This window comes from Rhinolophus ferrumequinum, chromosome 26, assembly GCF_004115265.2.
Source record: "Rhinolophus ferrumequinum isolate MPI-CBG mRhiFer1 chromosome 26, mRhiFer1_v1.p, whole genome shotgun sequence".
Taxonomy (NCBI): domain Eukaryota; kingdom Metazoa; phylum Chordata; class Mammalia; order Chiroptera; family Rhinolophidae; genus Rhinolophus; species Rhinolophus ferrumequinum.
In genome coordinates, this window is record NC_046309.1 from 24461406 (window position 1) to 24533494 (window position 72089).

The following is a 72089-nucleotide window of genomic DNA, read 5'->3' on the forward strand; positions in this document are numbered from 1 at the left end:
ATGTGTTCACCACCCAGAGTCAAATCTCCTTCTGTTACTATATTTGACCCCCTTTACCTTGTTCTACCACCACCCTCACCCTCTGGTAACCACTAAACTGTTGTCTGCGTCTGTGAGTTTTGTTTGTTTGCCTTGTTCATTTGTTGCTTTCAGTTTTATATCCCATATATGAGTGAAGTCATATGGATCTCGACCTTTTCTGTCTGACTCATTTTGCTTAGCATAATAATCTCAAAATCCATTCATGTTGTCATAAATGGCAGTATTTCATCTTTTCTTATGGCTGAGTAATATGCCATTGTATATATGTAACACATCTTCTTTATCCAATCATCTATCAAAGGATACTTTTTTTTAGTATTATTTTAAAGGAAAATCCACTATGGCTTTTAAAGGACATGCGAATACTAAAAAGTGAAGTCAAGTTGCTTTTCCAGTGAAATGAGATCATGTCATCAGATCAATGGAGTACAAATAGCCAACAGAAACACAACTATTATTAATAAATAAACCTGATACATGGAAACATATCGTAAATGCCTACTTCGAAACAATTGGTATGTAGTAGTATAATTATTCTGAGGTAGAAATGAAATAAAAAGAAAAGTTCTTAACTGATGTAAATCATCACTGAAACTTCAACATTGGTTGTCCTTACTGCCTGCTTTAAAGGTCAAGATTGCATGCTGACCAAGAAGAGACAGAGGCCAAAAGACAAGAACCCATCCAGCTAGAATGAGCTTAAATGTGATTTCATAATTATAGAACACCTTCAAAAAAGTCAATGCACTAATTAAAAGTGCTTTTGGACATGAATAAGCCAGATATAGCAGCAATATTTATAGATACAATCCTTTCATTAGACAAGCCAAATTATACATCCAATATACTAAGAATCTTTCTTTCCCCATCAGACATGATAAATAGGAATTATCTACCTCCTTTGGAAAATCTATTCCTCACGGTCAACAGAAGGAAATTTTCAGTATACAAGAGGGCTTTGAAAGCTCTTTTCAGGGCAAAGATACTGCTATAAAACACTATTCTTTAAATCATGATACTACAGGGGAGAAAATCATTGTTTAACATTATTTTGATAAACTAATTTCTAAAATTGATTCATTTCTGTTTCAAATGGCTCTTATTTAAATCATTTTACTAGAATGACTGAAAATCAGTGGCAAATCATTGAACACTTGCATCAACAAGTATAATAAAATGAGAAGCCAATGGGTATTAAATTTGGATTATTAAATATGTAGTCCCACAGTGTTATCAAAAAAGGAACAGACTAGGACTGTTTGATACTAGGACATTATTCCTATAAAAGAGATGAGAGAAAATTCTATAAATCCAGCATTTCAGAGTAGTGATTTAGATTACCAAGGTAAATAATTTTAAAAGGCAAATTTCTTTGGGAATATTTTAATCAATCTTAATTTAATCTAGTCATTTATATCTTATTGTAAATTAGAAGAACTACAAGTCACCTTACCCTTTAGTTACTATTTTTATTATCTATTTGTTTTGTTTTATCTATTATTTTTCCCTCTTATTTATTTCATCAGAACTTATACTCTTTAAAGGCAAATGACTTCACATAGTTGTCAGGAGTATCTATATGTCCTTGTGTGATGGTTAATTTGATATATCAACTTGAATGGCCATAGGTGTAAGTCCTACTGGTTCTAGTTCTCTGATGAACCCTGACTAATACATCTGGCTTGAAATGCATAACAACCCGTACCTAAATAAAATTGTAAAGCCTTCAAATTTACCTACTGCCAAGAGGGCTTCTTGTTTCTGAAACATCACCATCACACTGATAACCATACACAATCTGATATTCAAGCTTGAAAGCAAAACAAATAGCCTGATAGATATCACAGCAAAGCCTGACTGAACACTTACTAGCTACTTGATTTTGATGAGTTAAACTTTGAGTCATTCTTTCTATATCTCTATGAGAAAGACAGTAACCATTGCTTTGCATGGTTTACTTGAAGATTATACCTTATTTATTTAAAGACACTGAAATTCAGTAGTGGGTCAATAATTATGATTCTTCATTTATTACTTAAATCGAATAATTATTACAATGCCAAAATCCCCAAGTCCTATTCCAGAAGGATGGTCATGTTTTTCAGTCCTTAGCAAATAAATATTTATGCTCAGAATTTTTTACATAATCACAGTCAGAATCCATGTTTTAAGGATTTTTTAAATACAGAATTATTGACACTGATTGAAAATTTTGTGTATCAGATATCTGTATCCATTAGATCATATGTCTCTAAAGTAAAAATGAAACAATGTTGTTTATGTAAATAACTAGACAGAATTTATTTTTAAAATATAATGAATCTGCTGACCTAATGGAAAGAGTAACATTACATTGAAATATGTGATAATATTGCACAGAAAATACTGCAGTTTTCGTAATTAAGGCCTTCCTCTATAGCGTAACTCAGAATCCCTAATGTTTTTCAAAACTGCTGAATGTTCACTTTTTACATCAGAAGAATTTCATGATTTATCCGTTGTGTTCAACGTCTAGTCAAGCTTCCTCCTAGATTTATGTGATCAATTTGAAGCTTAAAAGCATAGTTAGAGACACACCTATATGAATTGCTTTGCTAAAAATGTGGTGAAGCAGCAGTGCATGCCATATACACATCAGCAGTCTCGTCCATTTTGTTCCGCAAATTAAACTGTGTGGTGCCCCCTCAGAAACAGGATGCAGAAGTATTCTTGTAAATCCTTACAGTTTGACTAGATATTCCCATATCCAAATCATACATAGTTTCCTGAAACTTTTTATCATGGCTTCTTCCCATCTAACTGATAGATAATTTGGTGCTATATGTTCATCTATCTTTTTTCCTTAATTTACTTCAGAATAAAGCTTGAACCATTTCTCCATTACTTCCCTATGTTGATTTAGGCAATGAAATACTGACTCATGTAGTTAATGATGCCGGCCTTTTAGGGTTAGAAGACATTAGACATTCAGGGACTTATAATAAAAAGATATAAATATTTACATATATGCAGATACCTGTATATTAATTGAAACATGACTGGTGAATTTCAAAACTAGCATTTTTAATTGATTAATGAATAAAAACCAATTTGGTGTATCTTAATGTATATAAAAGACATTGATGTATAATTTCATCTATTCATTAATTTTGCAAAATTTGCTGTGTGCCTAACATGTACAAGACACAATAGGCCCTCAATATATATTAAGCTTAATAAAGTTATACAACTTCTAAAAGCCCATAATGTGAGGGAATAAACAGAAACCTTAATAAATAATCAAAAGTCAGTAAAAATCAAAAGACAAAGATTAGATTAGTATCATAAATCAGAATGTATGAAAATTCTCGTGTACTCTAAGTGTCTCAGAGACTACCAATGTGCAATAAAATGAAGCAAGAAATTTAGAAGAAAATCACAGGAGAGGACATTTCAAAGGTCTGTGAAACAATGGCATGGTCAGAGCTATATTTTAAAGTATTAATTTTGCAAAAGAATGAAATTATCCTGAGTTCAGAGAGGAGACAAGAATTGAGACCAAAGATAGGAAGGTTATTAGAGGCTGTTTTAATTATACAAATAAGAAGCAATAAGGGACTAATTCTATAGTAGAGCAATGCAAATCCAGAGAAAAAGGTAGATTTGAGAGATAGATAATAGAAAGGTAGAATTGAGAGGTTTTGGAAATTGGTTATATTGGCTATGAGCTAAACGCTAATTTTGTAAGAAAAATGTAATTATAGAAATACTAAATAGTGAAGTTATCCATTAAAATGGACACTTTGATTGGAGATACATATTATAGGCCAAGTGTATTCTGGAGGAAGTTGATTATAAAAGTCATTTTAGAATTGTACCTACTTTCATGGGCTTTACCTACGTTTTCATGCAGATGATTCTTAAACGCACCCAAGCATTCCATATTTCTATCTGAAGTTTCCCAATTGTTTTCTCCACATTTATAACTGGACACTCTCTGCTTTTATTTCAAACTCAAAAAGTTCAAATTTTAGCTTTTCGTCTCCATGCTATCTGCTCCAATTCCTGTGCTCTCTGGCCCAGTTAATGGCTTCACTGTAAATCTGCTTCACAAACGCGAACAAGATAACAACCAAACTTCCAGTCCTCCATGATGATAACTACAGTGTTCTCTTGGAATTGGCCCTCTACATTTTCAAGAACTTTGAAGGGCCTGAGATTGGACCCTCCTTTGAAGATAACAGAAGATGCGTTTCAGACTTTCATGACAGAAGAAGCATGAGACTTTTGAGTCAGTGGCAAGGACTTCATTATTCACATCAGAGTGAGCAGCGTTAGCTTTATGTCCACACTGGCAGCCCTTGGCTTCCAAATACAAGGGTTACATGAGTGACTTGGCTGGAAGCAGCACACACAGTCAACTTGTGCCATAGCTGAAGAAGTCCCACTTGGAAATCCCAGGGTTTCAAAGAACCTGCTAGAAAACCTTCCAGATCTTGGCCTTTGAGGAATATATTATCTTTATTATCATGGTCAGGGATCAAATCTGGCCTTTGCCCTGGAGGGAAAAAGTATCTTTATTTTCCAAGGTTGCTGGCTATATTAACATCATTGAAAAGATAGTACAGAACAAAAGCTGATCCAAGACATGGAGAAATATCATGAAGACTCATTTTCCAGCATTTCTTACCTGTCATGTCTGGTTCCCAATCCTGTCAATTAAACTTTGAAAATACAATTTCCTTATTTAGGAAGAAAAGGGTTAAGGGAAGTAAGTCAATAGGGTAAGAAGGGGTTCATATGGAGTATCAGCTACCTGCCTTTGAATATTACTTGAGCCTTCAGAATCTGCCTAAATATGACCTTACATATCCCAATTTGATGATGAAATCCTTTGCTTGCCAACCTCATGGCTTGGTATATTAATACCACTTCCCTTACAGGCTAGACAGGATGTAGGCTACTTTCATGTTTTATATTTGGGCATTTAGTCTCTATCAGGGCCCAGATATGAACTATTTATCAAAAACAGCTCTGCACTGGAGTATATATTGGTAATTACTTTGGAGGAACACATCTATTATAGCTTAATGCCATTAAACCTTGAACCTCAAGAATAATAAATAGCCTTGCTCTGATTCCATTCATTCTAAGAGTGTTACCAGCCATTGGCTATGGCATGCTTACTGTTAGTGAATGCACTGGTTTGAGCAACACAAATAGTAAATTCACTTTTGCATTTCTTATTACAAATGAACAAATTGAAATCCTGATTTTTGTTTTTCTGATTAGACTTTTTGGAGCTTTGATAATAAGTCAGATTCCTTGAATACAATTAGTTCTAAGCACAATGATGTAATGGATTACCGGACGCTTCATACCTGAAAGCTCATATACGTATTTTGAAACCATACAAGGTAAATACAACCTTATGGACTAAGGGGATGAACAGCAGGGTTTCTCCAGGAGACACACCTCGTCCTCATCACAGGTGTTTTTCCTCTCCCTAATGTCCTCTTCAGCCTTCTGCCTTTAGGCTCAGCTTAAGGATAAATCGATGAAACCATCCCTCATATTCAGATTCAGAATTAATAGCATGACTCCTGTATAGTCACGGTACTTTGTGCTCACATCCATCTCTCTGTTTAAATTGTAGGCAGTTTTAGTTAAGACTATAATATATTCATATTGTGAAAAATAATATAAATGGAACCACTTCAAAATGGAGTCAGAGCTGCCACCCCAGAGGAACTGTCCTTTGGATCTTGCTCTTCAAACCTTTGGAATATTAAAACTGGACAAAATAACCTTTTGACTGGGTCAAACCAAAATTATGACTGCAGGACAATAAAGGCACTCTTTAGAATTAGCATCCTTATGCTGGCTTATCTGCACCTACAGAAAGTCCTTCCTTCTACTCATATAATTGTTCCCCTTCCCTTTCTCATAAAATATTCCTTGCCTCCACTTCCTAATCAGAACACTGTTTGAGTCTCTGCCCACGATTTAGAATAACTATTCTTTTGATCTCAAATAAATGCTTGTTGCCTCTCACTTCGGCCTTTTCGTTTTAGGTTAACAATACGTATGATCCAAACAGCATGTTGAAGAGATCCTTGCAGATAGAAGTAATTTCAAAAATATATGCTGAATCAATTAGAAAAATTCAAGCTCCTCTCTTGGGCCTTGACTCACATAAAATTGTAGAGTAACTTGAGATCAGATGCATTCTCTTAAATATATATCATTCATACCAATAAAAAATACATATACCAAATGTATATAGGCAATTCATATATGCACAAAAAGATTTATTAAAATATATAAACGTCAATTTAAATTCAATTAAAATTAATATGGTGCTGTTTTTCACCTAAGCACTGGCAAACATAAAAAGAATCCTAATACTTTGATTGGGGGAAAGAGACATGCATAGGAGATGATACTCTTATATGTTGCCGATAAAAGTATAAGTTAAGTGTAATCTTTCTGGACAGAGATCGGTCAATATGTATGAAAAGCATTGAAACGTATCCACATAGTAATTATACTTCCACAAGTTCACCTAATTGAGATATGTGCAAAAAATATGTTTATGGATACTAACCAGAACATGCTATATCCTTCTTTTCTCTTATAACATTATAGCATAAACATTCTCCATCTCAATAAGATATTCTTCATAAATATCTTTATTAAAAGCTACAAAATACTTCATATTGGAATACTGCATTTTATTTATTCATAACTAGTGTTGAATATCCAAGTTATTTCTGTAATTTCATCATTATAAATAACGTTGCAATGGATACCTTCTATGTATATTTTTAGTCTAAAGTCTTAGAAGAGACTCACTGGGTAACACTGTGGGAGCACTTAAAAATATTGATGCAAAAATCCAAATTTCTTTCAAATTAATGCTGAGTATTCCAATTTAAACTTCCATTAGCAGTATATATGAACTATTTCACCACAACTTTATTAGTATTATTTTTTTAATATTTTTAATTCAATACATTTTTAGTCTTACTATTGCCGTTTTATTTTCTGTTGTTCATTTTAATCTTTGACAACATTTCTAGTTAAATTTTCACATATTTATTGGTAATATGTATTTCTATTTTTGTAATTTTTCTGTTCATTGTCTTTACTGTTTCTGTATTGATCCTTCCTTAGGGGTTTTGCCTTACTGATTTGTATGAACTTTATATATTGAAAGTATCACCTTTTGAAGCACATTGCTTTACAATTTTATGTAATTACAATAATATATATATTTTCCCCTTGAGATAAGAACAAATGATTATATACACTGTTTTTTGCTGCTTTACATTGATGCTATAATTTACTTGGAATTTACCTGGAAAATATTATTTTGCAGGAGGGAGATATGATTACAAATATTTTTCTAATTTTTCCCAATGCCACGTCTTAAAAAAAAATCTAATCTTTCCATTTCTAATATACCTCTCTTTTATTTTATTTTAATTTCCTATACAGAGCTTTAGCACATATTAATTTCCTATACACACCTGGGTCCATCTCAGGACTTTATAATTCTACTGTTAATCTGTCCTTACAGAAGGTCAATAAAATGTTTTATTATTTTTTCTTTTTGATATTTTTATGTATCTAGTAAGCTATGCATTCATTTTTTTGGACCGCCTTTTCAAAATATGCTTGCATTCATCTCTTGCAATTATTTACATAATAACTTTGGTTACAGCCCATTACTATCTCTTGGGGAAGAATATTAACCTGAAACACTATGGAATTCACAGGTGCTGTGTTTTTAGGCATGAAAACACAATTCTTCCGCCAGAGACCAACCTCTAAATCAATAAGCCATCTGTGACTGGTATGAGGAATGTTTAGAGATGCTATAATGAATGATTTCTGAAGCCATAACAGGAGACATGAAGTCATTTTTTTTAAACTTTATTGGGTATGGAGTTAATGTCCACTAAAGCCCGTCCTTGAATAAATAATAAAATATGGGATTAAAGATTAAGTTTCTACTACAGTAGCAAAATGCTGAGAACTGAGAAGGACACAGTATACACATAAGAGATGTTAATTATGGCAAGGTTTAATAGTCTTTGGTGGAATTCTTGAAGAGCCGATTTTGCTGGAGGTTTGGAAAGACTGGAATCTTCCCAAGTGAGAAACATCAAGGGCTTGAGCTCAAACGTTACGCATTCACTTATCAAGGTTCTGCTTCCTAAGATGAGACCATCCGCCTTGGAAAAGGTGGAAGAAAGAATTATAAGCTATGTGGACTCACACAGGACAAAGACGCCTCACCTCTCAACAGTAAAGACATTCCAGCCTCAAACTCACGAGTTAACTGGATTAAACGTCAATCACATTTTATATTGTTTTTTAGAAAAATTTCCACTGAGATGAACTATAAAAAGAAACACATGTGGGATTTATGATAGATTTTAGGAGATGTCTTAGGTCAAATTTCAGGTTCAATAAATTTGTTTCCGACTTTATTGCTTAGAATGACTTCTTTATATACCTTGTAGTAAATAGCTTGTCTAATGTTATCCTTTTAGAACCCACAATAAGTGGAATTTTCTTCATCAAAAAAAGTGTTTATTAGAATCAAGTTAAAGTTGTTGATTCTTTTCTACAAATTTCTCATATATCCTAAGATAATAGTGAAATGTGTAGGTTACAGAGGACTTCTGGAGATATCATATATCTATTTCTCCATTGGAGTCTAATATCTAGAAATAATCCTTTAGGTGTCTGGAAGCAATGATAGAAGCTACACAACCTACCAAAGTGATAATAAATGGAAGTGGTTTCAAAGCACTCAAAAAAAGAACAAAAAACAAATGCCATGATCCAATTTCATTTGACACAAGATTTCTAAAATCGCATTATAGTAAATAAAAAGAACATAGAGAAAGAAATACTTTTAGGGGGATTAAATTAAAAGTAATTCATTCATATATATAATTACTAAGACATATATAACCTATACATACTTCCCTATTAATGTACATCAGTGCAAAACTCGAAGACATTGCTTTAAATATCACATGTGTGCCTCTTGGTGGGGAGAGGACGTGGTACTGTTTATATAGTACTGAAACATTGCCAAGCATATATCAATAATACATTTATAAATGTATTCACTTATTTAGAGGAAATTACTAATATAATACCTCATAGACAACCGGGAAATCCCCAGAATCCCACTGAAAATGAAATGTATTTATTGGTTCACTCTTTCATTTAATAAGCATATATTGTGTACCCACTAGGCACTGTGTTTGTCCTGTGGATGAAAAGGTACATAAGAAGCTGTTGAAAAACTCACAGCCAGGGATAGAGGGATAATCTAGTGCTGAAGCTTACACTACTGAGAGCTAAGATTCTTCTTTCAGAAACATTGGGAAAACATTTTCTTACAAAAGTGAAGTCATGTTTGATAAACTTAAAAGCACTCTATTGAAAAATGGGAGTATAACACACAGGGTCATTTCACAGAGGAAGAAACTGAGTGCTGACTTGAAGGGATGGTCATGAAACTAGAATGTGGACCAGCTAGGTCTCTAATTATGGTCTTTTAACTGTTTCTTCCAGTCGTTCCGAAGCCCCAATCAGGAGAGCACACCCACTTGTTTCCAAACATTGTGCTGAGGTTCACTCATGCAAATTTCTTTTCATAGGTGTGGCGGGCTCAACTTTTATCAACATTTAAAATTTAACTTTACTAATATTGAAGATATATCCTGCCACAGTATAGTAAAATAAAAAACAACAACAACAACAAAAAACAGCTATTCAATGTAGACGAGCACGTTGATATAGAAGGGGATAAATTTCTATGAATAAAAAAGTAAATGGCAGGAATAAGGAAGTAGTTTTGTCTCTTGTTTTGCAGACTTCATCCTGGAAACTAAGTAATAAAATTCTGAGTGGTACTTTTTATGACATTGCAGTATTTCTGCAAAGAGCAAAAGCTAAGGGCAGAAAGAACAATCTGCATGTGCTAAAGAGAATGACAAGAAGTGGTCAGACACTCCCACCAGGGTTTTCAAAAGGTAACCAAAACAGTCCTGCAACCAACATCCGTCATTCACCTTCAACCTAAATAAAAAGATGATTTAAAATGTACAAAGTATAAAGGAGAGAATTAAGTGGCAAGCCCAATAAAAGAGCATGGTGGCATCTGCCTTCTCCTCCATAAAGAGGATCACTCCTCTACTAGGCAGATGTACGGAGACCAAGAAAACCACTCACAGAGGCTGAGGTCCCTACATGAAGGGACATTTTGCATACAAGTATGTTTTCTGGGGCATAAAACAAGTGGAGTTGCCTTCTCACCTGGAGATGTATAAAGGCAGGTGGCAGACCCAAACATTCTCCAATGGAGAAACCGGGAATAACTGTAGTAGTGTGAAATTCACCATTTGCTTCCCACAGACACAGTAATCTCCTGGGGGTGGGAGGAAGGGACAACAAGGAAGATAGCAATACTGGATTGCCTAGATAGTAACCAGCTCAAAATTGTGTCTGACTAGAGTCAGAGCACATCAGTGGTAAAAGACTCAAGTGAATAAAGCCGGAAGCAAGACGACAGGTTTGCCCCTAAAACACAGAAGGAGTGTGCATCGCCTGCGCTGACATGGCAGGCCAGTGTTCCCCATGGGAGCATAGGAAGAAGGCGCAGCAAATTGGACACATAAAATATGTGCCATTTTTAATATGAATCATCTCTCTCGCTCTCGCTCTCGCTCTCCCCCGCCCCAAATCAGATCATTCTCCCCCTGCACATGAGGAATTTAACCTCAGAGATACAATGGAAGCACACAGGTGTTGGTAGACCCTGGTGCTGACTTGTAATAATGTATAGTAAAGAATGATTCCGTATAAAGGCTTTCACAAGAGGAGAAATCAGAAGATGATGGGAAAACAGGGGAAACGGGTAGACAGAGAGGTAAGTGGAGACGACCAAGACCATACAGGCTCATGAGAGAAGTGAAGGGTGAGACACGCATGATGGCTCTCCAGCTCCCAGCTCTAAGAGACATGGATGCATTGCACCCTTGGGTTCTATTTACCTGTATGTCATACACGTTCCTTAGACTATTTGGAGGAAAACATCTCTGACTTTGCAACTACACGACCTTTGACTAGTGGGTGGTAATAAAGAAGAGAATCCTGAGAACCATTAGCTCTTCCCCATCTTCGTTCTCATAACACCCTGGTCTGTCAGAGCACATGCCACACTGTAATTTGTAGTTTACATTCCTGAATCTCCCACGAGACAATTCAGAACATTGTGAGAACAGGATCTGGACCCATTCATATTTATATAATCAATGCCAAGGCACTAAAAATATTGTTTAATAAATAAGTGTAAAATGATTCCATTTAGAAATAGAACCCATTTCCCTCTATTCTCTTAACTCCACCAACCTGAAAAAAAAAAAGCAGGAATCCCAACAACACAAAGTCACTCACATAAATGTAAAAAGGAGATAAAATGGGATTGGGGAAGAAGTAAGGAGAAGGGAAAACAATTCTACCAGTCGTGGCATAAGGGAAATGTAAGAGCTGATGCAGATAGGAAGAGAAGATACCAGCAAATAAGGTTTGGTTTTGTATTCTGCTCAGTAACTGATACTTCCAAATCAAATCAAATGATTTGTTTTCTACTAAAAGAAAGCAAGGTATTAATTATGTACAAGTAGATACACCTCTCTCGTCTTCACCTAGAACAGGCCAAAGTAGTTCCAAGATCTCAGTTCTGACACAGACAGGAGTGGAAGGAAGAGACTCTTCACAGAGGGCAGGCCCTGGAATTGCAGGAGCCTAAGTACTTCATTTCCTTCAAGAAGGGATAAATTAGGTATAAATTTATAAGGTATAAATTACCTAGCACTATCAGTAATCCAAGGAGAAAAGAGGCTGAAATCCACATCCACTGACCCTCTCAGGACCCAGGGCATCAGGCTTTGGCAGTCAGGTTGCGGTCAGTCCTCAGAGTTGTCAATGGAAATATATGAGCTTTTTATTCGGACGGCACCTTCACTGTTGTGACTGGAAATTCCCTGTCCGCAGTAGAATTTACATCATCTTTAACAAAGGTTCTCTGCCTTGACTTTTTTTCTCAGTAATATAACATCTATATTACTCTCCTCTGACATCCGAAGAAGGTCTCCACAAATATGTATTTTTTCACCGAATTTAGCACGACCACACTGGAGTCCATTCTTGACAGCACGTCAGCTCCTTAGTCATGCACTGTACTTACCACAAAGTCTCACTGACAGCATCTTGGGAACACTGTGACAGCATTTTAGTTGCCCTCAGAGTAAATACTGAAAGCATGTTTGGATAAAAATCACTTAGAGGGGGGCGGCTGGATGGCTCAGTTGGTTAGAGTGCGAACTCTCAACAACAAGGTAGCCGGTTCAATTCCCACGTGGGATGGTGAGCTGTGCCCCCTGCAACTAAAAATTGAAAACGGCGATTGGACTTGGAGCTGAGCTGCGGCCTCCACAACTAGATTGAAGGACAACAACTTGGAGCTGATGGGCCCTGGAGAGGCACACTGTCCCCCAATATTCCCCAGTTAAAAAAAAAAAATTCACTTGGAGGAAAAATGACCAAATAGGACTTAGACATAATTATCATAGTTTTAGAAGCAATTTAACAACTTGAACACTTCTTAGAAGTTTGTTCTAGCTCAATGGCAGATGAAGAGACCAAACCCTGTACTTTTAAAAATACAGACAGGAATTTTGCCTGAAACAGAGATACAAGATAGAATTCAGAACTTCTTGATAGTTTTTAAATGCAAGATACAGAGGGTGCCCCAAAAATGTACATACATTTCAAGAAACGAAAACTGTATTAAAATTGTAATACTCAATATATACCAATAACAAAAGATGAATACAAGTCACGTTTGACTTCTGCAATTACAAGAGGTGCTCAAAGTGGTTACCATAAGCGTCCAGACACTTCTGATTACGGCGAACTACTGCTTGAGCAACATTGACCAAAGTGTCCACTTGTATACCATTTTTTTGGCACCCCCAGTATATTTATTACTCACCTCTCCAGTTTTTATTGAAATGATTATATCACTAATTTAAAGGGGGGAAAAGTCAGTCTACAATAAAATGGACGTTTTCAAGTATACATTTTAAAAATATATTTAATATAAGTAGTACAGACTATCTCCAAAGTAAAATCTATTTTTTCTTAATTTTTAGAGTCGGCCAGGAACTTATAAGTATTATCTCTTACATGTGTTTGTAATTGCCCTGATAGAATTTAATAAATGTCTCTAGATACTACTGGCAAGACAAGGAAAGAAGAAAACATAAAATTATAATTACTAACTTTTATGTACTGCCGAGCCTGTGCCAAATGCTGCTAACAAAATGTTTTATGTACATAACCTCATTTAGTCATGACAAAACTCCTGTGGTGTAAGTATACCTCTCTACCAATGAGAAATAGAATCCAAGAGGTAAGCCATTTTTCAAGGGCACAGAGTCACTAAGTAATGGAGTTGAAATGTGAACAAGTTTGACTCAGTGACCACGTCATAATACTTCTTGAAAGAAGGGAATGGGGAAAATGGGGCCAGAAGTCTGCATATGGTGGGGTGTGGCTGAGCATATCCACAAATGCTTCTTGTACATGAAGGTCTTATTTACCATTTGCCATTCCTGCACGGAGGCTGGTAGAAAGCAAGTGACAGACAAATCCAGGGTAGGATTTCCACATTACGTCTGGTAAGGTCATGTCTAAAAAGAATTGTCGAGGGCCACCATGTCTAAAAGGAGTGTGAATAGGCTTCTCTAGAACCAAGTAAAGCACCATTGAGTCCTTTGTGTTTTAGGCTATTACTACTAGGACTCTGGAAAATAATTCTATTTTATAAACTATTTAGGTTTAGGGTTCAGCATAGTGGGGTATCTAATTCCAGTTTAGGTATTAACTATGATGTATTAAAAGATATTAAAGTCATTTTCATAGTACATGTCTTAGCTGTAGCTATTTATGGCTTAGTTAAAATTTAACTTTATATTTTAATTCTCTTAAATACACTTTTTGCTAAATGTTATTAATTTGCATTAATCGCATTACCAAGATGGCTGACACAAAATTTACCAACTCTTAAATACAGTGATTCAGAACAGATCATTAGAGCAAGAGAGCATGTATTACTCATCAAGCCCTCCTGGATAGTCTCAGAGCCATAAAAATGTGGACATCTGGGCAGAGATCCCTCTGGATAAATACCAGAGGCAGCAGCATCTGGGCTTCCCAGTCAGGTAATTTATGCAAATTAATTTAATTTTAGGTACCAAATTTTTTTTTAAATTATTTGCCAATATATTTGTCAGGATCTTATGTTCATAATGAAATTTTATCAAAGAGCCTCCATATTTAATTCAGGAAATGAATTTGTTTCCATAAAATGTCATTATGTAGATAGAGCCACTAAGTGACATTGGAATAATTTTTATGACCTCAAATTTTTCAACTCAACAATTAAATAAGTTTCTTTCTGACTCCCTTATTTGGCCCTGTGATTTGAATTAACTTATTCACCATTCAAACATAGAATTAACTTGGTAATATCTTAAGACAGTTTAATAAAATAAAACAATATGTCCATACATACAAAATCATGCTCTCAGTTCTGATGTCAAATTGCCCCAAATTATTAACCACTAGGTAGCTACTCCCCAAAAATAATCACCCAACTGAATTATTTTTTCAATTAGGCTCTTTGGCAGTTCAATAAAATGTGTATTTGCCAGGGACTTTTAAATGAATGGATCTACTTGGCTATGTTCCAATTATTCCTACACATGGAAGCTGGATAAGATTCAACAGAACCAAACATACTGCTAATTTGTCACCTGCGGTTTAGAAAAATATTTTGTATAAGTAATTAGCTTGAAGGTGAATGCTACCTGAATTCCTGAATTCACAATAATAAGATAAGGTAGGTTAAAACAAGATTTTTCCCAGAAACCTTAAAATTTGCAACTAATGTTTAAGGATTCCTTAGAGTCACAACTTCTGTAACATTACTCACAACCATCCCATGAGTGGGTATATGATAAAAAGTCTGAATTAACTTGCCAAGGGGATACTGCAAGTAAAGAGCACAACCAGGAGGGTATAGAACTCACAACAGTCTAAATCTAAAGGTCATGCTCTAACATTCTCTGATAAACTTCAACAGCACAGAGAAACTATGAGATTATTTAGATAAGGAACAAATGCCTCACTTTGTCTTGCCATCCCACTGAGTATCTCGTGGGATGCTCCTTTTCATTTTCACTTGATCTTATGTCCTGCTGTGCTGCATCCATTATCACTTTGTGAGGGGTATAAATGTCTAACTATTACATTGTTTTGTACACCTGAAACTAATGATATAATTAAAATGAAATAAAATAAAAAATGTAGTATTCACTCAAATCATTCCGTGTGGTTAAATTCTCCAAGGGAATACTTCCACTGTGCCCATGGCTCCTTTTGAACTCACTGCAAGTCTTGAGCAGAGGAAAGGGTAGAGAGGAGTTTACCTGTCGGACTGAAATGAAATGTCAGTACACATGCATGAGCCAAGATTGGGAAAGGCTAGAATAGGGACAACAAGATGGTAAATATCTCTCTTTTCCTGATAGGTATCTCTTCCAATCATTGCAATGTCATAAACCTTCTGTACATTAGGTATTACATTAGAGAATGGCAAATTCTTTAAAATTAGTCACTCATCATTTTTTGACAAAAGAAATGCTGTAGGTATGCATATAAAGTTGTACATTCCTGTATCATATGCTGAATACTCATCCCAAAGCAAATGAAGGTAAAGGAAATATTAAGCAGGGCAAAAATAGCAAGAGAAGGAACAGCAATATTAAAAATATCTAATATTTCATTCCCTTGGAGTTCAAGATAATGGAATTTTATAGCATATTTTTATCCATATCTAGTACACTTAATTCGGGTTTTAAATTTAAATCCTGGATTTATCCCTACAGAACGGACAAGCCTTGCTGCCATTCCATACCCGTTTCATCTTGGTTACAAAAACACGGTATTATTAAAGGCAAAGTACAAAAGACATATCCAACGAAACTGATTTACTCTTTTGAGCAATGTTGACTTTGGATAAATGAAAAATACGTAAACCTTGAAGTATCTGAATGTGAAAATATTTTTAAAGTCATTTATTTTGCCTTTTGTTTAGAATTAAATGTTTAAAGGTTGATCGTAGGCACATCATTGATTGGTAAAAGCATTATGTACTATTTCCCTTCCAGGATTTACAAGTGGCTGACAGAAGACTACCCGGAAGGCAGGAGAAACTTTCCTCCTCTCTTTCCTAAGAGGAGACAAATTTCAGTATCCTGCTATTCTACACCAGAGTGAAACTTAGATGTCAATTTAATAACATATTAATATTATTTTTCTATTATATTTTAAACTAATAAATCTGGAAAATCTCTAACATTTATTGACTTCCTATTATGAATCAGAACCAATGTACAGTCTGAGTAATCATCAATGAACAAGAATCTCTTACAGGAAATAAAAAATCTCTTCTAGGAAATTTCTGCCTTATAGAAAAAGGTAATCTATTAGGAGACAGATACATAGGAGAGAAAATGTCAAAATAATGCAGAAAATACTGTAATAATGATAAAGATTATGTTAATATTTATTACATGTTTAAGATGTGGAAGGCATGCCAAACTGCTTTACAAGCATTGACTCACTCAATCCTCTATGCAAATATGACCATTATTATTATGGAATATCCCCAGTTTACAGATGAGGAATGGGGAGCTTAGAGAGGTTAAAGTTACTCAGACAGGAAAGGGCACATTCCTAAGTAAAGATCAAACCCAGACCCTTGTGTGGCCAAGATTATGGGTCACCCTGTTGCCCAGCCAACCAGAGAAACGCTCAGAGTCCTGTGCGAGAGTAGAGCAGGGGTGCTTAGCCCCACTGGGTCTCAGGAGAGGCTACCGGGAGATGAGGCCTAACTAGAACTCATCCAGGTGAAGGAGGAACAAAGATGTTCCAAGAAGTGAAAACAGAAAGAGCAAGAAGATAGAAATGTGACCTGATCCTGGTGGCGTCTCCTTGCTGCATCACTATCAGGGAGGCTGCCTCGAAGCTGTGGCAAGGGGGCAGGCCAGGGCTAACCAGCCCGCCCTATGGGATGTAAGCCTTTCACAGAGTTCCAGCTTGAGATAAACAACACACACAGATTTGTATTATGAGACCAACTGGGTAACTGTGTGGGTAATGATTTGAAGTGAAGCTGACGGGGAGAGGGATAGTAAGAGCAGAATCGGGGCAGCAAGAGAAAACAGAGTTAACTTTCATGTTTATAGTCTCACACATGGTAATCATTAAGGATATGTTAAACTATTACATTTCTGTCTTAAGTAACTCAATCCTTATAAATAGCTCATTAATTTCAACATAGGATATTTGCTACTTCTGAGCAGATATTTACCATAGAGTGATTTGGTATTCTTTCAAATGGACAGAAAATATGAGAATTTTCTTCCATTTATTTTCAAGACCATGGAGAAAAGAAAAAGTCTGAAAATTCAATGACCAGTTGGTTATCTCAGGGTGTTAGTTCCTGCCTCCTCCACAAGAAATAAAGCCATAGGTTTACAAGCATGGGGTTTCTGGGTGAATGACTAAACACATTAAAATGATTAAAAACTTTGAGTTCTAAACAAATGCTAATATTTTATACAGTCTGTATATTAAGTATTTATATTTACCATCTCGTGTTTGATCCTCCAAGTTATATCTTAAATGTGTAGTGGAAAAATGGGTGGAAAATTTGTTTAATCACTGTGGGATCCCTGCAAGGGGGGATCTTCCAATTATAATACAAAAATGCTGTAGAAATAGAGTATGTTTTTATTGTATTTCTAAACCTGCTGAGACATTAAGGAATGTACAGTTTGTTAAGATCCTATTAAACTGAAATGAAATTTGTGAAAGAAGCTAACCTTTTGCGCATGTAATTGGTTTTTTTCATTATGATAGTAACATTTCTATTAGCAATCTAAGAGTGTAAAATATCAACAGTGAATTCCTTCTAATTAATTCTATTTTGAAATCACCAGCTTAGCTTATTTAACAAAGGATATCTTCTTTTTCGGAATTCTTTTTATGTTAATAAAAATAAAAGTTATTATAAGTTACTTCTGGGAATATAAATTGGCTTACAAAAGGGTATGAACAAATTATAGGCTAATTTACCTAGGCTTAACTTTTTAGTATAAAAACTAATTATGAAAATTATATCATTTTACATAAATAGGTAAATTTCAAATGTACATATTTCTGTACATTTTGAGCTATTTCTATTTTCTATGTCTCTCGATTAGGAGCTCAGCTGGGCTAGGACAGAAAATACTGAGCGGTCAAATGGAGTAGCCAATTAAGGCAACAAGCCCTAAGTGAAAGAGTTCAGCCTTTAATCACTTCGATGAGTAAGCAAGAGTCTCAAACCTGAACAAACACTGACCACCCTGTTCAATTTTCCCCATGGAACAGGCCCACAGGCAGATGTGGGGGTCGCCTCTCTGTTGAGGGAGCCCTGAACAAAAATCTCAGGTAATTTTATGAGCTGGAGGATCAAGGAAAGGCTAGGAGTGGGAAAGTACTGGCACTGAGTCGGAATGGGGAAAGTGTCTTTATGGTTCCTCTCTGCCCCATAAGGAGACCTCGCAAGAGCTTGAAGAGGATCTCTGCTCAAGGCCTCAGACAGAGAAACCTAGAAAAGAGGGCACCTGAGCTAGTAATGAAACTATGAAAGAGCCCAGCCAGTAGGGCCTGGGTCCTTGACTGCAACTCCCTTTAGAGACTGCAAGGGCTGTGCACCAAATAAGGTGTGAGCAGGGCAGTTTTCCTGTTAGGCTGCCAGGTAAAGACTTAATAATTGCTAATGGTCAGGCTTGAAAATCACATAGCTTTCTACTAAAATTTGGCGTGGAAAACAACCACATCAAATGAAATATCTGCTAGCTTACTACTTCCACATGGTCATAAAATAGGTCATTTCTACACCTTGACTGTAAAGCATTCACATACAGGTAACTCCATGGGTATATGCTATATTAATAAAACACCCATCTAGTTGATGGACTGTTTTTTTCATTCTCTAGTTAGGATGGTATCTTCTTGTGTACAGAAGTTCCCTCTTCCGTTCTCCATTTATGTTATTCCCACTATCCAAATTCAGGTACAGAGTGAATAATGACCAACAAAGAGACTTAGTGTGGTATCAGTGAACACGTACTTATCAGGATTAGATATCCTTTTCCTGTCCTTTCACTATGGATGTGTCAATAACACAAATAAATAAAACCATCAAATCCCAAAAGTAGTAACAGACAAATGGGCAGGAATCAAGAATTTGAAAAGTCATGATATCAAATCAACATTTTTTTTTAAAACAAATACCTCATGGAGAGTTCTGTGGAAAGACTGAACAAATGTTGGTGGATGGAACCAAATTTCAACGTCCAAAATACAATAAATATGGATTTGGAGTGAATCTGAATCACAAAAACAGTAAGCAAATAAGCATCACTTGCAACTACTGAAAGTCAAGTGAAGGCAATAGGCAGCTGGATTCCGACCAGTGAAAAGAAGCAGAAAGGAAATTGGAGTAGGTAATTAAATGTAGAAAGGATAAGGGTATGCAAAGAAATTCAAGTAACAAGGTCAGTTAGCTAGGAAGAAGACGAAGAAGGAAAAAAACATCACACTATGAAAGGAGATGCTTATTTCCAATCATATACTTTGTCCAGCTGGCAGCACTTTACACACCGCCTTCTAAGAATCACAACATTCCCAGGAAATGGATGTTCCTTTTTTTGAACCATTTCAGAATTCCTTGCCTATAAATTTCTCAAGTAAATACAAACCAAAATCTAAGTGTCACCCATAACTGTGCCAAAAAAACTTAATAAATACTAAGCAGAGACCTCCCATAATTAATACTAAACACATAGCACAATTAATTTAGAAAAATTGTTCATTAAAACAGCTAAAAATAGCCTGGAAACGTTACACAAGGTTTATACAAGCAATTATGTTTTTTCCTTTTAAATTGTCCATGGTTTTAATACACAGCCCTATGGTTAACTCTTTAAAAATTATATAAGCAATAGTAGTGAAAACGTAATTTATTTCTCCTCACTAAATACCAGAAGTGGTGCAAAGCCTATTACGGTGCCATCCCAGTGAAAAGCGCTTACATGAAGACCATGAGGAGAGTACTTTTCTCACCCCACTGAAACTGAGAGATGATATATTGCAGCACTTCATGATTCGCGAGAAACTGGAGGTCATAACTGCTGTAGACAATTTTCTTTGGTGATAGATGATCATACTTATTATCTGTTTCAACCACAGTTTTATTTTCTTGCTGTTTTTAACTGCGTTGCTCCCTGTGCTTTTGCAAAACTAAGTAATTTAATTGATCTCAACTCATGAGCAGTGAATTTGTTGTTCTCAATTTATTATTTACATATTACTGACTCTTTTACATTTGGCTACTAAGGAATGATAGTGTAAATGCTGTGAAGAAATGATAGCTTAGGGATTGAGTGAATAATGAATGTACAGTATGTCAGACTGGGGAGCATATGCAAATACAGAAGTTTTTTAACCCATCAGGTAACTGATACAGATCACATACCTGTTTGTGAAGTTAAAGACACTTATCCTGAACAACTTAAATTTAATTTTTGACAGTGTATGTTTTAAATGTCGTTTGCAACCCAGATGCATTTCTCTTTACTCCTTCACTTTATGTGCTGTGATAAACAAAAAAAAATTATCTCCTTCATAATTTTATACCTTTTTGTTGTATGCCTTTTGGAAGGAATAAACTTTATCTAAAGATGCAAAAAGTGAATCAGAAACCAAAGCTCAGTAATCTTAATTTCAACTGAGTCACTCATATGATATGTGGATTGAAAGTCACTGATTTTTTTAATCTAGTTATTTATTTATTTGAATATGAATAACAATGCCTTAGGATGTTGGGATATACACCTTTCCTAATTTGTATTTTTACCAAGGACTGTTTTTTCTCAAATAAATTTTAGATTGTTTATCAAGCAAGAAGGAAAAATAAAATATTTCCTGAACCCACGTAATTGACGAGAATTGTTTTCAAAGTCGGCTGCACATAAGATCCAAAATTAACGATATTATTCATATTATTCAGAAGATAGCTCATCTCTATATCCCAGGTTCCACATTTTTAGCAGAGGTCCATTTTATACCAACAGTTTATAATGTAAATTTCCTTCCCTCAATCAAGAGAATCAAAAAAATGCAAGGAGTCTCATAGCAACCTCGTCGGGCTAACGCTCAGGAGAACCCTTTGTCCGGAGTTGCCTTAAAGGATTTGTCAGTAAAAAGAAGGGTCTTCACTTTTAAGGTAATTTCAATGGTAATTAGAGGTGGTGCTTTCTCTCTCTCTCTTTTTTTTTTCTTTCTTTTCTTTTTCTTTTTTTCTTTTTTTTTAAATGCCTCAGTGGACCTCTTTGAGTACGGTAGGGTACTGCTACTGCTCCATCATACCTCCATTATGGCCCACTTTGTAGTGTGAAAGAGACATTAAAACAAATAGAAAGCTAAAATACTCTGCATAATTAAGAGAAGAAAATCTGCATTTTCTGAAAATAGCCCAAGAAGAAGGATATACAGAATTTAGCAGAGCAAAATCAAGCCCCTGTAAAAACAGTAAAAGTAGAGGAATATTCTAAGGCACATGATACGAGAAATGCCCTGTGTTGGATAAAGAAAATTGCTACCAACAATGGGTAAAGGCTGATTTTAAAAGTGTTTCCTGGCTCTCTTTTATCACCAAAACTTCAATAAAAGACTGTCAGACATAACAGCTTTGGAGACGATACTGTAGAAAACAGTGCACGGGGACACAATTATCCATAGGTGCAGAGGCACTAACAGCCTTTTGTTCTGCATAACTTTTCAGAAATATTTGTATAATGCACAGCTTAGGAATGTGAAATAATGACTCCCTCTGCAGTAGAGAGAAGTTTTACTTGCTGTCAACTGTAATAAAGATAACATTGCCCTCTGGGGCAATATTGTACGTGTTTTCCTAAAGCCCACAGGGAAAGACTGGAGTTTCCTAAGCTGACGGTTCCTGTCCTGTAATGCACCTCATTCGTCATGTCATCATGATAGTAACTACAGTTTAGGGCACGAGCACAAGAAATGGTGACACTCTGGCCACTGGTATTACTGTGAATAATAAACTATAATTTGTCTGACTCCGGATCCTCATGTTTTCTATAGCAATCATGAAACTGTAGCAAGCTACCTTGCTAGCATCAAGTAAAGCAAAATCTAAGATTCTTCACAGTCCTTATAAGAGTGATGTCCAGCATGAGATGAAGCTGGTCAATGAGAAAAAAAGCAAGAGGCAAGTGCTCAGAGTGACACCTAAAAGAAGGAGGCACACACTGTCTGATGTAGGTGAAATGTAATCTCTACTCCATGTTATCCAGAAATCAGAGATAGTAGAGAAGGACTTCTCCATGTAAGTGGTATCGATGCCAATACACTGTAGTCGGATACTTTTTAAAGGGTGCTCAGAATAAAGGGAGAACTGGGAGATATTGTGAAAATCAGCTTTCAGCTCAACCTGATGGTTTCTTCCTCCAGCAGCAATGACTTTCATATATCCACATGGCTGCAAGAACACATTTTGGCAGAAAACCTTTTTATGTCAACATATATTGCTTTGAACAAATCATATTTATATACTGTTTAAATGAAGATAAATTTTCTGAATATTAATACACATATTCCACTTGCCATAGTCCATTGTTTAATAGATTATTAGTCTCCAAAATAAATTTTGGAGTGGTATATAGATGACACTTACATGAATGACTTCTAAGAATAATTATAACAATATAAATATGCATCACTTCTTTTTAATTTTAGAAGTTTGGTGTTTGTGGCAAATTTAAAAAGGGAATGAACTAAGGTTTACACTTACCACCCCAGTCATGAAGAGTAACTAAGAAATTAGCATAGAAATGGGAAATAAATTCCCTTCCTTACAAAACAAGTACCAAATATTAGGGTGATAGTGTGGGTGTTGCAAATTCAAAAATATACCTGCAGTGGAAAATGATTGCATAGGTTGATGGTTAAATAGACTGCTTTATGAATCACTTCTAGTGGTAATAAATTAAGATATTTAATTTAAAAATTAATAAGTAAATCTGAGTAATTATATGAATTTAAAACGAACAATACTGCCTTTCTTTGGATGCTGTTTTGTAATTCATTATGTTCATACATTCAGACCAAAGTTCTACCAGTTTTGAGGCATCTTAATTTTCAGTAAAATGATCAATGTCAACTCGTGTTTCCTGCCTTTCAAATGAACCCCCAGGTAATAGCAAATCTAGAAATCTGAAAACAAGAGAACTATTTAGCTCTCTGAGATTTCATTCCAAGTTTAGTCATCAAAAAAATTTATCCATTAAAATAGCTGCCCAGGATCTCAGCCCCAGGCTGGTTGTTTTTACAAATCTCTCAAACATATTATTTTAGTAACAAAAATGAAGGAATCTTGTTAATTTTTTAAAATTATGAATCATATTAAGTAGTTGCTTACATTTCTTGACAATTGGAAGCATGGCAACAGAATCAAATAGACAAAATTCTTAAATTAAAAGGTAATAATTATGTCTGCTGTTTTGGCCTTTTGCAGTAAAAAAAGTGGTTGCAGTGTTTATATATGTGTACGTGTTTGGTCTTGCTTCTTGTATTGCATTTTTCAACACATTTTTAAAAAATTCACCCTAAGACTATTCTTTGTTCCCAAATGAGTCTCAGTGTAACAGCTGCTGCACACGGTGTTCCTGATGACACAAAACTTGATGACATGGAAGCAAGCACAGGGATTGTGCCCTGATGGTGTTCAGTCCCGTTTCCTGAACACAATCCTTTCTCTGTGAACTTGATTAGAACAAATAATTGTTACTAAGAATCTCTTCTGATTCCCTTTAGGAAATCAAAGAGGTAAATGATTCGTTGATGTATGGTCTTTTTATGATTTTTTTCCTAGGGGCCATCAGATTGGAGAAGGTGACCACCCAATCGCTGACATCTAGCCAGCGCTTGCCATTCCTCACATCATGACACATATGGAAAATAACCATATTCACACAGCACACTGGAGTAAGCAGACGAGGCTATGATCGACCTACTCACAGCCCGACACTGTATACTCCATCCCACAATGGGGTGAGCAGCTCTGAGGTCTCTGTTCAGACTACTGCAGAACACACTGCTGTTGATGTGTGCATTTATTGTACATTTTCTTAAATCTCTCAAAGAAAATAACCTAAAAAAGGTCCACATTATTCCTTCTTCAAATTTCAGCATTTGCTTACTGAATAGCATTATCTGGAAACCTATAAATCGTACACACAAAATATGAATAGCTACCTATATATTCCTTACCTTAGTATGTATTTTTCTCCACTCTTTTAGCTTGCTTTATCCAATCACACTAGGGAAATAGTGTATTGTATACACACACACACACACACACACACACACACACACACAAACACACAACTACTAGTAACTTTAGTGAGTAAGATTTTTTTAATCCAGAGTGAATCAGCAAATCTACTGCAGAATTACAAGTTTTGCATAACAGTAATAAAAAATTCCAAATCAATCTTGCATTAAAATCATGAATCTGATGAATATCTAGACAACATAGGTATGATCAAAAAAGGGTTATAAAATGCTAGTTCCAAGCCAATAGTTATGTAATTTAATTTATTCTGTTCTTATTACAAGCTTGGTTCCAAAGTTCTTTATATGTCCTTTAGATAACAGAAGAAAATTTCCTTCAACCACATGGAATTCCATAGAATTTGGCCAATATGTAACTCACAAAAATCACCTGTTCTTCTAATTATAATTCTATGTACACATGTAATTATAAAATACAAATATAATTCTATATACATGTATGAAATTTTAATTATACCCTCTCATTTTATCTTTATGACACCTTTTAAGAAGAAGACGGAAGGGAAAGAAGAGAGGGAACTGTGGTTGACAGACAGAGATAAGCAGGAATTGAGGAACATAAAAATAAAATTATAGTGAACCATAATGATATTCTAAAATATTCATAAGACAGTATTATTAACTAATGCTTATGAAGATATATGTTATTTACTTATAGGAATATAAAGTCCTAAAATATTTTCATAACAATCTGTTCTCCAAAAGATAAATTCTACTCAGTATAATGTTTCTTTCAGATAAATATATACACAGAACATACTGATAAATAAAAATATGTTCAATATATTCATGAAGATTATATTGGTAAGAATTCTCTGTATCTAAAAATATGTTCCTCTGCCCTTCAATCTCCTGCAACATGGCTAGAGATCAGGAGGACATTAAATATTACTTTAAAAGATTTTATGAAGACAAGTGGAAACTGGTCAACAGAAACAAAATTATGTATTCAAAAGAAACAAGTAAACTTGATATTGGCTTTCAGAAAATTGACCTAGAGCTGAGTTCTGTGTAAGGCTGGCTCTTCTAAAGATATAATAACCAAGAATTCCAGTCAAGATGGAGAAGTAGGTAAATGCTGTGCTTGCATTCTCTCACAACAACATCAAAATTACAACTAAACTACAAAACAACCATCAGTGAAAATTGCCCGAAGTCTAACTGAGCTATAGTTAGACTAAAATACACAGAAGAAGCCATGTGGAGATAGTAGGAGAAGTAGAGACATGGAATGGGCTGGTCCCACACCCACATATGACCTTGAAAAATCAGGAGGGATACCTGGGCTGTGGAGGTCCACCTTGAGGAGCAAGGGGTCCCAGTCCCACACACGGCTCCCCAGTCCAGGATTCTAGTGCCAGGAAAAGAAGTCCCCACAACCTCTGGCTGTGAAAACCAGCAGGGATTGTGGCTGAGTTAGCGGGGATGGGGGATGGGGCAACTGGAATGCCAGGCATTCCTCTTAAATGTCCCATGTATGGACTTACTCACTGATGGGCTCATTTGCTCTGAGCTTCAGCACTGGGGCAGCAGCTCGAAAGGGACCAGAGACATACAAGGAGGAATTGAGTTGTCTGACGTTAGGTCGAGGGCTGGAGGGGCAGCTTTCTCTCAGCTAAAAGTACTGGCAGAGCCATTGATCCTTTGTTCAGTCCTCCCCACTCCCAGCGTGCAGCCTCAGGTGACCACTATATCTGAGTCTCCATCATTCTGGCTAAAGTCATTTACCCTGTCCTAGTGACTCCCTGAGACCTTATCCCACTCAACTTGCAACAAGCCACTTCCAGTGGCTTTTCCAAACAAATGTCTTAGCTCATGCTGCAGACTTTCCTAAAATCTCTCAAAGGTTCACAAACCCCAAACAGCAGCAACTGGCCTCAGCACACCCCATACAGCTTTCTGAGCAGACGCAAGCCCAGCACTGGCAGCAAGTGGACTCAGTTTGCAATTTAGCCATTCCCAGGCACCTGCAAGGCCAGTGCAAGTGGCAGCCATCTGCAAATTGCTTTATGGCTCACTCTAGGTGGCTCCAGGCAAGTCACAGGCTACTGCTGAATTTGCCTTGAGGTGGGGCCCAACTCAGGAGGCCCCTGGCCCAGCATGTTCGGTGGCAAGCTTTGGACCAAGCCTGAGCACCACTTGGCTGTCTCCGAGAACAACACACCCAAAGGATAAACTAGGCAGGAACCAGAGTCCTGCTAAAGCAAATTTTGCTCCATAGGGTCAGGCCCTGCACAACAGCTCCTCCAATGTAGTTATGACCAGTCCTTACAACTAATCATCCCAATGGCAATCCCTCTCACTAATGTGCAAATACCAACTAAGGCTCAACTGCAACAGGAGGGCACATACAACTGGCATAAGGGACATACATGCAGCACCTGGCACACGTGACCAGGGAGACTGTGCCACTGGGTCCCACAGGACACCTACTGCATGAGGCCACTCTACTAAAACAAAGAGGCATAGCAGCCAGAACTAATATGCAGACACAAACACAGGGAGGAAGCCAAAATGGGGAGGCAAAGAAATATGTTCCAAATAAAAGAACAGAAAAATTCTCCAGAAAAAGAATCAAACAAAATGGAGATAAGCAAACCACAGACATAGAGTTCAAAAACACTGTATCTCAGGGAGAACTTCAACAAAGAGATAGGAAACAAAAAATTAGAGCTATAAAACACAATAAAGAACCAGTTAAAAATAAAGAATACAATAACTGAAACTAAGAGCACATTAGAGGGAATCAGCAATAATTAGATGAAGCAGAGCATTGAATCAGTGATTTAGAATTTAAGGTAGCAGAAAACACCCAATCAAAACAGCAAAAAAAAAAAAAAAATAAGAAGAGTTTAGGACACCTCCAGGACAATATCAAGCATAAGAACATTTGCATCATAGGGGTACCAGAAGGAGAACAGAGAGACCAAGAAATTGGAAACCTATTTGAAGAAGTAATGACTGAAAACTTCCCTAATCTGGTGAAGGAAATAGACATGCAAGCCCAGGAAGCAGAGAGAGTCCCAAAGATGAACCCAAACAGGACCACACCAAGACATGCAATAATTAAATTGCCAAAGCTTAAAGAGAAAAATCTTAAAAGCAGCATGAGAAAAGCAATTAGTTAAGTACACAGAAGCTCCCATAAGACTGTCAGCTAATTTCTTAACAGAAATTTTGCAGGACAGAAGGGACAGTCATGAAATATTCAATGTGATAAAAAGTTAGGACCTAGAACCAAGATTACTCTACCCTAAACTATCATTTAGACTTGCCAGGAAAAGAGCTTCCCAGACAAGAAAATGCTAACGGAGTTCATTACCACCAAACAAGTATTACAAGAAATGATAAAATGAGTTCTCTAAGAAGAAGAAAGCAAGAGAGAGAGAGAGAGAGAGAGAGAGAGAGAGAGAGAGAGAGAGAGAGAGAGAGAGAGAGAGAGAGAAGAGACAAAGAAGTACCCAGTAATCCCACTTCTGGGTATTTACCTAAAGTAAGCCAAAACACTACTTTCATGGGACGTGTGCATCCATATGTTCATTGCAGCATTGTTTACAATTGCCAAGATTTGGGGGTTCCCTGGGTGACTATCAATGGATGAATGGATAAAGAAGAGGTGGTACATATATACAATGAATATTACTCAGCCATAAAAAATAATGAAATCTTGCCATCTTCAACAACATGGATAGACCGAGAAGCTGTTGTGCTGAGTGAAGTTAGTCAGACAAAGACAAATGTCATAAGATATCACTTATATGTGGAATCTAAAGAACAAAATGAACAAACAAAATAGAAACAAATTCATAGATACAGAGAACATTTTGATTGTCACCAGAAGGCAGGGGGAAGGGGGAAGAAAAAGGGGAAGGGATTAAAAGTACAAATAGGTAGTTACAAAATAGTCTTGGGGATGTAAAGTATAGCATAAGGAATATAGTTAATAATATTGCAATAACAATGTATGGTGTCAGATGGGTACTATATTTATTGGGGTGATCACTTCATATGTTATATAAACGTCTAATCATTATGTTATACAGCTGAAACTAATATTGTATGTCAACTGTAATTGAAAAAAAATTTTAATTATTTCAATAAATAAATAAATACATAAATTGGAATAGCAATCAAAATTTCATTTGAAGATATCTAGAACCCAGCCATGCTCAGTCTACACAGAAAACAGTCCTTCCATCTGGTCTCCATTATACTGTGTCTCAAGTGTAATCCTTACTGGTATCATTGTAATTTTTCAATCTTCTTTTCTGCTATGTCTCACTTTTTATCATCAACATTTCAGAACTTCCAGGGAATCTGTGTAACTCTATATCCAGTGGACAGAACCCATTCGTTAGGAATACAGATATTTGTTTAAAGATTTAAAATGTTTTGTTTTTTACATTCAGAAGTTTCCTCATAATTCATTTTCTAGTTGCAGTTTTCCAAGTATTTGCTTCTTAATGGACCATTATTCAGCAAATCTCCTTTACACATAATATTTATTATAGTCATTTGCACATTTAGATATATCCATCTTCAGTCCCTCATCTCTGACATTCATGATAAATATGCTATACCCAATACCCCAAAATGAATTCATTTTTGGATTCCATAAGGGCAGCAGCTCATAAACCTAAATATGTTATATTAATAAAAACATTATTTTGATTCACCAACTAATTTTCATTTGTGTAATTATATTTTACGCAGGGTTTTAAGTATCACATATGAAAACCAAACTGCTTAAAGGTACAGTGGCAATTCAATATCTATAAAAAAAATAATAAATTCCAAAATATGAGCCAGAGTTTTGCACATCACAATTTTTGCAATGGTAAAAAAAAAGTAAGTGTCTCTGCCTTAAAAATAAATTATGCATTTTCACTTAAAATATATTTCATCATTAAACATATTGATAAATTTAAATATATTAAATATCCTAATAGAGTGAAATTTCAAAACAGAACTTGATATATAGCAGTGTAAAAATTATGTATTACAAATAGTTGAAATGCCTATGTATCACCAAAGCTATCTAAATAACTTCTTTATAAAATTGGAGTAATTAGAGCAACTCTTTGCATGATAACATTAAATAACTTCTCAGATTTATTATCAAACAGGACTGGCATGCTTGTGCTTCATTTTTGATTGACTTAAGAGACAGTGCTTTAAAAAGTATCCTGCATTCATAAAATTTTATGTTCAATTTAAATGCTTTATTCATAAATATTTTATAATTTCTATATTAAAATGAGGCATTGAACGTCCTTTGAGTTGTTTTTTAAGTGCGTAACTTCCATCCCCTTCTCAATGTGATAAATTGCCAGGTCATTTTAGAAACAACATAAATGGAGTATGACCAGGCAAGAGAAAAAAGGAGGCGAGCAGTAGATATTAGTTTTATGTAACTTTACAATGAACTCTTCCTGGAATTGTGGTAAAGAGTCCATGTTCTACCTAGGGAACTATTGTTAGGTCATCTCCTCATCATAGGCGGTGTAAGTCTCTGCTCACAATAGCAGAGAGAAAGGACCAAGGAAAAGAATCAGGACAAGACGTGGTCCAAGGGAGGTGTTTACTGAAGGGAGGTGTGGACTAGAGCTGTGAGATTCTGGGCAGGCTTCCCGCCAAACCAATATTCTTTAAATAATATGTTCAATCTGTTAATGTGAGCAGGTAGAAAACTGCCCACTCATTACTAATGTATATTTCTTTCTTTATATAACAATGGTTATGTTAACTATACTAAGTGTAATAGTCCGTTTTAATTTACTATATATTTTGAATTATGTTTATACTTTTTTTTTTTTTTACATCATTCATGAAATGGAAGGTGTAGTCACTCTTCAAAGTTTGGATTAGAAGACATTTACTTGTTTTCCACCCCTTAGGATTGCCAGATTTATAAACAAAATAAAACAAAAGGATAGCCAGTTAAATTTCTGATACACAGAAAAATTTTTATAGCAATATATCTTAAATATTGCATAGCCTATATTTTAGTATAAGTATGTCCCCTTTTTTTTTCAATTAAAGTTTACTGGGATGACAATTGTTAATAAAGTTGTATAGATTTCAGGTGTACAATTCTGCAATATATCATCTATACATCACATTGTGTGTTCATCACCCAGAGTCAGTTCTCTTTCTATCACCATATATTTTATCCCCTTTTCCCTCATCTGCCCCCTTACCTTCTGGTAACCACTAAATTATTGACTGATATGTGGTATATAAAACTGAAAACAACAAAAGAACAAGACCAACAAATGAAGAAACAAAAACTCATAGACACAGACAAAAGTATGTTTTTAAAGTAGATTTATACTAAAAAAGTATTCATTGTTTATCTAAATTTCAGATTTAATTTGATCCCTGTATTTTACCTGGTAATGCTACCACTTACCGGCTTTTAGGAACTGTGGAACTCAATTCAAGTTAAAACATAACAGCCAGATGTTCTATGCAAAATCAACAACAACAAAACTCTCCATAGGACATACATTTTTAAAAGGATGACTTGCAGTCTAAGTATCCTGGCAAAGAATCCTTGTGGGTACGAGATGAAGCGAGAGAGTTTAGGCTGTTATCCATTCCAGACAGGAAATGAAGGAGACTTGCACAAAGATAGTGGAAGAGCTGAAAAGATAGAATTGTAGGATATGAAAGTGGCAAAATCAACAGGGAAGTCTATTTGTCTAAAGCAAAGGAAGCTAAAGCTTCAGGGTGCTAATGTAACAAAGATGTTTTCTGAGGAAACTGGGCAGCATCTAACTAGCCAACTTGCAGCACTGTAGCTCCCCAGGCAATCAGTCTTCACACAGCAGAGAGAATAATCTTTTCAAAAGGCGAATATGATTTTGTCACTTCTATGCATGAATCCTTCAATGGCTTCCTACTGCTATCAGGACAAAGATTATTCCTCATCTGGCCGCTGCCTCACACTCCAGCCCATCTACTACCCAGCTCCCCCTGCCATCCCCAAACCCTCCAGCCATGCTGGCTCTCTTCATCTCTCACACCTGGATTGCTCCTTCTGCAATAGGGCTTTTGAATCTTTTGTTCCTGAGTCTCTAAGTCACACGACTGTCGTTCATCCTAAAGTGTCACTTCCTATCAGAAGCCATTCTAGACTTCCCTGATTATATCAACTCCCTCTATATATGCTGTCATCAAACTGGGTATCTCTTCTCTCTACCACTTGTCAGGGTTGGATATTTTCATGTATACCATTTTTACTATAGCACATATTGCAGATATACACAAGCAGAAAGAATAAGATAAAGAAGACCCATGTCCCCGTTATCCAGATCCAGTAAATAGCAATTCATGGCAGTCTCATTTCACTATATCCTCACCCAGACCCCAGTCATGTTATGTAGAAACAATTCCCAGTTCCTCTCAAATAATTCTGTACGTCTCTCCAAAGGATACTCTTTAGAAAACATACTGCAGCTTAAATTTTAAATATGGTTGCATGATTATTTTAATTATCAGATTCATGTCTGTCTTCCCCACTGGACTATAAAATTCAAGAGGATAGGGACTACATATCTTTTTAATTGTCACTGTATCACAATATCTAATATAATTTTGAGCACAGAGCAATTTCTCTGATCTAGAATAGATGTTAACTGAACCCTCATATATTTTTAAAAATTTATCTTACCCTTTTCAGTCTACATTTTTCATTTATCTTATTTCTAGGTTTTTATATATATTTTGTAAGTAGAACAGGAATTGCTACCAGAGGGAAGCATCAGTTAGTACTTCAGAGAGTTGATTAGCATGCCAAATGAATTTACTACAACGCCTGATTCAACTGCAGCTTAAGGATTTCCCTCAAGGGAAGGGTGATGGATGAATGCCTAACACAACAGCACCCGAAGCACAGTGGAGTCAGGAGGAAAGTTTCCTTGAATGCTGACACTGCATACAAAATTTTGGGAGTGTATAAAAAACAAAAATTGAAATCTCACAATATGAAATTTAATACTGAAAAATGTAAAGGTCCTATACATGGTTTAAAAAAAATCACTTAATCATTTCCAAGCAGAGACATGGTTTAATGAGAGCTCTTATGAAAAAGAATAAAGAGGTTTCATTAAAAGTGCTTCACTAAAATGTATAAGCTCACTCTTCAATGTCTGCCTTCAACAGAGCCTTGTACTCAGTAGATATTCATTAAATATTTGATGAATGCAAAAGTGAATGAGTGAACTGTCAGTTCTAGCTGCTACAAAAATTCATTCAAAGCTTGGCTGCATTAATAGAACTGCAAGCAATAGAACAAGGGAGGATACAGCCCTGTTCTGCTCTTGAAAGCCAGACGACATTGTAGCAAGGTTGTGTCCAGTCTGGAACAAACTTAATGTGGATGTAGAAAGCCAGATTATTCAAAGGAAGTTTGTCAAAATGGTGATGACACTGAAAAGCCAGTAGGAACAGCAGCAGATGTGACTGGCGGTGAGACAGTAGGGTCACTATGTTTCAATGTACAAGGAGCCATTTATATAAAAGGGGGGTAGATTTACTCTAGGGGGCACCAATGAATAGAATTAGACCAAGTGATTAGAAGGAAAAATTCAGCTCAAAATGAAAGACGTGCTAAAAGTTAGACCTACCCAAAAATACCAGGGAAGAGTTAGAAACTAGTGTATTGTTTTGTTTTGTTTGTTTGTTTTTTGGTTTTTTGGGTTTTGTTTTCTTTTGAGGGTTGCTTGTTTTGCCTTTGAGATATTCATGCACAAGGTAGGCAAGCACTGGTCACAAGTATTAGAGGGATTAACATCAGATAAATTACTTCAGACATTTAATAGCTAAAGATTTTCTTCCAGATAATATCAAAGGTCAAAAATGTTGTTAAACATCTTATTAAAAATGGCAAAGCAAAAGCTAAATAATTTTATCAATAATGTAAAAAATATTTTAAGGATATAGAAACTCGTGGTTTGGAGGTATATCTGGGGAAATGTGAACTGGAACACTGGATGCAAATGTATTAGATGTCCGCCTGTAGTTTTCCAGGAATAAACCCAGACACTTATGAATAATTACCTGAATACTAATATAATTTTTTTATAAATATGTAATAAAGTTTCAAATATGAATGTATGAAGGGACTTTATCATTTAAGAGGTAATCTCGGCTAATCCTTTATAAATATTCTCTAAGTGTCTCTCTAGCCTCCCATTAAACACATACAGGTTTGAGGAATTCACTCTCTCAAGAAGCAACCAGATATATTTTGAGACATGCTTTAGCTGTTGGAAATTATTCTATGATGAGTTAAATTCTACCTCTCTATAATTTCCACCTTGTATCCTAGTCCTAGCTTTCAGATCGTCACACAAACACACAAAATCCGAACCTTCTTCCGTATGCGAGTCCTTGAAATAATCAAAAAGAGAAATCAAGTTCCTAATTCTTTCTTTCTCCAAATGAAACATTCTCAGCTTTTTTCTGATGCTTCCTCATGTCATGATTTCCAGATAGCGACCCAGAAATGTGCTCACTGCTACCTACCCTGAACATTCTCCTCAATTTGATTAAAGGACCTCCCAAACGGGAGCTTTCCAGGAGAGCACAGCACCCTACGTGAGGTCTGAACAGAGCAGAGCAACCTCATTCCACCCTCTTTCTGTCAGTAAAGGATTACAGAATGCCCCTGACGTACTGAGCTCATCAGCAACGATACCTAAACGTTCTTCTTATGACTCAATAACGTTGTCATGTTAACTAGCAGTGGTCCTGATTAGGAAAAATCAGTTTCCATGTTAATAGCATCACTGAAGTTCCCACATATCCTTTTTTCAAAAATAAGTGGAGTATTCTTCAATTAGCAAATAATGTAGTAAAAGTGGTGTTATTCCCATTTTATGAGAAAATTGAGACACAGATTAAGCGACATGCTGAGCCATTAAGCAAGGAGTGATAAACATTAGTCTAGAACCACCCAAGGCCTGTGCATCGCACACTTCACTATACCATATTACCAGCTGTGAGTGTTTGCCATGATCCTCGTTGACAGCACTGTAACAAGTAACATTCTTCATACAGCAGTATGTAATGAGTACATGGAAACACATACTCTTCATCTCGTTTTGTTTTTGTTTTTCCTCCTATGTACATTTTTTTTAAATATGTGAACAATAGGTTTGAGGTTTGTTTAGTACTTTTGAACAGGACAAGCTTTTCTTAATTTAAAAAGGAAACTACCTTTAATTCAAGCTGGCAGGTAATTTTTCTTAAGGGCCTAGAATGAAGAAAGTAGCGTTTTATGCTAAGACTCTTGAGACAGTAAACAAAATAAGAATTATGTGCTTAAACCAAAACTTATGAACTACAGATTCAAAATTTATTATCATGAACTGAAAAGCTATCTGAAAAATTGAAAATGATACAGTTTTCATCAGCTTTTTCGTTTCTTTCCAGCACTGCATTGAACAAACCCATTAGAACTACGAACAAATTTCAGCAGAGTGATTTCAGGTAGGATCCTGCTCCACAGACTGTGGTTGACACCAGGAAGCAATAGGAAGATCACTGGAACTGCGACACCTGAAGCTTAACATGTGAAACTTGTACATCACTCGGTAGCTCTGGAAAATCCTGAACTTCTTCCATTCTCAGAGACATGTATGTAGCCTCATCTGCAATTAAGCATTCTGTAAATGGCTGTAATATATCATGGGATAATACCACAAGGGCTATTTCACTGAGAATCTCATTTTCTCTGACTTCACTGGGAGGTCTGCACAGCTCGCTGGTTCTTCCTGGGGAAAAGCAAGGGCAAGTCTCTCATCTGCAACTCCTAATTATCTCCCATGGTGGGGGCAACCTGGTCTGGCTATCTCAGGGCAGTGGTCACGGCTTTACAAATGATGCGGATTTTCTAATACCAGCTATGACTCGACTCGACCTCTCACCTTCCCTGATGATGACACTCTCCAGGGTCACCTGAGGGTTTGCCATTTTACCTTGCAATATTGTACTGCGCTCTCTTGCCTCCTGCTCTCAGGAGACTTATTTGGCCAATTGGCTTGATATACATTCTGCTACCTGAAAAAGTTTTCTTCTATAAAATGTTCAGTGGGTCACAGAACAAAATTTTTCCTTATTGTTTTATTTTCTTTCGAGGACAATCAAGAAAAAAGCTCTCGTTCTCCCCCTGGGAAATTTAATCACTTACCTTTCCCCTAAAGACATGGGACTTGCGGAAACTGTAATAATATATTTTTTCAATTTATTGTGGATTATTATTTAAAAATGGAAAGTGAACTGGACTTGAAGATTTGTCATTGAATTCAGAAAATGCTCTGTATTAGGGTAAAAAAGTTATCTCTCTAAGTTTGGGTTTCTTCACAGGAATTAACACAATACCTAATTCTGAAAGGTATTATGATGAAATTAGGCAAAAAATGTGAAAACTCCTGGCCCAATTCCTGGCATTTAGTTCTCCTAAATATTTGTTAAAAGCAAAGCAAATAATTCAATTAGTATGATGCTTTGATTGTCTTACTTAACTGGATACATACTTCTTTTGACAACACTGGTTGTTTTTCAAAGCCCAAACCATCTTGTAACAGTTCATCAAACAAACAAAAATAATTAACCAGTGGCACAAGATATATCATGGTAACAGAAGGTGGCAAAATCTCTGCAGGGTAAATGAAATGTGTGCTCCTAACTATACTTTACATATAGACAGCATCATTGAAAGTAATCCAGGAGTATCATTATTGCACAGATCTTATTGTGAACATAGCCCAGAGCTTCAGTTACAAAGTGATATGCTTTACATTTTTTTGTTTTCTAATTTCAGATCAGAAAAAAAGATGGACAATCCATAGCAATCAAAAGGCATAAGTAAAGAGCAACATCTGTAGGTCATAGAAACCTGAAATTTGATTTTAAAAACTAAGCTTTCTTAGCTCTTCCCCCTCCCAAATCCCATTATTTCCTTACGGATAACCCTGTCATCATTAGTTCTTGATGGATATCAAGGGGCATAATCAGATTCCGCTTTTGATAAGTTGGCTATACTTCAGATACAGAAATACAATGTTCCTGAGGTCAAGAAATGTCTGCTTTAGCTTTCTTCAAAGTGACAGCAGCCCATGCATTTATGCCACTAAAGAGAGCCTGTGGAAAACGTTTAAGGTACACTCCTTGTTCACCTGAATTAATAAAATCCCTATTGCGACAGAACAGTGACTACTTACAAGGAATGTGACAACATTTGTATTATTAGGTACATAGGTATATTTTAACTTTTCTATAATGCAGTAAAACATTAATTTCTCAAAACTGATAGCAACTTTATTTTTCAAGGAAGAAAAATAAAGTGATTCCTGGTGGTGATTCCTGGGCTCAGTTCTTTTCTATCAGTTTTGTAAGAGTAAGAGCATTTAATGCAGAGATGTCATCAAAATGGCAGCGTGAGGTGAGCCTCTATAAAGCTCCCCTGGAATTTACAACTAATCGAACAACAATAACTCCACAAAGGACTCCCTGCACAGCAGACAGGCAAGACGAAGAGGCCCACTACTGAATTCACCTAAAGGTGGGCGAATCTTGTGAGTGAGCAGGGGAGGAGGGAAAGGAGAAGTGCGGAGACAGAGCCGCACGGGCGCAGGACGCAGACCTAGCTCAGTGCTCCAAGCTCGCTGTATCCCAAAACTACCACAGCTGTGGGAGAGGGAAGAACTCAGACTGCTAGGGCTCCATTTATGGCCCACAGGGCTGAGGGGGCAGCATATAACACGGCTGAACCCAACACTCACGGCAGAGACCTCGGAGCAAGACTGAGGTAAGAAGGCTGAATACAGTGGTTTAATCCCTCACTGCCGAGCAGAGAACGAAAGCCTTAGGCACTGAGACTAGCCGCCCCCTCCCTACCCTCCCAGAGCTCGCCCCGCCCCCACCTGCCCGGTGCTAGAATCGGAACAGTAGCAGTGTCAGATCAAAAGAACAGAATATTCGCTGTTCTGAGAACTGTGGACCGCAGACACAGATTCGCAACCCAACTAGTTCCAGCAAAGGGAAGGGAGCTGTGGAAGCAGAACCAGCTGTGGTGGTCGCCGCCATTGCTCTGGGCCACCTCTCACAACTCACCCCGCCCCTGGCCCCACGTATCTGGGCAGATCCCTGCAGGAGTAAACAGAACTGCTGAAACATATGGGCTCTGAATCTGGTGCAGGAAGAGCTTTGGAACTTCAAAAGCTCTTGGCATACCCACATGGACACTGTGCCCTGTGACCCAGGCGAACTATTAACAGAGGAGAAGCCCATCTCTCAGGGAATCCCCCCATTGTGTGAGAAGCTGGAATAGTGCAGAGAAAACATAGCACTACTGTGTGAGAGAGAAGGAAAAGGCTGCAGTTGGAGAGAAAATAAAACATTCTACCAACAAGTACTGGAAAACAAAAGAAAGACCTCTTCCTATCAACCTGTTGCAGAACGAACTCCTGTAGATGTCTAGGAAGAGAAATAATAAATCAGTAATTGCCAGGAATAACCAAGGCAACAAGACAGCGCGGAAAGCAAGTGAAAAGTCTCCAGAAAAGGAACTTAAAGATATGGAAATATGTGACTTAAATGACAGAGAATTCAAGATTGCAGTTCTGAAAAAACTCAACGAGATGCAAGAAAACACAGAAAGGCAGTTTAATGAACTCAGAAACACAATCAAAGAGCAACATGAGCATTTTATGAAAGAGATTGAAATTTTAAAAAAGAACCAATTAGAATTTCTGGAGATTAAGAACTCAATAGAAGAAATTAAGAATGAAATAACGATCTCAGCTAGTAGAGTTGACCAGATGGAGGAAAGAATCAGTGAAATCGGAGATAGAAACCTGGAAATTTCACAGATGGAAGAAGAAAGAGACTTGAGACTTAAAAGAAATGAAAGAACTCTACAAGAACTTTCTGATTCTATCAGAAAGAGCAATATAAAAATAATGGGCATACCAGAAGGAGAAGAAAGAGAGAACAGAACACAGAATATATTCAAACAAACTGTCGATGAGAACTTCCCAAACTTGTGGACAGAACTGGATCCTCGAATCCAAGAAGCAAATAGAACACCTAATTACCTCAATCCCAACAGGCCTTCTCCAAGACACATTGTATTGAAGCTGTCTAAAATCAACGACAAAGAAAGAATCCTCAAGGCAGCCAGAGAAAAGAAGATGGTAACCTACAAAGGAAAGCCCATTAGATTATCATCAGATTTTTCAGCAGAAACTCTACAAGCCAGGAGGCAGTGGAACCAAATATTCAAACAATTGAAAGAGACACATTATGAGCCAAGAATAATATATCCAGCAAAGATATCCTTTAGTTATGAAGGAGGAATAAAGACCTTTCCAGACATACAGAAGCTGAGGGCATTTTCTAATATATGACCTGCACTACAAGAAATACTAAAGGAGGCTGTTCGACCACCATCAACAGTGATAATTTGTGGCAATCGAAACATAAAAAGTGGGAGAGTAAAGGCCTGAACCGGAATATGGGAATGGAGAAAGTAAGCGTCCTGAAGAAAATGGAATACTCTAAATATCAAACTTTCTTTTACATAAACTTAAGGGTAACCACTCAAAAAAATCCAGAACTGAAATATATACTGTAATAAAAGAAGAAACAGAGGGAAACATCATAGAATACCACCACATAGAAATAATAGACAACAACAAAAAGGCAAAGAAACAATGGAGACACAGCCTTACCAGAAAACTAAAGATAGAATGACAGGAAATCCTCACATATCAGAAATCACCCTAAATGTAAATGGACTGAACTCACCAATAAAAAGGCACAGAGTAGCAGATTGGATCAAAAAACTAAACCCAACCATATGCTGTCTCCAAGAGACACATCTCAGCTACAAGGACAAGCATAGACTCAAAGTGAAAGGGTGGAAATTGACACTCCAAGCAAATGGTACCCAGAGAAAATCAGGTGTAGCCATAATGATATCAGATGAAACAGACTTCAGGGTTGAAAAGATAACAAGAGACAAAGATGGACATTCCATAATGATAAAAGGGACTATACAACAAGAAGTCATAACAGTCATCAATATTTATGCCCCCAATCAGGGACCACCAAAATATACCAAGCAACTACTAACAGAACTAAAGGGAGAAATTGACCAAAACACAATTATACTAGGGGACTTAAATACATCATTGACAGCTATGGATAGATCATCCAAACAGAAAATAAATAACAAAATAGCAGCCCGAAATGACACATTAGATGAAATGGACATAATTGACATATATAGAGCACTTCATCCTAAAACATCAGACTATACATTCTTTTCTAGTGTACATGGAACATTCTCAAGGATAGACCATATATTGGGACATAAAATCAGCCTCAGCAAATTTAAGAAGATTGGAATCATACCAAGCATATTCTCTGATCACAAGGCTTTGAAATTGGATATCAACTGCAAAAAGAAAGCAGGAAAAAACAAAAATACATGGAGATTAAACAACATACTTTTAAAGAACGACTGGGTCAAAGAAGAAATTAGAGGAGAGATCAAAAGATACATAGAAACAAATGACAATGAGAATACATTCTACCAAAATTTTGGGGATGCAGTGAAAGCAGTTTTAAGAGGGAAATTTATACCATTAGAGGCCTATCTCAAGACATAAGAAAAATCCCAAATAAATAACCTCATGTTACACCTTAAAGAACTAAAAAAAGAAGAACAAGGGAAACCCAAGGTCAGCAGAAGAAAGGAAATAACAAAAATCAGAGCAGAACTAAATGAAATAGAGAACAAAAAGACAATAGAAAAAATTAATGTGACAAAGAGCTGGTTCTTTGAAAACATTGACAAAATTGACAAACCCTTGGCTAGACTCACTAAGATAAAAAGAGAGAAGACACTAATTAACAAAATCAGAAATGAAAAAGGGGAAGTTATCATATCATGGACATCACAGAAATACAAAGGATCATCCAAGAATACTATGAAGGACTATATGCCACCAAATTCAATAACCTAGAAGAAATGGACAAGTTCTTAAAAACACATAGCCTTCCAAGGCTGAACCATGAAGAACTGGAAAATCTAAACAGACCGATCACCAGTAATGAAATTGAATCAGTCATCCAAAACCTTCCCAAAGGCAAAAGTCCCGGACCAGATGGCTTCAGTAGTGAATTCTACCAAACCTTCAAAGAGGATCTAATACCAATCCTGCTCAAACTCTTCCAAACAATTGAAGAAGAGACAGTACTCCCTAACTCATTTTATGAGGCCAACATTACCCTGATACCAAAACCTGGCAGGGACAACACAAAAAAAGAAAACTACTGACCAATATCTCTGATGAATACTGCAAAAATCCTAAACAAAATTCTAGCAAATCGAATACAACAATGCATTACAAAGATCATTCATCATGACCAAGTGGGGTTCATCCCCGGGGCACAAGGATGGTTCAACATCCGCAAATCCATCAATGTGATAAATCACATAAACAAAATAAAGGAAAAAAATCATATGATTATATCAATTGATGCAGAAAAAGCATTTGACAAGATACAACATCCATTTATGATTAGAACACTTAATAAAATAGATATAGAAGGAAAATACCTTAACATAATAAAGGCCATATATAACAAGCCCTCAGCTAATCTCACAATTAATGGTGAAAAACTGAAGCCATTTGCTCTACGTTCAGGAACACGACAGGGCTGTCCCCTATCACCTCTGCTTTTCAACATAGTGTTGGAAGTCCTTGCCAGAGTAATCAGGCAAGAGAAAGAAATAAAAGGCATCCAAATTGGGAATGAAGAAGTTAAATTATCACTCTTTGCAGATGACATGATGATAGATATAGAAAACCCTATAGTCTCCACCAAAAAACTATTAGAAACAATCAACAAATACAGTAAAGTTGCTGGCTACAAAATCAACGTACAAAAGTCCATTGCATTCCTATATACTAACAATGAAACCTCTGAAAAAGAAATGTAAAAAACAATTCCTTTCGCCATTGCAGCAAAAAGAATAAAATACCTAGGAATAAACTTAACCAAGGATGTGAAGGACCTATATGCTGAAAACTGTAAGACATTTTTGAAAGAAATTGAAGAAGACACAAAGAAATGGAAAGACATTCTGTGCTCATGGATTGGAAGAATCAACATAGTTAAAATGGCCATATTACCCAAAGCAATATACAGATTTCATGCAATCCCCATCAAAATCCCAATGGCATTTTTTAAAGAAACAGAACAAAAAATCATCAGATTTGTTTGGAACCACAAAAGACCCCGAATAGCCAAAGCAATCTTAAGAAGAAAGAACAATACTGGATGTATCACACTCCCTGACTTTAGCTTGTACTACAGGGCTACAATAATCAAAACAGCATGGTATTGGCAGAAAAACAGACACATAGACCGATGGAATAGAATTGAGAACCAGAAATAAAACCACCTAAATATGGACAGATAATTTTTGACAAAGAAGCTAAAAACATACCATGGAGGAAAGACAGACTCTTCAATAAATGGTGCTGGGAGAATTGGATAGCCACGTGCAATAGAATGAAACTGGACTGCTATCTGTCACCATGTACCAAAATTAATTCAAAATGGATAAAAGAGTTAAGCATAAGACCTGACAAAATAAACTGCATAGAAGAAAACATAGGTACTAAACTTATGGACCTTGGATTCAAAGAGCATTTCATGAATTTGACTCCAAAGGCAATGGAAGTAAAAGCTAAAATAAACGAATGGGATTATGTCAAACTTAAAAGCTTCTGCACAGCAAAAGAAACCATTGACAAAATAAAGAGACAACCAACCAAATGGGAGAAGATTTTTGCACACAGTGCCTCCGATAAGGGGCTAATATCCAAAATATACAAGGAACACATGAAACTCAACAACAAAAAAACAAACAACACAATTGAAAAATTTGCAGAGGACCTGAAGAGACATTTCTCCAAAGAGGACATACAAATGTCAAATAGACATATGAAAAAATGCTCAACATCACTAATCATCAGAGAAATGCAAATAAAAACCACAATGAGATATCACCTCACCCCAGTCAGAATGGCTATTATCAACAAGACAAATAGTAACAAGTGTTGGAGAGGCTGTGGAGAAAAAGGAACCCTCATACACTGTTGATGGGAATGCAAACTGGTGCAGCCATTATGGAAGGCAGTGTGGAGGTTCCTCAAAAAATTACGAATTGAATTACCATATGACCGAGCAATCCCTCTTCTGGGTATCTACCCAAAAAAATCTGAAAACATTTATACATTAAGACACGTGTGCTCCAATGTTCATTGCAGCTTTGTTTATGGTGGCCAAGACATGGAAACAACCAAATTGTCCTTCGATAGATGATTGGATAAAGAAGCTGTGGTATAGATACACAATGGAATACTATTCGGCGGTAAGAAAAGATGATATAGGAACATTTGTGACAACATGGATGGGTCTTGAGAGTAGAATGCTAAGCGAAATAAGTCAGGCCGAAAAAGCAAAGAACCATATGATTTCACTGATATGTGGTATATAAATCAAAAACAACAAGAGAACAAGACAAACAAATGAGAAACAAAAACTCATAGACACAGACAATAGTTTAGTGGTTACCACAGGATAAGGGGGATGGGGGGTGGGAGATGACGGTAAAGGGGATCAAATATATGGTGATGGAAGGAGAACTGACTCCGGGTGGTGAACACACAATGGGATTTATAGATGATGTAATACAGAATTGTACACCTGGAATCTATGTAACTTTACTAACAATTGTCACCCGAATAAATTTTTTAAAAAAAGAGCATTTAATGTAAGAAAAACACATTCTTTGCTCACAACAGAAGACTAGCTTGAGGACTTTCTAGCACACAAGGCACATTTATAAAATACATATATGGACAAGATTGGGAGTATTTTTTCATTATTTCTATAAACTGTCTTCAGGGTAAGTTATCATCTCTCTAAAGAAATAAGCAATAAAACCATTAAAAATATTCATATCTCCTAAAGGGCATATATCAAGTTGAATGCCTGCAAGGATTTAAATTTACAAGGAGTCCAGTCTGAAGTTCCTCAAAACTCACAACTTTTGATATTGGCAAAGGTGACCAAAAGACTGAATTGCTAAAGAATCCTAGAATGGCATTAGCTCTTAGATACTTCCAATACAGACATTGTTATATCATTACCAGGGTCTTTCCAGTCACTAGGCTGAAAACCCAAATGTCCACTAATCCACTTGAACCTTAGTTTTCAATCAAATATGAAAGCAATTATTTGCTTTTATCCCTAAAGTGCCTTGTTACTTCTTTTACTGTATCTTATCTATAGAGACAGATCACTTATCAAATAGCATAGTGAAGACTCTACAAGGTGATGACACTGACTGACAGCTACTCACAATATTTGGTAACATTACTTTGGCAGCAACACACCATGAATAATGATATCTTTTATTATTACTTCATTTTATAATGCAGTTGTATTGGTCTACTTTCTTCTCATTCACTATCATTCATATTATGTATCTCAATCTTAAACGTAACTTGATTCAGTTATTTGTTGTCTGTAGTTCCCTCACTATATTATGCCTTTTTCTTAAATTTATTTAAATTTAAAAAGAAATGCATGCTTTCTTTTTTTCTATAAAATACTGGCAAAACTCTCATAGGGAGAAACTAAATCACAGTTCTCTTATATTCAAAATTACTTGATGGATATGATTTACTAAAACTTACAATGGGTTTGGATACCATTTTTATCTGTTTACATAGTATTTTTAACATTCACTATTACAAGCTTTATCATGACAATTAATTTGGAATAATTTTCTGTTGCAATGTAAAGATGTGATAGTAAAATTGATGAATTATGTTCTATGTCTGTTCATATGTTTTGAAGAGGAATAGAACCAATGTTCCAAAAAACGAAGTTTTATTTATGATGACACCACAATTTTCAAGACAGTAGATTTTTCTCTTCATTTCCTACATAGTTTCAGATGTCAGAGACATGTTAACATCTGACAGTCTCAATACTCATTTGTTAGTTCATATAACAAAACGCAGTCTATTATAGTAAATTTTGGTCACATGCAACTAGAAAATTTGAAAGGGAGAAACAAAAATCAGCATTTCATGATAATATCAATGAAGATAGTTTTCTTTTAATTACGTAAAATATAGTATGTAATTGAAGCCTAACTCAGAAAAATATATAAATACTTGTAGTTATTTTAATAACAAATCCTCTGTAAAATGCATCTCTAGACAATATAAGTTATTGAAAGCAATTAACATTTCCTGAAACATGTACATCAATCAGTCAATTTCCCAGGATCTGGAAATGAGCCTTATTACATTAATAAATGTGGAGAGTTGGGAAGTATAATTACTAATACATCACAATATTTTTCTTGGCTTCTAAATTTTACCTTATTATTTTCCCGTTATTTTCTCCTTTATTCAACTAATTTTGATGTTATGTTTGTGTTATATATGCACATATCTGTAACCACCAATCTTTTTGAAATAAAGAGTAGACAATGAATGAAGGAAGGAATGAATGAACTATCAAATACAACCTGAGGGCTAGCTCATTGTTTAGAATAGATGATGTCACCTGTCATCTAGACTTAAGAAGCTCAAATTCACCAGCTTTCTTATAGCAAATTGTTTTTTTCTCTTCATGACAGATACAGAAGGTACAGGTAGTCCAGGGGTTGGTAAACATTCTCTATAAAGGGACAGATAGCAAATATTTTAGAAGCCGTAGGCTACATACATTCTTTGTCACATATTCTTGTGTGTGTTTGTTTTTTTTTCTTTTAATCTTTAAATAAGTAGTACACCATTCTCATCTGACATTAGTATAAAAAGAAGCCGTGGGCCTGTTCTGTTCCGTAAGCAACGTGTTGTAAAACACTGAGAACCTGCTAAGGTATTTGGGGGCTGCTACTTTCTCGCTCGAGGCTGCCTCACACTTGCATAGCATCAACTCTCAAGAAGCCAGGTTTCTGGGAGAAAGCCTCTCTGCTGCTCTAATGGGAGCCTCATCTACAACTCCCAGTAGCTTCTCTCTGAAAAGGATTCAGTGGTGAGAAATGTGCTGAGCCTGGAGTTGCACAAGCCTGATCCAGATTCTGGCTGTGTGACTCCTGCAGTGTGGCTTTGCTTCAGTTAAAGGCGAGATTTTCCTCCCTGGTACAATGGGAACACTGAAACCCGTGCTGTGCAGATGAACGACCGTAAGATAACATTTCAGACAGGATTTCCCAGGGCCCTGAGCATCGCCTTGCTGCCAGGCTCCTGCTGCGCCCTGCAGGCAGCCACCCAGCAGCAACAGTGCAGATGTGGACATCTTCTCCAAGTCTGTGCTACATGGCCCAGGTGACTCCTCTCTCTCCACAGCTGGCCCGCTCAGTGTTCCCCTTTCAGAATCCATTCTTTCCACTGAACTCACTACCTGCAAACATTTATCAAAACAGCTGTTTGTTAAGGCAGCGATCCAAAATGCCAGAACATGGAACCAAGGAAATCTATCTAGGAAAGGGTGTTCTAGAAGTCTCACACTCAGATCTACCCTGCAACCGCTTCTTCCTCCAGCTAACCTGAGGATGGCTTGGTTTGAGTATGTGAACGTAATGAGCTGACCATTCATGCCTTTGCAAGAAATAATATTGTACCATTACATCTGTGTAAGAGTAATTAAATTTGCATTTGATTTCGATATTAAGCCTTTGATGTGGTTTTATACCTTCTTAGGTTATTCTCTTGAAGCATGATCATCAAATGTTACAGGGAAAGGCACACACTTGCGAGTCAGTGCAACAACTCCCAGATCTAAAGATCAGCTAATTCTTTGGAAATTTCATTTCCCTTATTGTTATAAAGCACTTAGTTTCCACCACTGATTAACAGTCCCCAAGCCTACAAAGAAAACTTTCATTCTGAAATTCCCGGCAGCTAGTGTACGACAGTGTTAATAATAAGTGTTAATGATTTTAGAAAATACCAGATTCTTCCTTCAGACTCATTATTCAAGACACGATGGGCACACAGGTCTCTCCAGTTATGCACTATTCCCGTGTCCAACATTCCTCATTATGCCTCTTCACTGCATTATTACATAATCAATTAAACAACATTTCTTTATAGAGCCATCAGCATTGTGCTGGGCCAGGGCTGTTTAACTCTGAGTTTTCAACCGAATCTCCTATGGGAATCTTTCAATATATATAGGTGACAGGGCCCTATGCCAGATTTAACTTGGAGTATAACGTTGTTAAAGGCATTTAAAAAAAAAATTGCAGGTGATTTTGATGTGCATCTAGGATTGAGAACTTCTCTTCTTGGACTTGTGAGGATACAGAAGGGCAATGAAACAATGTAATAGGGAATAACCTAATAAGTGCTAAGTCTTGTGATGAGTTATTAATTTATATTGTGATTTAATCCTCATTAGTATTCCATCAAGGATTTCATTTATCTCCTAGGATCAGAAATTACACTCTGAAAATGAAATTGCTTCTAAGATGACATCAGACGTCCTACCCAAAGTCCACGACACTTCCATCAGGTATAGAAGCCCACAACTTGGCTGAGGTGATGGGACAGAGAGTGATGACCAGCATCCCGGACCTGGGGCAGAGGCCCAGATACTGGAGGGGTCTGTGTCCCAGATGCGACACTGGCTCCACTCAGCCGCAGGTCCTGAAGGTCAAAACCTTGCAGAATCAAGTGCATCCAAGCATGAGCCAATTCTACCTGAATAAACCTCAAGGGATTTAAGAAAGGTTCATGAGGTTTAAAATGTATTTTCCTCCACCAAACTTGGTATGGATGGAGGAAGGCTCAAAACAACTTTGATTATAAAGATTAAGTAAGATACTCTATGTAGAATTTCCAGTGAAGGGCTTGATGTTCACATCAAGTATCCTAACTGGCATACCTTCTCCTTCTTTCACCCTCTCCTGAATGGAGACAAACAAAAAACAAAATCAGGAGCCCTGCTAAATGCCAGCTCATTGGGCTGGAGCACTGATGCTGTCCTTACTCCTGCAGGCAGGCGTCCTTTCCGGTGCATATGACGGTAACTCATCACCTTGTAACCCCTCCTACTGCATCACGGACCAGAGTCAGCTCCTCTGTGACGACTGACAGCTACACCTGAGCCTGGTTAGCCACTCACCCTTTGGTACGATAATTAAAATTGCTAGTCACTTATTTGCAAAGCTATCCAGCATGATTACAGGCTTTCCCTCAACCTACAACATTTTTCCTATTGACTTGCCAAGTTACAACACACTTAAGTGTGAGGGGCTTTATAAATTAAGAAGCTATGAGAAAAAAAAAATCCTGATTTGTATGTCAAATATAATTCAATTTAAAATATAAAATATAGACACAGACAGATGTAGATATAGAGAACAAAGTTCGATTGCTTTTTTTCAAAACGTGATCTGTGAAACCTAAGGTACAGAATATTGCAACTTAAAGATCTAGCCTGAAGATACTATTCCCTTTCTAATGACCATAGGAGTTTATAAAAGACTTAGCCTCATGTTAACACATTATAGCTGCTTATTAAATATTCTGTACTACCTCCCATTACTTTTGCTTTCTATTAATTTATTTGTTTACTCATGATTTATTACATATCACTAATTATAATAAGGATCTCTAAGGGGAGTATGTTGTTATTTTTAGGATATCCTACTTCATATCAAGATTCTCACAATATGAAAAGGCAAGGAGTGAATATAATTTGGTTTCACAAATATTTTGAAATGGAAGAAGATATCTAGATTTGAGGTAATATTTGAGACAAATTTCCTTCTGAAAACATATATTACACCAATATCCCTTAAATATATATATATATGTGTGTGTGTGTGTGTGTATACATATATATATACATATATGTATATATATGTATATATGTATACATATATATATATATGCACACACACATATATATGTATACATATGTATATATACTTTTCTTTTCATCCTTACAAGAATACATACAATGGGACTGCCATCTCTAGCAACTCCAATCTACCACTTACTTGTTTCGTTTTCTAGCCACCTACTATCCTTTCTTTCCAACCTCCCTTATAAATGCCTCCTTCTGCTCTTTCTTTTGGGCTAACTTTCCATTTTCTTTACCATCATCTCTCAATATGAGTTCCAGGCAATAGATTTAATTCCATCCAAATTTTGATTTTCTTCTAGTCCCCATTATTACGTTCAGCATTAAAACAAGCAGGAAAACACGTGTCTCTCCTTCCCACATAGCTTGTGAATAGTGGCATTTTGGTTGATCACTTCTGTGACCTGGTTGCCAACATCTAAAGCTCTCCAAATGCCATGACTCAGGCTCAGACACTCTCATATTTTAAATGCATTCGGCTTTCCTATAAACACAATGACTTCTTTCTTCCCCTGTTAAAATATGCTTTAAATCCCTTATTCCTTTTTCATTTTTTCACAAATCTGCATCTACCATTATCTAGTTTGCTCACATTTAGGCATCTTGCTAGTTTCCCTATTACTTTACATTACTGTTCTGGCCATATTATAATGTTCTACATTATTATTTTATTTCATAACAAATGCAGTCCCAGCAGACTGCACAATATTACCATTAATTTTTTAATGATGAAATAAAGATAAGTAAGAGCCAAAGTATGAATAGTAAACTTCTATTTTAGCTAAAAAATAATATTTTGCTACTCTTAATTATCCTTAGCCATAATTAAAATTCTCCTCTTTTGTATAGGTATCTTTTTTATATATATTTTTATTTGATATCTATTATTTCTGTTAACTTTGAATAATTATTTTCATTACAACTTATCATATATACAATATGACATTTCTTGTGAAAAAAGTGTAACTCTCCATTATGCACAGTTATTCTCCATTTTCACTTGTTTTAATTCATACAGAATATATATTTTAATCATTATTTATGTAATGCAATTACTTCATGTAATTACTTCATTAACTATTTTTAGTGTTAATGTAATTACTTCATTTACTATTTTTAGTGTTATTCATAATTACACAGGTTGGTTAACCTACTTATAAAAATAAAAGGCCTACATCATACTAAGCTCAATCAACTCCCACACTCTTTCCACCTATAATCTCTAATGTTTCTCTCCATTTTGATCTTGTTAGAGTTGGAGTCTTTGCCAATGTCCATCTGTACTGTAAATATGTAATCTCTTGGACATTTGTTACACTGTTCCCACTTGTGGTCCAAATGTTTCTGCCACTGCAAAGGTTAGACAGAATCTTCTAGAATAAACACATATACTTAATATCAAATCTCTAGGAAGATCTAAGATTCAAGCTGCTTAAACATTTAAACACAGAGTTCTGTACTGAATTAATTACGAGTGATGCATGAATGGATAAATGAATGAATGAACAAAAAAATTAATGAGGTAATTTACTAATTCATCTTTAGGGCTGACATCATTCAGGATGCTAAACCACTTTACATGCAAGGAAAATAACTGTTGCCATTCAACCATGGAGGTCTATTCTAAAATAAAAAATACAACTTTCTCTAAACAAATTTCACTTCAAATTTACTCCTAAAGCATAACATATTTTGGCATTCCTCTGCTCCAAAACCTTTAGTAATTCCCTACTGTGTATTACATAAAGTAAAAACTCCTTAGTATGCGTGGAGGGTAAACAATTCATTTGAAATTACTAAGAAGGTGTAGGTTACAGACCAAGAGAGAAAGGCTGGAAATGTGACACATTCTAGATATTCCACCATCTAGTCCCAACATACCTTCCTAAGTATTTTTCATTGCTTCCCTCCTTATGTTCCAAACTCAACAATTCTCCTTCCCTAAAGTCTTCTATGGCTATACTTGAGCATCCTCTTTATTATATTACTTCCTAAGACTTATCTGCTCATCTATAAAAAGGAATAATAATATCCTCCTCAATGAATTCTTTTGAAGATTAAAGGATGTAATATAAGTAAACACAGAGGAGAGTATGAGGGACTTAGGAGATGCTCATAAAGAACAGAATAATAGCTCTTAAGATCACTATTTTTAGTGTGGTTTTGTTACTGTGACAAGAATTCATAAAGCTTTCCAACTTCCAGGCAGAAGTAGCCACTCCCTTCTTTGCTCCCTTTGCAAACTCGGATCTTAGTACAGGTATTATGATCCTTCTAAGTACGTCATATGTTCCTTTCTAGAATCAAAGTGCCTTTAGAAAGGGAGCCATGTTTCATTATACTTTTCTTTTTTAATTCCCGATACCCTCTACCACAGTAAGCATTGTAAGGATCCATAAATGATTATCCAAGCACCTCTTCCCCACTCAAAAAATTTTCATAATCTCCTTAGAAAACAAGCAAGCAAGAAGACAGTGGAGTGAAATTTTTAAAGCATTAATAGAAAAAACAAAAACAAAAACAAAACTACCAACTTAGAATTCTGTACTCTGTGAAATGATTCTTCAAAAGTGAAGGGGAAATAAATACTTTCTCTGACAAACAGAAATTGAAGAAATGTGTTGCCCGAATACCTGTCTTGCACAAAATATTAAAATTCTTTAGGGAATGCAGGAAAATGGTAAGTCAGAAACTTGGATCTACACAAAAAAGGATGAGCATGAAAGGAAGAAAAGGTGAAGGTAAAACAAAAACTTTTTTCTTATTCTTAATTAATCTAACATATAATAGTTGTTTAAAATAATACCAACAATGTATTCAATTATTTCTGCTGTGTATATCTTATGCGTGTATATGTACACACATGTATATATGTATAAACATAGATCTATATGCTCATGTAAAAGTGAAATGACAGCAATAATACAAGGAATGGCAGGGAGGGTTTAGGACTATTTTGTTTTAAAAAAAACCACTATGCATGAAGTTGTACAATTGAAAGTGGACATGAATTAGCTCTAATATTGCAAACTTTAGGGAAACCACTAAAATATTTTTTTAAGAATAACCAATATGCTAAGAGAGAAAATGGACTCATATAAAATAATTAATACCACAAAAGGCAGAAAAGAGGGGAAAGCAAAAATAGGAACAAAGAACAAGGGCTACCTATAGAAACCAGTAATAAATACAGTAGATATTAATGAAACTCAGTAAAACAATTTCACCATACAGCAAAGAGGAGACAGGAGTGAGCATCCCCTGTCATCAATAGAAACAGACTCACAGATGAGTGTTGTACTCAGGGGAGGAAGGAAGCTGCTGGAATGTCTTTCTTTCCTTTTCATCTGTGCAGCCTACTTCCCTTCCTCCTCGTAGATTTCCCTTTAGGGGCACCTGTTTGTTGCCACACTTTCTGAAACCAAGGCAGGGATAGAGGGTGCTCCATGGCCAGAATCTTATTATCTGCTAACTTCCAGAAACACTGGCTAAGGGGATGTAGAAGTAAGGCTGAGGCTTCTGCCATTAACTGGAACAAGAACAACATCAAAACAATGACAACAAAAGTGTAGGATACCTGAAGAAGTTTCCTGCGGAACGCTGCCTTCATCATCCAGGGTCGCCACGGGGATTCAGGCCAATCTTGCGCAGAGAGAGCTTATCCACCGTGATCCGTCTCCCCCTGCACTCTGCAAACTGAACCCGCATCTAGAGAAACACACACCTGCCCACAGGATGCTCCAGAAATTGGCAGTGGGGGTGGGGGAGGAGGGCTGGCGTGTCTGCTGGGCTCTCACGGCCTATGAACCATGGTGCGTAGGCGTGCGTGCCGTGTTTGGCCACAGCGTTGCCTAACCTGGATGATGCCTTCCGGAAAAGTGCCAGGCCGTGGGGGTTCCCACAGGAGGAAGCAGGCTTCTGCGACCTGGTGCTGGCCTGGAAATCCTGAGGGAGCAGCGAGAAGCAGGGACATCGGCCGCACCCATGCAAGTGATCCGCTACCCACTCACCAGGGCGATGAAAAACGTGTTTTGAGTGGCCAGACTTCAGCTCTTGCTTTCTTCAGGATATTGCTCAATTAATCATTCCCTTAAATTGTGAAACAATGCACTAGAAACCCCTCAAAAGTCCCTTTCCTTTAGCAGACCTGCTTTCCACTGGCCTTTGCCGATGGCCGTCAATCCCCCTGTGCTGATATCCTAATGGAGAGAAATGCCAGCTGGACCTTGGCGACGGTGTGACAGGACAGCTCTTTAGGCCATCTCTGCTCCAGGATAAAAGGAAGTTGATTCATCTTCTAGAATAAACGTGAATTTATCCCACTTAAATATCACTAGTTAATGAAAACTTTGGAATACTCATTATTTCCGGAATTTACTATTTGGTTTTATATCGTGTATTAACAGGCAGTTCAGGGCCAGGAGGAAACATGTACAGTTATCCTGCTAGAAGTGGTGCAGGCCCAAATCATTGTGATGACAATGGAAACACCATTCTGAATTTTGCTGCCTGTTGTGAAAACATACCCTCAGCGATACTGTGATTAGATTGGGCCCACCTGAATATCATTAAGGATAACCTTCTTTTAAGGTCAGCTGGTGAGCATCCTTTCACCTCACCTGCAGCCTTAATTCCTTCTTCCACAGTAACAAAACAGAACAGAACAGAACATATTCTAGTCACAGGTCCTGGGGGTTGAGATTTGAATGTGTTTGGGCCTATTATTCTGCCTATCACACAGCTTGGTTTCTTAGTTCTCATTCTTACTCCTACACTTGAAAAGTTAAATGCAGTTTTCAAAAAAGTGACTGTGTTAGGCTGATAATGGCTCTAAAATATATGTCTATGTTCGAATCTTTGGAATCATTGAATATAAACTTACATGGAAAAGGAATTTTGCAGATGTGATGAAGGGTTTTGAGATGAGGATATCAATTTTCTGGGTGGTCCATGAATGCTACCCTAAGTGTCCTTATAAGAGAGAGGCAGAGGGAGATTATACACAGATTGTGCAAAAGATGTGTGTGTATGAGACCATTAGGCAAAGACTTGTGTGATGAAGCTCAAGTCAAAGAACGCTGGCAGCCTCCAGAAGCTGGAATAAGCAAGGGAAGGATTCTCTCCTAGAACGTGTGAAGGGAGTACAACGCTGCCAACACCTTGATTTCAGGTCAGAGAAACTGATTTTGGACTTCTAAATTTGAGGTTGTTGCAAAAGTCTCAGGAAATAAATACAATGATTCTTACATTTAAAGTTTTCATTCAAATCCCTAAGTGATAAAGAAAATTTGCCATATGGGTAAGAGATGAGACTGTATATGGTCCACTATACTTGTTCTAAACTAGAATTGTGCATTACAATCACTTAGCAACTTAAAAAATAATCCAAGGGAAGTTCTACAACCTAAATATTCAGTAAGTGCAGTAAGTCTAATAAGTCCTAGACATCAATATGTATTTTATTTATTTTTTCAATTACAGTTGATATTCAATATTATTTTATATTAGTTTCAGGTGTACAGCATAGAGGTTAGACATTTATATAATTTACAAATTGATCTCCCCAATAAGTCTAGTACCCAATGGCACCATGCATAGTTATTACAATATTATTGACTATATTCCTGTACTTTACATCCCCATGACTATTGTGCAACTACCAATTTTTACTTCTTAATACCTTCATCTTTTTCACCCAGCCCCCCAAAGCCCCTCCCATCTGGCAACCATTAATTTGTTCTCTGTATCTATGAGTCTGTTTCTGTTTTGTTTGTCCATTTACTTTGTTCTTTAGGTTCCACATATAAGTGAAATCATATGGTATTTGTCTTTCTGTCTGACTTATTTCACTTGGCCTAATGCCCTCTAGGTCCATCCATGTTGTCACAAATAGTAGGATTTCATTCTTATAGCTGAGTAGTATTCCATTGTACATATGCACTGCCTCTTCTTTATCCAATCATCCATTGATGGACATTTGAGTTGCTTCCATATCTTGGCTATTGTAAATAATGCTGCAGTGAACATAGGGATGCATATATCTTTTTGAATTAGTGTTCTGGATTTCTTTGTATAAATACCCAGAGGTGGTCACAAGATAGTTCCATTTTTAATTTTTTGGAAAACCTCTGTAGTCACTGTTTTCCATAGTGACTGCACCAATTTGCAATCCCACCAACAATGTATGAGGGTTCCTTTTCCTCCCATCTCCATCAACACTTGTTTGTTGATTTTTTTGATGATAGAGGTTCTGACAGGTGTGAAGTGATATCTCATTGTGGTTTTAATTTGCATTTCTCTAATGATTATTGATGTTGAGCATCTTTTCACATGACTGTTGGCCATCTGTACTGAACATGAATATGTAGATATACTACTTCTACTTTAGATAAATTACCCGAGTATGATTTCATGACTATAAAGATTTTAAATTAACATCCATTCTGTGTATGTCTTACGTTTTCCAAACCTGGTGGGCAGATGCTTCCTTTTGTTTGCTTTTTACTGATTTTATTATTTAAGCTAATTTATAATGATGAATCCATGAGTGCACACGGTGTCTTATGTCTATTACTACCTATTAATAGTCTATCATACGTGGGAGAGACAGATATTCACTGGATGGAATGCATCACAAAACTGTTTAAATAATTTAAATTTCAAAAGGATTAAATTATGTCTTACTTTAGAACTTCTTGGACTTCAGAATAGTGTAGACTCATTTCTTCTCCTCCCACAAGTACCTAGCTGGTAAGTGCTTCTCTACTACAATAAAGTCTCATCCTGGGAAGCAAGACTTCCTTCCTCTGCCTAGAGGCACAAAGTGGCGTGGCCTGAGGTAACTCCTTCCGCACCTTCAGGGACCATGGAAACCCTACGAACACTAGATAAAGCTTGTAGAATAAAAGCCTCATTACAAGACTCTGAAAATTGAATTCTCATTGGGACCACAGCATACAAAATTAGGGTAAATCCTGTATGGTGAATCTACACAGGATGACTACCAAAATAAAAGATTTAAATAGGAGTCAGAATCTCTCAACATTATAGTCAAAATGTCCAGGATACAATAGAAAATAACTGTCACACCAAGAACTAGGAAAAGCAAAACTTGAGTGAGAAAAGACGCAGTAGAAATTCAAATCAGGCAGACTAGTTTTGCATATTTACACCTATCTTCTTTTTCTCAAGGGCCAGATATGAATAAGGAATTTGTTGTAGAAGAGATATCACTCCACAGGTACTAACCTAGAAGCAAAAATATGAAGAAGTGATAATCAAAGAAAGCAAACTGGAGTGTAGAAAACATTTCAAATTAATCATAAATGAGTTAATGTGCAAGTTTGGTCAAAATTTCTGAAATACAAATGTATTTATGTTAAGGAAGAATGAGTGCAAGACAAGCAAGAGAAAGGAACAAACTGAAAGGTTGTAACTTCAAATGTAACAAATGATGTGACAGGAAAAGGGCACCTTTGAAGTGTCTGCTTCTGCAGTATTCACATTAGGTCCTGAATAAAGAGAACTCAGTCTTGAAAATGCTAGTCCATCTCATTTAATTTCTGTGTCCTAGTTATAAACTTTTTAGTTATCTTTTATACACATTTAAAATGATAAACTGAAAAAAAATTAAAAACTAAGTAAAATGATAAACTGTGATGTGAAAATCAACATAAACCCAATGCTGAATATATTTTGATAAAATGAATGTGTTTATAATGATGTCGATTTTGTTTTTTAATTAACCAACCCAGATGCAGTTGTAACTGAGAAAGAAAGAAAAGGAAGGAAGGAAGGAGGGAGGGAAGGAAGGAAGGAAGGAAGGAAGGAAGGAAGGAAGGAAGGAAGGAAGGAAGGAAGGAAGGAAGGAAGGAAGGAAAGAAGGAAGGAAGGAAGAAAGAATAAAAGAAAGAGAGAAAAAAGAAAGAAAGAAAGGAAGAGAAAGAAAGAGAAATTCAATCTGCAAGCAAGAAAACACATGAACACAAACGAGCACCAGTTTCAGGTTTAATACTGTGGTTATGCCTCAATCTCCTGATCCAGAAAGCCTTTTGATATGCAGCTTCCCTTCTCCAATGAAACAGAGATATGTTCCAAATAAACAAACATATTCTCTACTAAAGCTAATATTACTAAGAAAACAAAACCAGTAACTAGGGAAAGTCTAAAACTTTTAGTAGAACATGAGAGTTTCTCAAAATAAAACTACTGAAGAGATGTATAATTCAAAAATGAAGACCTGTGATGAAAAGTACGTTTGACAATATCTTCATTATTTTGTGAAGTATTATTACAGTGCAATGTTTTATTTATAAAAAGGTTAATATAGTCTGTTTAATTGTCAAAATATAAATTAATTTACGTTTAGTTTCAATAAAATAAAACTACAGCTATGTCTCTTAAATATGTGAAATTATGTGAAGTTAAATCTTATCCAGAGATGCATTCTTCTGGTATTCAATTTTCCTGCATTTCTTGGTCCAGATAACATTCTAGGTGTTGGTTTAATTCAATAAGTGTGCTAGCAATTGCAGACATAGGTTTATTCCAGTCAAATATTGCATGCCATGTGACTAGAATGAGTTGTGGAAGAGGAAAAGCATACAAGTATATACTACAGAAGTAGCTTCCAAGGGAACAATATTTGAATGTACATTGTGCTTAACAAATTAATCTTCCCTCTCTGGGATCTTGGATCCTCCAGTTTCCATGGACTTCACATCTGTCTGCTGTTTTCAAACAGGTAATTTTTGTATTTCATCCCAATTTTTAGATTTCTGAGAATTTACCATCAGCTACTCCATCCTACTGGAAAGCAAAAGTCATCCTTTCTCAGCTTTTTTGCTATACAGTCAGGTACCACATAACAATGTTTGGTCAGTGAGTAGCGACAGTGGTATACCACATACCGTGTTTCCCCAAAAATAAGACCTAGCTGGACCATCAGCTCTAATGTGTCTTTTGGAGCAAAAATTAATATATTTTAATATAATATAAGACCAGGTCTTATATAACATAACATAATATAATATAATATGTAATATAATATAACATAACATAATATAATACCGGGTCTTTTTGATTTGATATGATATGATATGATATGATATGATATGATATGATATGATATGATATGATACGATATGATACTGGGTATAATATAATATAATTAATATAAAATAATATAGTATAATACCGGGTCTTATATTAATTTTTGCTCCAAAAGATGCATTAGAGCTTATGGTCCAGCAAGGTCTTATTTTTGGGGAAACACGATAGCCTAGGAGTGTAGGAGGCTATTCCATCTCAATTAGTGTAAATACACTCTAACATGTTCTTGCAACAATGAAATCACCTAAGGGTGCGTTTCTCAGCATGTCTCCCCCATTGTTAAGCGGTGCCTCATGTATTCCATTGTTTCTAACTTCCATTTTTACCATTCAAAACTGTTGACTGCTACGATGGTGGCAGACAGTGCTAGACCTACTTCATAACCTTTATTCCACTCTTAGTCATAGCATCCCAGTTTGTTGAAAGTAGTGACTAAAAATGTATCTTTTCCAACATCTCTTCTAGTAATGTTCAGCCAAGTGAAAAGTTCTGGCCAGTGGCCACTTTGGAGGAATTTAATTTACTATCCTAAGACATTCTATGCTCAATATCACTATTATTAGAGGTTTTATTAAAAATAATATTACAAATTAAACCAGTATTATAAAAAGTAGCAATTGTATGAATTTGATTCGAGTTTCCATCAAAAATAGATCTTATTTGTGTAACAATGTTATCGTGGATTAGGATTTAAATGAAGGACCAAATCTCAGTTAATTATGATTGCTGTCTTTGGTAGTCATAATCATATATCCTGTTTTGTGTTACAAGGAGCTGTGGACACAGTTTACTAGTACGCCTTATATTTAAGCAATGTATAACCTCTCTTCACCAATAAAATCCCAGTCAATTTTAATAGGTTTCCAATTTCAACCAATAATTTCATGTCTAGTTTTTCTTTATGTGTGGGGCCTTAGCTGTTAGCATTTATGAAGATTACATTCCCCAGTTATGAATTCCCATGAATCAGGGGGCCATTAGCATCCCACAAGTTCACCCTTTGAGCTCCCTTTGACAGATCCCAGTCCGTTGTTGTTTCTACTTCCCGTCTGGAAGAGCATAATAACCAGCACTGGTTTTTCAGCATGCATGCTTCTCCCCATCTTTGTGTCTGAGTATGATGTCTAACTATAAGTTCATTTTCTTTATCTAGTTTCCTAAAACTGCTACCTATTTAAGCCACTTGTAATCCTTTCTTTTCTTCCTGAAATGTTGTATCTTGTATGTATCCACTGGAGTCCAATAAGCCTTTTGCCTCAATATGTCTCTCTTCATTAAAGACACATTCAGCTTATCCTAATACTTCTAATCTTGTGACACTTTCACCCAGGCCTCCTTTAGAGTGTTTTGGCCATTGTTGGTTTATCCACCAAATATGTTGCCACAGAGGGCTTATTGCTAATTGGAGTACATATTTTGGACTTGAAATATTGAGTTTCCCAGAATTATGTAATCTGGATAGTAATGACCCGAGATATTCTTAAATTTGAGTAGGTAAATGATTTTCCCACATATAAAATTAGTGGGCATTGTGCCTTTTAGTAGTTGGCATTGAAACACAATGGCTAATTCCTAATCTGACATTTGTTTTACTTGGTCACTATGCTTTACCTTGATTATTGCTCTCTATCCACAAACACGTGGTCTACAGACATTAAGATCCATGGAGCTATTACAACTCGGGCATTCTCCAGGCATCTGTTGTATTCCAGCACCTTTCGCAAGCGGTCATCATCTGGATAAACAGGTACACAGTGATCTGTGGTCTTTTGTGTGTATCCAGGAGGCAACGGTTCCTGCATAGTACCTCCTAAAATGGGTCTCTTGTAATAGGTAAACCTGTAAAGTGAAAACCAAAAGGCCATTAGGACCATTCCAAGTGTTTCTTTTACAAGTATTATTCGTACCATTGAGACACATAATACAGCTATTCCAGATTGAATGCTTTTTACATCAACCAGAACCAATATGTACATGAGCCTCACATAAAGGAGGTCGAGTCAAAGACAAATGGCTTCACCCTTACGCACATCTGTAAATAGAACTAACAGCTGAGATCATTCTCCTTTTCCCAGACTCTCACAAGGTACGAAGGAAATGCTAGAATTTCCTTCCTGCAATTTTCACTTATTGTTTTCCTTTCCGTAAGTAATCTCTTTACATTTGTCATTGACTTTTATTCCGCTTCTCCCATCCTCACAGTTTAGGACTGTCGGATTCAGCCAGAGGACGGCAGAAATATGAGTCTGACCATTGCTTCCCATCATTCATTTCCAGTCTAATGGTTGAAGGATGTGAGTATGAAATACTAATGTGAATGGCTTAAGGATGTGAATCTTTTCTTGACTCACTAGTTCACATTCTCCCTATTTTGCCTTGTAGAAATACTTATTGTACCACTTGTAAGGCACTGTCTTGTTTGATTGATTCTGTCTCTCCCTTTGAGGCTATAATCATCATGAAGGAAGGGACCATATTTTATTTATCTTTGTGAATCAGTATCTAACACTTAGTACAGATAAATTATTGAATTAATGAATAAATTAATTAATGAAACTAGATAAACCAAACATAAGTAGAAGGTAAGAAATACACGTAGGAATTGTGTGGGCATAGGTGTGATAAGACCTTGAGAAGCCACCTGTAAGATTAATTGGAATTAATGGGAAGTGGGGTGATCAGAAAATAAAGAATAAATGTTAGATATTATTTTTCAATGTTGAACCCTTGTGAAAACGATGTATTTTTACCATTTGCCATATTTTATTTTGAAGATTATTTAACCATTTAACAGGAGCCTACTGATTGCTCATTAATGTATCTGGTTTCTAAATGTGCAATTCTCCATCCAATGATAAAAAATTAAAAAATAAAATTGTTGAAGTGTTAGGAGGTAATAGCTAAAAGGAAGACAAAAGGTATCATTTTCTCCTTTCAATTGCGTTATTAACTCACTTTGTGAGTTGCACACATCACTTAATTCCTCTTGTCTCAATCAGCTCAGGTGTAAAATTGGGTAGAAATCTGTAACTGATGGTCCACAGGAGGTTTGATTAATGATGTCCAAGCAAATTAAATGACAATTAATTTAAAGTGCCTTCTGAGACTGATATTAACTCAGACTAAACATTTCATAAAATCATTGAAGTCTCTATCATTACCAGAAATTGTTCTACTCCCTGATATTATAATAGGATAAAGCCAAGTTATAATAGGTAATTTGTTTCCAAAAAAGATGCTGTCTCCCTTTTTCTCTAGGAAGGCTCGGATGTCACGGACTTAAATATCATTGCAAATCTATGACACTTGCAAACTTGCCTTGGGTTTCACTGTGATTAGAGTTCCTCCTCCTTCTTCCTCCCTCCTACCCCTCCTCCTCCTCCTCTTTCTCCTAGGATCATTGAGTCTCAATCTGGACTGGTTTACTGGGTTTAATAGGTAGCCCATTTTTCAAAAGTACCATTTGGACACTTTCATTTTACTGATGTGGACATTGAGGTAAAAAGTGGGTGGAAATTCTTAGAATATTATTGTGAATTATTAGTTAGGGAAAAAATCAACAGGCTTAAGTTTTTATTATTTTCAAAATCATAAAAAACGATAATGAGGGTTTAGATTTAGAAGAAGCAAAATTTATAAACTTTGAATTTTTTGTGTGAAGCATATTGTCTCCATCATAACTGACCTTAGAGGGATAGCACAAAGACAAATGTTGGTTATCAAAGTGTTTTGAAAGCATAAAATGGCATACAATGAAATAGAAGAGCCAGAAGATACAGACAAGAGTAGATGGTTTCATAAATTTAGATGTACAGAATAATGCAAGGTCATACATGTCTATTTCATTGAAATCTAAGTAAGGTTGAATTTCATCAAGTAAACATTTGGATAAATCTTTATGCTTAGATGTATCATATGAGGTGGAAATGTGAATCTATTTGAATCTATAGAGAGATGTAGTTATGAATAATTCACAGTTTACTATATTCATCAGTGAGTTAAAAAATAATTGCATGTTTAGAATAAAACTTTGATAACATCTTAGTATTTGAAAAATTTGCCTGAACTGTGTCTGGTCTTTATGCTGATCACATTGAAGAACACAAGCTATTAATATAATATTAATATTAAATGAGGTTTTTTTTCTAATTGGCATTTGTTATACAGAATGTCTGAATTTTTTCATAGCTTTATTCCTAAGCCTCATGTATCAGTGTATTTCATGATACAGATGGTTAGCCATTTGCATAAATTTAACCCACATATGAATTTCAATGACGTTTTATGTCTAGACTGATATAAATGTAGTGAAACTGCAACACTTATTTTATGGTCTCAGGCCCCATGAAAGGATTATGTCAGCCTTTGGTCCTTTAAAAATACTCCAGTGTGATCTAGGAAATATCAAGCAGTTCTATGAGAGCTTAAGGAATGACTGACACCAGAAATAAGACTCTTCTAGATTCTACTTTCAGACCAGGAGCGAATGAGGTCAAATTTGTTAATAAGGTGTAAAGCAAAAGAGACAATCTGGGGAAATGTTTACTTAATTTTATCAGTTCCCCGATTGGCTGACACAAACATTTAATACATTATTTGGGCCATAAAAACTTAAGTTTATCTTTAATAAGAAATATTTTAGAAAGTTAAATTTTTATAACTCCTAAATATATCCCAGTATCCCCTTATAATTCTCAATAGCCTACTATATTGTTTTGTGCTAAATAACTTCTTTTTTTTTTGTAAGCAATCAGATCCTGTGTTAATAGTTACAAATGTCCCCAACAGTCTATACAGCTGACCGCAACATCGTCTTGGACCCCCCACCCCCCCAGGGTTGTCACTTTACATGAAAATAGAACTGAAGCTTTCTCCCTACCCTGGTCTCTCCTCTTCCTGTCTTGGATATTCCTCTTCTAACCACACTCGAATTACTGTAATTTGGCAAAGTTTTTTCTGCTCTTTTCTTTCCATGTTTGTTCCTATCAATACTGTGGTTTTTATGCAGTGTGAACCAAATGCTTATCATTAATCCAGATATTATCCTCTTACCATATTCTGTTTTCTACTTGCTATCTCTATTGCATATCTAAGGACCTTGCAAAGTTTTTATTTTTGTCTCCCCCTGAAGATAGTCATGAGCAAAAAATTGGTTCAGAATATCAGAAAGTCTAGACTAGTGCCAATAGCTGAGGTCCAAAAGCACCCGTTATGAGACCCTTAACTTTATCAGGAATCTTCACTTGTTTGGTGATCAAGAAAATATTCTTTGTACCCCTTTACTTACCACTATGTAGAGCAGTGGGGGAGAGGGACCCTGTGTTGGAGAATGCTGCTTGGTGAATCGAGCTGCACCAGATCTAAGCACACTATGCAGAGGATGGTGAGAAGACAGGTGCACATGCAGTGAGTAGATTTCTCCAACAAATCTTAACCCTTACACCATGTGACCCCTTTATATGACACCCTCCTTCCCAAATATATTCCTCTCCTAGTAAATAGCATTAATTGCCAAAGGTTTAAGCCATGCACCAGCAGTCACTCTGCATTCCTCCTCTCCTTCACTTTCACAGGAATTCTGTCAATTATCTAGTCCAATCTGCCTCCAAAATGTGTCTTAAATGAATCTCCCTACGCACTGTCATTCCTCTGTCCACAGCCCATCACCACCTTTACCTTTAACTATTGCAACAGCCTCCTAACTGGTCTTTTTGCTTCTCCCCTTGTCCTCTCCAATCTATCCCCCCATGCAGCCAACAGCAGAAGTGATCAGCCGACACATACACTTCACGTATCCACTGAAAATCAGTGGCTTGCAGTGTACTGGAAACAGCACTCATATGTCTCACCAGCATGTATTAGACTTCAATACGAACCCTAACTTTCTCTAATATCTTCTGGTACTCTTCTAGTGACCAGTGAGCTTCAGCAACCTCTGGTTTCTTTCTTTTCCTGGCAAAGGCTCTGCTCTTTCCTGCCCCATCACTTTTATGCGTGCCATTTCCAGTAATGGAAAGGTTGCCACACAAAGGGTACCTGCTCCTGACCACCTCCCTGACCATTCACTGACTTCATATGCAAAACTATTATTTTAATCTCCAAAAAGGCGGTCCATAACAGTCCTATGGAAATTAGGTGCCGGCCCCCCCCCACACACACACACACTGTTATTGGTTTGATGTATTTTGTCAAAGCATTCCTTTTATTTTTAATGTATTATAAAATGTATTTTTATACTTAATGTCTATCAACTTATTACTTTATTTTTACTCCTTCACTGAAATATAGGTTCCATGTGACCTGATGCCATGCTCAAGGTTACCAAGTTACGTACACCTGATAAATATTTGCTAATGAGTGAAGGATTGGTTTGCTGTATTTTCTTTTAAGTGACTGTTTTTTCCAGTTTTATTGAGGAATAATTGGTAAATAAAATTATATATGTTTAGGGTATGAGCAGGATGATTTAATACATGTATACACTAGGAAATTATCACCACAATCAGGTTAATTAACAAATTCATCCCCTCACAGTTACTGTTTTTGTGTGTGTGGTAAGAATACTGAAGGTTGACACTCTTAGAAAATTTCAAGTATATAATACAATGTTATTAACCATAGTCACCATGCTGTGCATTAGATCTCCAGAACTCATTCATATAATCACTGAAAGTTTCTGCCCTTTGACCAACAACTCCCCATTTCCCCCACCCCTCAGCCCTTGGCAACCACCGTTCTACTCTGTGGTTGTATGAGTTTGACTCTTTAAAATTCCACATATAAGTGAGATCACGCAGTATCTGTCTTTCTGTGTCTGGTTTATTTCATTTAGAATAACGTCCCTCAGTTTTCATCCATGTTGTTGAAAATGGCAAGATTTTTTTTTTCTTTCTTATGGCTGAATAATGTAACTGTGTCTTTGTATCACATTTTTAAAATTCATTTATCTGTGGATGAATGCTTAGGTTGTTTCCATATCTTGACTATTGTGAATAATGTTGCGTTGAACATGGGGGTATAGGAATCTCTTTAATATCCTGATTTATTTCCTTTGGACATATACCTTGAAGTGGGATTGCTGGGTCATATGGTAGTTCTATTTTTAATTTCTTGAAGAACCTCCATACTGTTTTCCATAATGGCTATAACAATTTACATTCCTACCAACAGTTTACAAGGGTTCCTTTTTCTCCACAGCCTTGTCAGCACTTGTTATCACTTGTCTTTGTGTTAATAGCTTCCTAACAGAGTTGAAATGATATCTCATTGTGGTTTTGATTTCCATCATTCCAATCATCATTTCCTTGATGATTAGGGATGTTGAGCATCTTTTCATATATCTATTGGACATTTGTATGTCTTCATTAGAAAAAATGTCTGTCTATTCAGATTGTCTTTCTTTCTTTCTTTCTTTCTTTCTTTCTTTCTTTCTTTCTTTCTTTCTTTCTTTCTTTCTTTCTTTCATTTCAGGTGTGGAAAACAACATAGTGATTAGACATTGTTTACCAATTTTTAAATTGAGTTTTATGATTATTTGCTATTGACTTATATGAGTTCTTGATATTTTTTGGATATTAACCCCAATCAGATATATTGTTGGCAAATATTTTCTTCCATTCTGTAGGTTGCATTTTCTTTTTGCTGATTTCCCTCTGCTGTTCAGAAGCTTTTCAGTTTTATGTGGTCCCACGCGTTGATTTTTAATTTTGTTACCTGTGCTTTTGGTGTTTATCCAAAACATGATTGTCAAGATTAATGCTAATTAACTTTCAAAGGAACATGAATGGTACAAACTTCAGGTAAGATTTAAAAGTCATACGATTAATTTCTAATATATCTTTGAATGAAAAGTACTTCATTAGTGTAATTTATAGATAATATTATTCAAAGCTCTAAAAGAGAAAAAATAAACATCTTTAATAGGGTAATAGGTCTTGGGAAACTAAAATTTAAAAGTTTTCTGTTACAGAGTGAAAATAATCTGGTTTGAGTACATTGCTAGGGAGACAAGTACATTCGTGCTAAATCCCTCTTTATCACTCCATCATTTTCCCCATTAATTTCAGTGCTTATAATCCTAATTCTGTAAGTGTTGATTCACAAAATGATTTTTTTTTTCTTTTCAGAGTAATAATGTTCCCATATTTTTCCTTTTGTTTCACTAGAAACTGTTATCTCCTGTTTGTGTATTTCCAATTAAGCATTTATCTTGGTCCAGGTGTTTTCAAGCATTTTTCTAGTATTTTCTCCTGAAGCCACTTCAACATGCTCTTAGCAAACTTCATGGTTAAAAAAGAGAGAGAGCAAATTTTCAGACTAAAATTAAAAATTTCTCTATTATTTCCACTTTACTACCCTGTCAGATTTTCCCTCTATTTTAGGACTAACAGCAGTTTAGAAGTACCCAGATTGAGACTCCATTGAAAAAACACACATTCATAAGAACCATTTCATCTAGCTTTATTGGAATATCTAGAACTGTATTCCATTGCCTACGTTTTAAAGAAAAATTATATAAGTTTTCCTATTTGGCCTCCTTCTCCCATAATCTGTTGGTTCATTTGCTCTTTGGGTTTATTGCAAAGTTCTTTTTTATACCCACCTGCGGGGTGCATTCATTTAATGCTCCTCTGATTGGAGTGATTTTGCAGCCCAATTTTACTTGGTATTTTTAACTTATTTGCTTTTGGCAAGATAATCTTACAAGAAAAATGGTAACAAAAAATATGATGGCTGTAATTGTTGATTCTTGTCCTCAATATGCACTATCATAGCACGTGTAAAGACGGGGCTCGGCACTTATACAGAAACCATTGAACCCCTTCACAAAGGCATGTCTAACAGCATCACACAGGATGTTATGGCAGCCAAGTTTCTGTTCAGTGGAAGAACATGTTCTCAGCTCATATCCCAAGCAGGAAGTCGCCACTCTAATGAAGAGCCAGTGAGGTACAATCTCTATTATTTTACAGTGTGAACATGTCACAAAGTAGCGGAGGGTTGATTTTCAGGGCACTGTGACTTTAGTGTTAAGAGCAGAACTGTTGCAGAAATTAAACATAGAAAGAAGCCACTTACAAGACAACATGGCATTAACACAGGCACTTGTTAACCTCAGCAGTTGATGAAGACTGTGTACTTCAAATTAACTTGGAGAAAATTTAGGTATAGAGATTAATTGTTCTCCAAATAGTAATATGTCCCAGAAATATGAGAGCAATGTAGGATGGAGGAATCTGATATGATGAGATCAGCTAGGATCAGACAAGGGTGAGAAGAATCGCAGTGAGCTCCAGGAGCATCCACTGTCTGTCCCCAGCACCTAGTACAGGGCCTGGTGCAAAGGAAATATTCAATAAATAATTGTTGAATAGGACAGTTAGTCTAGAAGATACATTATAAATCACACCACATTTTCTACGGTTTTAGTGAAGAGAAAATTGGAAATTAATGTAGAATGTTCATGCTCAGTATTTCTTTATGGACACAACATTTGAGCAGTATAATGTACTCAGTAGTTATTGTATAGGGACAGTTCAAACATTCTCAACTTAACCATTATTTCTTGATTTAAAGAACACATCCAGACATATTTGTATATAGATATCTGCACTTTGTGGTTCACTGTCAAGAGTTTGGTGGCCAGAATTAATAAAGCATAGTAAGCTGAATCTCGTATAGGTGAAACTTAGCCCAGCTGATTTCATTTAGAAAAGGTGTATCTGACATGGAGCCTTGAGCTAGAGGAGAATCATCTTAACCATCTTTAGGAGAAAATATGTCTGGTGATGGTATGTTCAATACGAATGAAAATTGAAAACTTATTATTAAAATATAAGGCTTGGGTTAAAGTTTATTGCAAGTTCTTCTGAATTTTATTTCATTAGTATTTTGTTTTCCCCAAAGACTTATTTGAATCTGAAACATTTGAATATGTTATGTAGGGTTTGTTTTGCTTTAGGAAAATTTCATGGCTTCTTTCATTATTTGTACTAGAATAGATGTCAGAAGATCTTATAGAATAAATTTTTAAAGACATCTTTTGGCTTTTTGAGATTTCTTGGTAAAGTGTAGTGCTTATTTTGTGCTGTAAAAATGGGCTGAGAAATGTTCTCATCTCTGCTTTAAGTGCTTCTTTTGGAGAAGACCTCAGGAGTGGTTCTACTGTTAATACTGTACTCACCATCTAGCCACATATGCTATACCTTCTGTAAGGGGAGTGATACAGGTTTAGAACCAGGATAACTCTGGAGTCAGGGAAACAGATAGAGAGAAGTTATCTGGGATTGGTGATAGAGAACAGTGTGAACAGAGACAGCACTAAGCACTGTAGTTGAGGTCTAGAAACTAGTGAGAACTAATACAAGAGGAAGAGTGGTTACACGAGCTATCTGATAGATTTAACTGGTAGTTGACTTTGAGTTACTTTTAATTGGTCTTTCTGTAACATTTCCTTTACAGTATTTTTAATGCACTTATGCACTTGTTTTATGTAGAATAGTGTTATGTCTAGTATAGCTGCCACATCTGAATAATTTTCAGATAAATCCTGAGTCATATTCACCAACAATACTATATATGGTAATACATCCAATAAGGAACCTGGAAAACACAGGTGGTTTATTAACATGCATCTATTATGTGGGATATATATATATATATATATATATACACAATATAAAGTAAATACAAAACACATTTTAATTTCAGTGCACATATGACAAGCTTGAAAGTATTAAGTATCATTATTGCCCACATAAAGATACACAGGATATAAAAGCTTGACCTGAGAGTAAGCTACTTAACAGGAAGAAAATTGACTTATCTTTGCATGCCAAGAACCTTAATCTCCTGTTTTGTGATTAAAGAATAAAGCCCCTTGCTTTACCAATATTTAAATAATCTTTCACATTTCAGTTGTCTCTAATGGCCCAGGGAGCCATTACACTTCCTTTAGCCTTAAGGTATCAAACAGTTTAATTCATTTTGAGATTCCTAAATTTCTAGTAAATTTATATATTTCATTCAAAGGTTATGATGTCATCATACTATATAGCACCCTAGTAATGATTATATTGACCTTTCTATGTTTGTTTGTTTTTTTCATTTTTTTCTAATTACATTTATTGAAAAATGCCATACTACTCCATTTTTTCCATCTCATTTTTCCTCTACCCAATCATTTCAACTAGCCTGTACTAAAAAGACCTGTTAATTAAAAAAAAAAAAAAAAAATATATATATATATATATATAAAACCTCACACCCATTAGCATAGCTACTATTAAAAAATAATATTAACAACAAATGTTGGTGAGGTTGTAGAGAAATTGGAACCCTTGGGCACTGTTGGTGGGAAATTATAACGGTGCAGCTGCAATAGGAAACTCTATAGTAGTTCCTGAAAAATTTGAAAATAGAATTACCATATGAAACAGAAATTCTACTTCTGGGTATATATTCAAAAATATATATATATATATATATATATATATATATATATATATATATGTAATGGAAAGCAAGGTGTCAAAGAGAGATTTGTACACCCATGTTCATAGCAGCATAAACATTCAATAGCCAAAAGATGAAAGCAACCCAAGTGTCCATCAACAGATGAATGGATAAGCAAAATGTGGTATGTACGTACAATGGAATATTATTCAGCCTTAAAAAAGGAAGTTCAGACACATTCTACAACATGGATAACCCTTGAGGACATTATGCTAAGTGAAGTAAGCCAGTCACAAAGGGACAAATACTGTATGATTCCACCTACATGAGGTATCGAAAGTAATGAACTCTTAAAGACAGAAAGCAGAATGGTGATCACTGGGGCTGAGGGTAGGGGAGAATGAGAAGTTATTTAATGGGTAGAGAATTCCAACTTTGCAAGATGAAAAGAGTTCTGGGGATTTTTTGCACAACGTGAATGTACCTAGAACTAATGGACTGTACACTTAACAATAAAAATGGTAAATTTTATGTTTCGTGTATTTTACCATAATTCTTTAAAAATTTAAAACCATTAGTGAAATCAAGCAATTAACTTAAAATAATTCTAGAAGTTGTTGTATACATTCTATCAGTGTGCCAAATTTTAAACTTTTTTCTTAATATATATATAATTTTCTCACTGTGACTGGTAGTGTGCTATTATATTAATATTTGGTGACTGGCTATAACCTAAATTACAGGTTTCATTTAAAGATTTTCATTTCTCAGTACTGTAAGTATTCATCAATATAGGGAATCACTTATTTTATAAATCTGTTTTCCCAATTATGTCCAATAACCACACGTATATATGCAGACACTTTGTAATCAACACACTATAACATGGTGTTTCCAACTGCACTTTTAAGATGTAAAAAGAAATATATGGATAAACATACATACAGATTTTTAGAATATTTTTTGGAATACAAACATTTACCAATGCAAAATCACTAATTTTGATTTCGTAAAAATGGCCATTGTATGCTCTTGTTCAACCATATTCTGTGCACAGTGTCTACCTTACATTGTTATGTAGTGTCTACATATTGCATGCATGCTGTTCTCTTTTATAAGTTTCTCAAGAATCAGGGGTAGAAAGCAGAATCCCAAGTTCTGAAATAAATTATTTAAACCTCAAAGGAAATTATGCTGGCTAAGTACATAATCGTGCACAGGTTCTAAGAGGGCTTGAGTGCTAGGAAAGTTGCACTTTATTATTGAATGAAGCTTATTGAAACAGAGAAATCATTTCAGATAGTAAAATTGCCTGGGTATTTCAAAGAAAACTATTTTGTAGTTATTATAAACAATATTTGTCAGAGGTCATCTGAGAAATACTCTTATTTTCACTCCTTTAACTTCTTTCTGAATTTTCCTGAACCATATTATTCTTCAGAGAGATGTGTATGTGTTTACTAATTAAAAGGAAGAAGGAAAGACACATGCTTTAAAATGTGTATAATTTGCTGGAAACATTAGTATTTAATTCATAGTCAATTTGTGGTCACAGCTGGAATATAATATTTATTTTTAAAAAAAAAGCCTTATTCTATAAGAATTCTTTCAAAATGCTTAAACAGACTAAGTTGAATGCATTATATTTTACATCCAGTGAGAAAGGGACCTCACATGTGTCATTTAAATCATCAGCAATCAAAATGCTTGTAATTTTTAAAGCAAATTGTAGGAAAATGTGTGTGGCTTTGGAACTTAACCGTGGAGAAAAATCTTAGCTACAGATTCACATAAGTTGTCTCATGTGGACTGGATTTCCAGCTACTGTTTGTAGAGCCAGAGCTCCCCTCTATGAATAAGTGGACAAAATACTGGCAATTTATTTTTCTGGAAAATGATTATCAATGTAACTGTGAATAATCTATATCGGTACCATTGTTAGGCTCTGAAAAACATACAAATAAACACTGTGAAGGATGAAATATCGTTAAGGCTATGGAAGCATCACCGCCCCCTAACTGCATTTTCATTGTTCTTCTATCAAACTTTTATTGATTCTCATAGTGTGTCAAGCACGGTTTTATGTTGTGGGAATATAAACACGAGGAAGAAGAGCGGAGGGGAAGCAGGGAGGAGAACTATGTACTTAGTGACTGGGAAAATCCTTCAGTTAAGAAAGGACTTGATTGAAGTAAGTGATGTAGGATGCCATTTGGACACCTGTAGGATGGTGTTCCAGACAGAGAGAACAACCAGTTCAAAACCCCTGAGATGCAGGTGTGCTTGTCATGTTTGAGAGATAGTAAGGGAATGAGTGGGACTAGAATAGCATGAACAATTAGTAGACTACATATGGCCCTGTAAACCGTGGCGAAGTCTTTGGATTTTTCTCTAAGTGAGAGAGACAATCATTAGAATGTTTTGAAAAGAGCAGTGAAATAATCTGAAGATTATTCTAGTTTGTATCCTGATAACACATTGTATGGGCTAAGGGCAGAGGAAAAGAAAGAAGAGGTTATTATAAACGTCTCCTATGTGACCCACAATGGTGATTTAGGTGTGTAGTGGTTAAATTGAGGAGTTTATTGAAGGTAAAGTCAACAGTGTTTGCTAACAGATTAGATGTATAGCATGAGAATAAGAGAGTAGGCAAGTTTTGGGTTGAGAAAATGGAAGACTTGAATTTCCAATGTAGATGAGGAAGATAAAAGAGGAGCCGCTTTGTGGAGGGAATTGGCTTTAGGGAAAATATATTTGTGTTGTGGTATTAGATCTATTAATCAAAATGTCAAGTAGGCAGTTGCATATACAATTCTTGATTTCAGGGAAAATAGTGGTTCAGGCCTGGAGGTATGCATTTTGTAGAT